Here is a 70,357-nt window from a genome sequence, read left to right on the forward strand (position 1 = left end):
GGATGGCCGGCCACGACGGGGTACGCTGGCGTTTTTCTGCTGGCGGCGGTTTGGAGTGGTGGGGTTCAACGAACTATAGCTAATGCGGGTTATTTTCGCGATGCTAGCACGTTGCGAAAGATCTGTGTGAGGTTGCCGGCAAGGAAGGTGAAAGTCAAACACTCGATTCATTTACCCTTTCAAGTCGGAATTGGACATCTAGGATTTATTTTAAAAATATAAGAGGGACATGCGTGTGTCCCAAATGGAGGTCTCGGGTCGTGTAGCCTTTAAAGTCTGAAATGGATATTTGCACATGTATTTTATTTTTTTAAAAGAAAACGAGGCAATCTTCGGAAATGTGAATTTGTCCCTACTGTAAAACACCGGCTTCAGCAAGTTTGATAGTATATACACTTCCTCTAGAGGCATGCATGCCTCATTTATTCTTTTGAAAAGAATCAAGAAAACAATAGTTAATTTTCCATCACAAATAGCAATTTTTGTCGCGTCTAAAGAAATGGATAGTTGAACCTTTTTTGCACTTATGTCACATCAAGGTATTAAAAGGAAAGGAAAACCTGCAGAATCCAATCTAATTCAGAAGGAAGAGTGGCCTAGCCTTGGTTCGAAAAGGCTGGTTATTAAAATGTGTTTTCTTTGTGCGCTCTGTTTCATACAATTCTTGTGTGATTAGATAAACCCCCCCCCCCCCCCCCAATAGAACATGTGGTAGAAAATTAATTTGGACAAACATTTTTTTTGCAAATCATAAAGTATAGACACAGACTCTCATATGAATATACGTACCCAATCCGTGTATCATTAAAATAATAACACCAGTTAAATCATGGAATAATTCAGAAAAATGCGAGCATCCGTGTCGAGTCTAGGGCTCGAATCTGGATGGGTAAATTCCACCACAAGAAACCTTACCAGCTCAATTATGCTTAGCTTACCAAGTATATATTTATGTATGAGAAGAAATCATTTTGCTTTAGTGTTTTCCCTATAGTTTTTTTAGTACAGAGAACTGCGACAAGTCTTTGTTATGGCCGTTAACATCATAGAAAAAGTTCTATTTATGCAAGTCCTTTTTTTCTAGTGAAATTGTTGAGCAGGCCTATATGGACCAATTCAAGAAACCCGTGAGAGATTTCTCCACTTTCCACCTAAAAGGAAAAAAGAAAGAAGAGCGAAGCAAATGATTGAGGCTGCTTCCATCATGTTGACTATTATTTTTCGATCAAGCGAAGGTTCCCCGGAAACAAAACAACTAAAATTTTTGTGCGACAGAAAAAAGGATGTTTTTTTCTCTACTCCTTTCTATATTTCCCTTTTGAGAGATACTGGGAGGTCGACGGCTGCACGCTCCGTCTGCGGGTCGCGGGGTCGTGCAGGGTAGAACGGGCATTTCTGCATGAGATTCGGTGGTTCGCTCCATGAATGCGCGGCATGGCCGCCGCACGGGCATATGGTGGTCTTTATCGCAGGCTCATCGTGGCCGGCCGCTTGCAAGCCCAATGATTATTATAAAACATAGCAGGATTTGGCTGGGTACAACGCCGGGGATATACGTGTTTTTGCCGGTGGTAATCCTCGTTTTTTTAATAATGGAAACGAGTTTTGGCCTCTACAAAATGTACACAGTCCAATGATTATTATAAAACATAGTTGTCTATTGGCTAACAAGGGAATGAACAAAGGAAAAATGATCTAAACAAATTCTAAGGTTATATTTCCACCCGTGATTGGCTATCTCCGAGACAACGGCCTCCAATGCAAGACTCGCCCTTCGGAACAGCACTTTTATCATATCTTTACGCTGCAGTTGCGCCCATAAGCGCAACCAGTAGGTCCCCCCTGAAAACAACCTGTATAAAATGATGAATATTTGATTTTGTTAAAAATAATATCATTACGACATCTCTAAATAGCCCAACACAATGCAGCTGCCTCCACCAAAACGACACGCCTCTCATTGTTATCAAAATTTGAGAGCCGATTTTCTAGCATATGGGAAATAGATTTTGGTGGGGTTAACCCTGTAGCTAAATAAACTATCTTCCAAATCTCCTTTGCATGGTGACAATCAAAGAGGAGATATGTAATTGATTCATTACAATTACAGAAGCAACACTTCAAACTCCCTTTCCAATTCTTCCTCGCTAGATTATCTTTTGTTAGGATAACTCCCCTTTGGAGAAACCAAAAGAAGATCTTTATCTTGAGAGAAATTTTTAGTTTCCAAATCAATTTGTGGCGAAAGGGAACATGTTGGTTTATCTTGTGGAGGTACATAGATCTAACGGTAAAGACCCCGTATTTATGTAAATTCCATCTAAAGTGATCACTCCCTTCAACTAAATTGATGTTGGTTATCTTAGCTATCAGATCAAGCCATTCTTGGAATTTTTCATCCACCAATGCCCTTCAAAACTAAATGTTTAGGGGTTCTGAACTTAAGACACTCGCTGCTGATGCATGTGGTTGGCGAGCAATATTGTAAATTGATGGATATTGTTCTTTGAATGGCCTTTGCCCACCCAAGTGTCCTCCCAAAATCTCGTCTGTTTCCCATCTTTAATCTCAAATGACCCACAAGCCAAGACTTCTTCTTTAATCTTCACCCTCTCAAAAAATGAGAGTCGTTCGGTTTAGCTTGGACTTATGGTAGAGATTTTGAGCTCAAATATTTATTTTTGAACAAAGACTGTCATGTGCCTTCGCTGTTTAGCAAATTTACTATCCATTTTCTTAAAAGGAACTTATTTTGAACCTCGAGGTCAATGACTCCAAGGCCCCCTTGATCTTTTGGGCGGCCGAGGATGTCCCATTTAGCTAAGTGGTATTTTTTTTCTTATCTGAACCACCTTGCCAGAAGAAACGCGATATGTAGTGATTAAGTTTCTTAAGAACCCCTTTTGGTATCTCAAAAAAAGACATCATGAACATGAGTATGCTACTAAGAACTGAGTTTAGGAGAACTAATCTGCCTCCGTAAGACAAATGCTTAGCTTTCCAACATGTTAGCTTCTTTTCGAAACGTTCTTCAACTTTCCTTCAATCATTATTAAGGAGCTGTCAATGATGCATTGGGATCCCCAAATATCTAAAGGAATACTGACCAGCATTGCATCCAAAGAGTTCAATATATTCCTCTTCAAACTCTTTCGCTTGTCCATAGCAAAATATTTCACTTTTGTGAAAGTTTATCTTAAGACCAGACATATGTTCGAAGACACTTAGCAAAAGTTTCATTCTTTTTGCTTGTTTGATGTCATGGTCTAGAAAAAAGATGGTATCGTCTGCATATTGCAATATCGGTGGTAATCCTCTTGGGGGCTAGATATGCTTTCTGCGTGTTTTCTAGAATTAATGCAGGTTTGTTTTCTCGGGCACAAGATCCTTCGTTAGACCAGTTTCAATGGAGTTTCATAAAGGGTTTCATGATATTAAATATCATTAATTTTGCTGACATGGCAAGGAGAGAGAAGTTGGTGTTTCATGGGGTGTGAGGAGAGTTTCATCACCATAAGGCAAGTCTTAGTGAGAGTTTCATGGACACAGTTACCTAGACTAAGAACTAGGTAATTGTGCCAGATGGATTTAATGATGATGAAACTCTCCTCACATCCCATGAAACTTCATCCTTTCTCTCTCGTTGTCATGTCAGCAAAAGTGATGGTATTTAATATTTTGAAACCCTCCATGAAACTCCCAATGAGACTGGCCTAAACTTATCTGGTATAGTTACCTAATTCTCAATCTAGGTGACTGTGCTCATGAAACTCCTATTGAGATTGGCCTTAGACCTAGTAATTTTGAAGCAATGAGGAGCTAAACCTAGGGAAGGAAAACCTCATATCGAAAATTAAATGTCTTATTCAAATGACATCCCATAGATTGGTCACCAGAATCCAAGGGGATTTGAGTTTCCAAACTAACCATTAAGGATCATTATTGTATAATTTTATTATATGCCACCTAGAAAACTCGTAATCCTTCGTATAGCCATCATTGTGCCTAGGACATATGGATCCCTCAGGGCACATAAGAAAATTAGGGTTTAACCTATAGCATGTAAGGAATTTTTAATTTCTAATATTAAATCATTTCCCGTTCTCACAGGGATATGGGTGGTAAATGATTTTGGCATCCTGATGTTAGTAACTACATTGATCTGAGTGACCCCACATGTTATTTTCTTTACGAAATACAGTACAGACATAGGCTCATATATGCACGCAGACTCACCCTTATAATTATACACACACAACCTTATCTTACAAGCACCTCCAAGAGACCGAGCTGACAGATTCTCGAGATTGATGAAATTATCCACACACTATATGTAGTTGAAGGTGAGAATTGGCACTTGTTAAAGAGTGGCAATGTCTATCGTGGATGCTGTTTTAGGTTACCTTAAACCCAGATCAAATCAGGTGACCTTTCGAGTTTAAAATCGATATCTTCGTCTGCTAACTTTTGGGAAAAAAACATATATAGAGACAAATTTGGGAATGTGAATTTGTCTTGTAAGGAAGACCTTATACACTTCCTTTATTTATTTTGCTGCCATGCTTAGACCTCTAAAAAGATGGCGAGCCTCTTTTGCGCTCATGTCACATCAACGTATTACAAGGAAACAAACATGCAAACCCCAATCAAATTTGGAGATAAGAGTAATAAATTTAGCTTGAGTGGCCCTTGCCTTTTGGTTCAAAAAATCTTCTTAGCCAAATGTCTTCTTAATTTCTCCACTTTGTTTCGCACTTGTTGCAAGTCCGATCCTTTGCAGGAGAGAGTGTGCATCGTAGTATGTTAGTCCTTTCCGGGATATAGCTTCATTTATGTCTGTATTATGTATATTTAAGTTAAATATTTTTAACGTTGACTATTGATAGGAAAAAACATAAAGACTGACAACGTAGATATGATGTTAACAAATTCATCATGAAATCCAACTACCATAACATTTAACTAATTTTTCTACTTGAACGAATTATTTCAGAGACATTGTTCATCAAAAAGATACTTGACAAAAACTAAATGTAGCTATATTCTAGGACAAAGGGAGTAAGAAATTTGACCAAGAATTAAACATGTCATTATGAACAGAAATCTTTTCTATGTGATTTTCCTACAGCTTGTATGTACAAGGAATTGGATTAGATCTTTATTATTGAGGTTAACATCAGAGAATAGTCCTCCAATGTTTTAATTGGAAACTTCTCGTTACTAGTGCTATTTATTGCCACAGTCCATGCCAATAACAAATATAACTATCGTTTTTTAATATTGAGTTTTTGAAATATATCTATCAAAACTAGATGGAATGAGTAAATTGGTAGGACAATTTAGAACGCACTTAATGGCCCAACTGCTGAAGTCACCTTGAGATTTGCACTGCATCCTAAGCAAAAGATACTTTTTTTTGAAGAGTAAGCAAAATATACTCTACCTAAACCAATCCGTTAGCGTAAGCAGCCACTCTATTTCTCGGATGCTAGCTAGTATAGCTAGCTTGACGGCGCCCCGACAACTACTACAGCAACAAGAGGGGGAATTTTTTCCTTTCCCCATTGGAAATATTTTTTTCAGAGGGAAGGCCTCCCCGTTAGAAATATAAAAAAAAGAAAGGAATCAACTCAAATTAATATATTGCTTGCGCTTGTAACTTCAATTTGCAGACACGTCCATGATCGTCTCTGCATCACCAACGACTCTTGATCCTTCCCCCAACTCAATGGCTCACCTCATCATCTGCTGGCCCTTTTATGCAACGAAATAATCTGCCACTTTTGTCTGGACCTGTGCCTATTATTCTGCCTGATGTGAACAAACTCTCCAGAATTCAGGCGCCCCGGAATACTGACATCCTCTGAACTGTCTACCTGGCTACAAACTCTGAAGCTAAGAGCAAACATGTTGGTGCCTCCAGTTACTCTATCGCACAGTGCCGCAGTTTCAGAAGATCTGGTGGTTTATTACAAGGCAGGCATTATTTGGCTCCCGGCTCCCGCTAGTCTACGCGGCGGCTGCACGGTCAGTTTCAGCGTCGTTGCCGCCCGCCTTTGAGTGCCGCGGAATCCACCGCGACCCGGAGTATCTGACCAGACGCATGGCTCCAAAGATACACTGGTCACTGTACTGGGCTGGGCTGCCGGCACAACAAAAGCAGCAGCAAGAGCTAGCAACCCACACAAAGGGAACACAACACACATGCATTGTTGCTGATGGCTGATGCTGAGACCTCTCTATCCCAGTCCCAGGATCATTATCACCTAACAAAGGCAAGAGATGGACCGGCACCGAGAGCGACCGCGCGCCTCACCTGGTGATCCTGCTGGCCATTTGATCTTGTCCGGTTGGCCATTGGTGCGAGGAAAGGTTTTGCGTTGATTTCATGGTTTTCGGTGTTGAGGCACCAAATGGCGCAGCAGGTAATGATACCTACTGCTGGTGCCCTTGGATTGTACTTTGTTGTGCCGTCGGTTTCAGGTTCAGTCTCAGCGTCGGCTTCGGTTTTTTTTTTTTCTGAGTGCTGCGAGGTCACGGCTTTAAGGCCTATGTGGCTATGTAAGAATGGGTGTAGTGATTGTAAACTTGCTATTGATGCTAAAGCTGAGATCCAGGTTCACTATTTGTACTTGTGCATTTGTTGGGTTCGAATTTAATATCAGAGAGGGACTCCGTATATACATTGATGACCAGCTAGCCCTTGTGAGAAAATACCTTTTCTCCTACTTAATAGAACACGACAGAGCACCTGATTCGAAAAAAAAAAACTAGCAGCACCAATTTCATTTAGCTATTACTCCCTCCTTCCCCGTTTATAAGGCATACACGTATATCAAGATTCAAATCTTCTCATCTTTGACCAATAATTTGACTATTAAATTTTTATTTTTATAATACAAATTTTATATGATTAGATTCATAATCAAATATAGTTTACAGTGATTATAAGTTTATAATCAAAAGTGATGTAATATATGATAAATAAATGGTCAAAGTGTTGTTTAGAAGACCGTGTCATGTTCCACCATGCCTTATAAACGGGGAAGGAGGGAGTAAATACCAGTAGATATTTGTAACAAGAATTTTGTATTTGAACGACACAATTATAAAATTACGGAATAAGAGAAGAGGGAGACTGTTATTAAGGAACAAGATTTTTTTTTTTGCCATGGGCAGTGAAGGCATGAACAGAATTACAGAAGTTGCACACGCTGGACTTTTGTCTGATCGGTCAGCCCAAAAGTGTCCGCGACAACCTACAGAAAGCGGAGCCTTGAGACAAGGACTTGTCCCTGCCACATGCTCCTCTGACCACACATCCACCTATTGCAGGAACTGGGATTTTAGAAAAGAATCGTCGTGCAAACTGTCTATGCCATGCTACTGTCAGCAGTTCCATCTTCCATCAGAACATCTGCTGAGAAGGAACCTCCAAACGCAATGGTTGTTGCCTGCTGGTTTGTAACCTCCAGCAGGTGCGTATAGCCACAGCCACCATACAATTAGTCTGATACGACTCTGATGAGTGATGACGTTTGTCAGTTCAGTTCAGGTCAGGTATACCCAGGGATTTCTTTAATGCGAATCTGGAAGCCACCAGATTCCAATATACTATACTACTGCTGCAGTGAGATCGCTCAGATACAACCTGCGCGAGCTCGCTTATGGTTCCGGAATTCTTTTCTTTGGCTTCGCTTTCGGGATTGCGTGCGAGAAAGGCGACGGGCTGGCTGCTATATCGAGCCACGGATCGGATATGTAATGGCATGGATGCCAGCACCGGGCGTTCGGACAACCATGGAATCGAAGTTTGGAATAGCATACGCAAGCGCCGCCAAAGATTGTCAGTTTGTCACATCCGTCAAGCGGTGGTATTGGTTTCGATTTCCATTCTGACGAGCCTCCTCTGCACTGCAGTGGAGCCGTTTCCTCTCAGTTCAAGGAAAGGGCTACAAACTCTGACCAAAACTTTGCTACAGCCTCACCTGTATGTGCAGAATATTAAGACTCTCTCAGATTCAAAGGCCTGCATGTGACGTTCTGTAACTATTAGGGATGAGGTGCTAACAAGTGTTCTCCCAGTAACCTTCCTCGGTTAAGACCATAAGTACATGATGGCGAATAGAACCTGGAAATTTATTAGGACTCTTCTATTTGTTATTCAATATGGAGGTTGAAGTTTCTTTTTCTCCAAGTAACTATATGGTGCTATAACATGACTACATGAGCAAGTTTAGAAATATCATGTTGGTAGGATTGTTCCCGTGAATAGTTTTTGTTTTACAGAAGAGTGCACCTTTGTTGCAAGGAATGGAGGGTTGTATTTGGTTTATTTTGTCCAATAGGTTAATCTTAAAAAACATTAAACAGCCAATTCTTTTGTTTTACTTGTCATTTTGGAGATACCATGTCTTTTGAGTTTTGACAATTAATTTTTTCTAAACAATAATTATCTAAATTACTATATATATATATATATATATATATATATATATATATGTATAATTCTATCTGATGAATGCTAGTATTTATTTTAACTAGTGGTCAAAGATTTTAAATCTGACAGCGTCTATTTGAGAACATAGAGAATGCACTATATAACAAAAGGAAGTAACAATCTCGTAGGGGTAGGGTTGTTTTAGTACGTGTGTTCATAGAGGTGAGTGTGTGTGCGTTATGAGTACCTGAATTGTACTGTGTAATATCAAAAAAAAAAGAGAAAGTAACAATATGTTCATGGGCTTAGATTTCTTATCTTCCACACAACTTAGTTTGATTTAAATCTCAGAGAAATTAGTGAGCATGGTTCCAACACCATAAAAAAGGATATTTGGGCATCTATGTACCATGGAAACATTATATGTACTGTCTATGGTTTGATGATGATAAGCAACATCAACCTTTTTTGAAAAAGGGAAATTTATTGATTTCAAGTAACGTTATATCAAGAGCAACATCAACCTGGGAAGTAGTTTCTCTAGCTTTCCTCATCCTAGTCTTGCACGCATGCATCTTCTGGGAAGTGCCAAAATTAGTCCTTGTCTTCAATAATAGTACTTCCGCAGTGTGTCATTGGCTTATTGCACTGGGATTCCTTTCGGCTGTGGCCTATATATATTTAGCCCTACCAAATAGAGTTAGCTTTTGTTTACTTTGTGTATAGCAGCTTTAATACGAAGATTCTTTATCAAAAAAAGTCTCAAGAAAATGAAAGTAGAGCCAGGTTTTTGGATTGAGGCACACAATTTAAGCCAAGGGTTTGTTATTTCCCAACCATTATTCTTTGCCCAAAATACAAGAAAATCCGACTAGAAAAAGGGAGAATTGCTTCTCAACAAACCATGGTAGTAGTAGTAGTAAAACAGGTGTAGACACTTTAGTCTGTGAATCCTTAAAAGTATATGTTAGCATCAACTAACATACAGTGAACTGTGGATAATGGAGGCTGCCGAACCACAGACAATCATCATGGTTTGGATGCCATCCAGTTAAAGTAAACTATATTCTGTTTTATTTATATGACGTATGCTTTCACTGGGATCGCACCCCCTATTCTAAATATAGACGTACTACATTATCCTTGTTTTTGAATTTAATGTAAGTAGCATATTATATGCATAATGCCATCCTTGTCTTATTTGCATATATATACCTAGTAGGAATGCAAGGCGATCGGTCAAACCGAAACCTACACACCTCAATCGGTGGTTAGCTTGGTATTTATCAGTTTATCGTATAAAACTTTTATAAGAGTACTAGGCAATTATGTCCGTGTGTTGCTATGGACAAAGTTGGTATAAGTATCGGATACGTATTAGTGTACGTGTGCTAACTTGTAGGGATCTACGTGATCAAGTCGTGGACGGAATGCTTGGTCCGACTCGCATACGTGATGGACTAAGGACCAAATCAATGTTCCAAACAAAAAATTTAGGTGGGAATTTTACTCGCTTTAGAAATATGTATAGATTAAACATGCCAACGGTTTTGTAATATTATGATGGTATATTGGACCATGCATGCAACTCCACCCGACCCACTGCGCAAAGACTCGTCGCGAAACGTATGCAAGTGGGACTCGTGACTTGGTCCAATTCTAATTAAACCATACCAGGACTGCTCGTTCTCAGATAGGTCGAATCGTCCACCACGAAGAGTGTGACAAGAAGCAAGTATCAAAAGTTGATACAGACATGCACCGGGGTCCAACGCAAGAGGCCAAACACGCAGCAGCGATCTGCCGTGCAGCTGTCCTGAAAGCCACTAGCTTATATAACTGTGTGTGGGGGAAAAAAAGTGTGAAGTCTTTGCTCACCAACTCCCATGGTTCTTCCATGGCAATATCTGATTGCTCACGTGGGCCACTTGGAGCTGGAAATTTCTGGGCTCTATTGGATTGATGCTTGGATGGATGCTCTACGTTTGTCAGCACCCATAGATCCATGGAGATTTACATCTCCTGATTACTTTTTCAACCGATCCACGTATATGATGATATTTATTTTGGAGTTGGGTTTGCTATGGTCACATAATGAGCTAGCATAAAACGGCGTCTTTACGTGGTTCATGCGCTGGGAGTCTGGGATTAAATCAACAATGGCATTAGGCGTTTATGGATTTAGTGTTTTTTTTATAAATGTGCATGATAAATAATTTAGGATAGTATAGGATTCCTTCAAATTCTCTCTCTCTCTCTCTCTCTCTCTCTCTCTCTCTCTCCTCTCTCTCTCTCTCTCTCTCTCTCTCTCTCTCTCTCTCTCTGTGTGTGTCAGCTCATGAATATCGTGCATGTTGAAAGATATGCATGTGGTAGACATAGTGAACCTATTCCGATTCTAAGAAACGCACGTGTGCATCCCTATAATAAATCAAGAGAAATATTCTCTATTAGACACCGGAAAAGTTGAGAATTTTTTGTGACACCGAAAATTTTCAACTTCCCTATTTGATACATCCGTCAATTCCATCAGTTAACCTACACGAACAATAACGTGTGGATTCTCCCCTTTCTTTTCTAGGCTAAAGCGACTATCAAATCACCTCCACAATTTATGAAACTTTTTGTAGGGATATAACGAATGGAGATGAATGCATCTTTCATTAAACTATATATATAGTATTTAAAAGTTTAAAGAAAAAATTCATCAAAGTATGTGACTTTTGAAGATTATCTACATTTTTAGGGCACAAAAATACTTTCCAGCAATTATCCAAAAAAATACCTAATATTCCTACAGTGGGATGAAATGATTATAAAATTACTTTAGTGCATCTTGTCTGATTCTAAAAAATGCATAAAAGAGTTCATGGACTAACACGCAATGGCATGCATCAATCGTGTTGAATGTTGTGTGCAAGTTCTAGCAATCCAAATAGCCACATGGGCAAATCTATTAGGGCATGGCTAATAAACCAGCCGGCCGCCGGCTACAAGGGAGGCCTGGATAGTGGCGGGCCCTACGGTCCTAGCCAATGATAGTGCTTGCATGTCCTCCCAGCCCGCTCAAGCGGGCGCCTGGCACACCGCCGGCCTCCTTCTCTCTCATGGTACACGTAGGCATTCAGCCAGCTCCCCGCCAGTTATAATACCTGCTCTTAGAAGACCTCGCAAAGAATTCATTATTTATGGGTAAAGCCGCAAATAACTCCATCCCACCAAATGCAATGTTACTGTAGCGGACAAACAGATGGTCACTATGTACAAAACCATCCTCTGACATCCAAAAATCCAAATTCCTCGAATGTTCCATCAAGTCCAGCTCATTTGGAATGCGAAACTGGGAAAGCAGTTAAAACTTCTTTGTTTGGCTTCTCTCAAAACCAAATCCAGCAGGTAATTTAGCAAAACAACAAAAACGAGTTTTAAAATGGATGCTGGGTCAAAATAGTGAGAAAAATCTCACAACACATCAGAAGCAACAAGAATATATTGACTTGAAATAAGTCCCTCCAAAGCTCCAACCAAATGCACCAATTTCATTTTGCCAAGTGGACAAAGAACTGTCAATATACTACATAATCACCTATATAATAATTTTTAAAATGTTTCATCACTTCAGCTCATTTTTACGCAAAAGTGGAAAGCAATGTAAATTCTTTTTTTTGGCTTCCTATTTATGGAAAAGTTGTACGGCCAACAATTTTACAAAAAAAAATGAATGGCGCACATGTGTCAATTTTTGGCAAAATAGGCGCTTTGGTCCCTCAACTTTGATTCGAGGATCAAGTTCATCCCTTAACTTTTAAATAGACCAATATAGTCCCTCAACTTTCATTTTTTGTTCAAACTCATCCTTACGCTGATATTATACTCCATAATAGCATAAGATTTGTGCAAAAAGTCCTCTTTACCCTTAGGTCCTTCTCCTTTTAAATTCATTTAGGAGCTGCACATCACAAAGTGTTTAACTTGGAACATACAATTTTATTTATGCATGCATCATATCGTATTGCAGACTCATGGAGAGTAAAGTTAAAACAAGTTAAAACTACTTTGCATAGCTACGTACTACCATATAAAATGTTGCTGAAAGACACTAAACTAAGGAGGGGAAAAGAAATGAAGGATAGAAATGGTTTTTGTGCATTTATCTCATCATATTATAATGTGCATAATATCAACATAAGGATGGATTTGACCTCAAAAAAAAAGTTGGAGGACTATATTGGCCAATTTAAAAGTTTAGCAACCAACTTGACCTTCGGAATAAAGTGGAGGGACCAAAATTTCTATTTTGCATCAATTTTTCCCAAAAAAGACAGCGAAGCAAACCATCGATGGTGCTTATACATGTGAGGACCCGTGGCAAGAACGAAAGAGCACTTCCCAGAAATTACTTAGCTTGTGTTTTATGTTGCATCCCACAGGAAAATATAGGCACCAATCTTGTTTGAACTATTATTAAGACAAGTATTTTAATCCAAAAAAAAGTTATTTCAGCTCCAACGGCTGCTTGTAGGTGGTTACAGATTTTTGTTCTTTGGCAACACTTCAGCATTCTATTGTAAGATAAGAGGACGCAACAAAGCAGATCCTTAAGATCTGATATTTACATGCACTTAGTGTAAAACTGATGGTAATATTTACACTTGCAAAAGTGAGAACTTATTGTCAGCGGTTTGGCAACCTACCAGGCACACTCAAAAGTAACAACCGAAGCAAAAGAGATATTTACATGCACTCAACTCACAGGGCAACCATATATGTACAGTAGTGGGGCCAGTCATGCCGGCCCCAGGTCCTTCCCCAGCTACCGAAAAGGGGTGTTACAAAACTTCCACCAGCCTAGGCAATTGAAACGGCGAGAGGTAATTACGACCCTCCTGTGTTTAAATTACAAGGTGTGGAAGGGTTTGACGGCACATCTAATCTGTCCAACGATCTGTACACCTGCGCAGATGGACCAAAACATTCGTAAGAACACACCAGACAATGCCGATTTTCTAAAAGGTAATCAGTCTTATAGTAGCGAATCTATCTTACACTGTACAGTTTGCCTCTCACCACTGGACGAGACTGCAGCACAGGTGCTCCCCAACCAGTTCGTCCAAGATAGAGATGACGTAAGGCGTGCAAAAGAATGAAGGGGCACCTCTTCTTCTGAATGAAGTCTACAATTGCGAAGGTCCATTGTATTTGTACATGGATTCTTTCTTGTGCTCAGGATCAAGACTGCACACATGGAAAAAAAAAAGCAAGTTTAGCTAACAGAAATTAGCAGCAGAAGAAATTATTCCTTTCACCAAGTTAAGGCACAAGCTCAGTCCATCCTTCAAAATCATTTTTCTCGATTATTCAATTTAGACAGACTTTACAGAAATATATGGACTTCTAAGAAACTTCAAAATTACTCCACTTCGTTGATTTAGTAACTAATTGACCCAATTTGTAACTTCAACCCTTTGATACTTTCTGCTGCTGAATTCTTTAACTGACACTAAAAGTAGAATATCAATTACAATGTATTGTTTGACAAAGAAAGATAAATAACCAGTAATAGGAAGAACAAATATTGAGATGGAAGTTTACAAGACATGGACAAGGTAATTTCTCATGTGGTGCTTAAAATATCCACCGGAAGATGCAAACTCTGGTACTCACGTCATAAGTCTATAGATGACTCGCATAGTACAAATAACAATTGTACATAAACTTAAGGAGCTAAGAATGAGCTTAAACTGACCTGTTCCTAAGCCCAACAAGTGCACAATGGACAGCACGCGCAGATGCCGATACTGGAGCTACTGCAGCAGCTGGTGCTCCACAAATTGCAGTAGCCAGGGCTGATCCAGGACCAGCCCGGTTATAAACTTTAATAGGATTGGCGATCAAAGCAGAGGCAGTCCTTCCAAATCCATCAGTTAAACTTTCATAGGCCTGCACAAGTTGTGAATTAATGTTACTAGCACTAAAGCACTACACGACAGGAGCTATAGTTGTTAGGCAGCCTCAGCCTGTTAAACTTCAGAGATTCATGAGAAATTAATCTTAAAGTGAGCTCTAGACCACAAATCATATAGTAGTCCCTAACTTATCCAAAAGGTTAAAACCAAACCCCAAACACTAACAGCAATGTAATCAAACTACTGAAAAATAATATTGTTATGTATCGCAAAGTAATTCACACCTGTTTTATCCCTTGTTGTGCACTTTCAGGCTGGTTAGCTCTTATGTTGTGTTTTGTTCGTTTTGCTTCACATGAGGCTAAAGATGGTGGAACAGCTGTAAGAGCACGCTCTGTCTTCACAAGCATATCATGAGCTCCCGCAGCCAAATGGACACCAAGCCCTACTGCTTCAATGGAAACACTCCTTATAAAAGCAACTGCACCTGTCAAACAAGATGCCAAAGCCGTGTCATCAAGTAGTTCACATTACCATGGCATAATCACACCTCAAACAGAAATGTCAGCTGATATATATCCTACACTATACATGTCTTACCTCTTTGCATTCCCTTGAGCAACTTCCGGTCTTTCTTGTAGCTTTTGATGGGCAAAGATACCAACTTCTTAGTCCCTGAACTGACAGCAACTAGTGATCTTATTGGAGGAAGCCCTTTTAACAATTTGTGAACCTAAACAAGTAACGAATATTTCAATTCAGACTGCAATGGGATTTTACTTATAATTCAAGTGCAGACTTAATATTTTTCCATATTTCCACAGGTATATTTAGGTATGTGTGGCCAATGTAGCAGTGCAAATTTCAACTACATTTCTCTTTAGGCGTTATCTGAATTCAGTTTTCACATGTTTTGCGTTTGTGCTTGCAAGAGCATAGATGTCTGCAAGTACAGGTGCGCATGGGTAGACGAGGACCTGGTTTTTAGAAACGTCCTCCAACCATTCTGCAGCTACTGTATCACATATGCTGTTCCATCCGTAAACACCCATTGCTGAAACATGCTTGAGCTTCAAATCAATTCCCTGTTCATCAAATTTAATGTCAGGGTTATATTTATCCATACATAGATAATCATCTGAAGGTTTCCTTGCTGCTGGAATGTTTTTTCTTCAACAGAAATATACCTTCCACGGAAGAATGTTGAGAAGTTCTGCATAATTTCCTTTGCCTAGTGCAATGGGATCAAACTGCCGAGGTATATAATTAATGTGCAGAACAAGCGGCTTTACATCAAATTTCTGGCATCAAAGAGGGGGAAAATAATTAGATCACAAAAAATTTGAGTCCAGTATTGAACGAAAAAGTAAGTGATGATGAACTTTAAAATACCTGAAAGAAAGGAAGTAATGCCTCATCCACAACTGTATTGCTTCCATAGCTCGTGCTTTTCACATCAACAATCTCTTTTTCGCAATGCAAATGAGGGTCATTGTTACATGAATCATTCTGGAAGAAATTGATTAGGAAGTTAAGTTGCCCTTGATCAAGATGCAGCTGCAGAGGTAAAATCTCGAGATGAAGCCTGCAAAAGTTAGGATAAGGGATGCAAGAGATTGTTATATGAAGGAAGCATAAAAAATGTGAAAGGTTATTTCAGATTGTTGTTATAAATGGCTCCATTAAATAAGAGCTATGGCATATCATTTCAGATGAAGCAAAAAGGAAGTCCCTAAAGATCCCTTCACCCTCCAACCCCTGGGCCCTCCCTCTTACCCTAACGTCTGTATCACTGTATGCTATGGCACCTAGGTGCCAATGCCTTAAACCTCAGCCACCAGTGAGACAGGATTACATCCTCCGACATCTAAACTCTACCATATATGTTTATCCAGTGATGCAAAAAGATATTGGCAAAGTGCATTTTGTCTTTTTCCAGCACTTCTGAAGCCAATACAGTCCTTCAACTACAATATACATAACCAATGAATGTTCTCCTATAGGTATGGATGACATAGACCTTGCCATTCTCTTCATTTATTAGCATCAATCGAGTAGGGCAGAACACTGTACGGATTAAGAGAAACAAGCAAAGGGTCTTTGGCATAAGAGTGGGTCTGTACCTGTAGTCTTCCAAAGGAGCATGTGGTTCGGGCCTTACAGACTCCAGTTCAAACCTGAATATACTGGAGCAAGATTCTCTTGGGTAATCCTTTGAGTCGTAACATCCAAGAACCTTTATTGAATGGATAAGAAGAATTAGAAACCATTAGCCATGGGACTAAACCAAGTTTGTAACATAACTTGCCAACAATAGACATACCAGTTTCCAGGGAGCATGGATACTTTGATCACAAAGACTCAAGTCCTGAGCAGCAACGGATAGCTTAGATATAGAAATATCCCCATCTGGATACATGTCAAGTTGGATACTGAGCCCTGTCAGGGTAAACTCCAAAGAAGAGCTCCTATCTCTGCCCTCTGTGCATGTGAGGCTAGTTGAATCTTTCTGAGGTAACCAGTCACCTCCAGCATACATCCGCCACTTGACATCTATATCATGAATAAGAACCTTTCCTTTAAGATTACAAGATTCATCAGTATCCGGGACACAAAAAGATGCCTTCACTTCTTGTTGAAGTATTTGTTCTCCTTGTTTGCTTTTCTTTTTCGAAACATGGTTCTCAACTATTGTTAAGGGAACATTGTTATACCATCCCCCATCTTCATTCTCCAGGGTTCTAAGAGCATCCCCACCAGATGTACATTGCTCTTCATATGATGACAATTGATGAAGTTCAGGCATATAATACGAGTCAATGATTTGATCTGCACAGGAGTTTTGTCTCTGTGGTATTTGAGTATTCAATTCAAACCCATCATCCGTCTCACAGCAATTGCTCTCGCAAAAATTGTTGGCCATGTAGTCCTCTGTGTAAAAAGCATTATCAATGATATCATCAAGCAGCCCATCTGACTGGTAATCTCCAGAATCTGTCAAAATCTCCAAACTGATCTCAGATTTGTCTGATGCATCAGCAGCTATATTTTGCTTGTTTGCTTGTTGGACACTATTCCACCTAGATTGTAGATGATCTAGAGCATCCCGCATATCTGGACCATATATCTGCTGGAGTTGGGAGCCCAAATGAATCAGACCATAAGTTGTATCATGACAAGTACCAATATCAAATTGGGAATCCAATATTTCAAGTTTCCAAAACGATGAATCGATTCTTAGAGAAGCTTCAATTAATGTGTTTTGGGCAACCTTAGCATATCCTGCTTGACGAAGGTAATCTACACCATAACCACAAGTGATATTTTTTGAGCCAGATGATTCCGAAAGAAGAACCCCAAGATCACGTAACTGGATATCAAAAACAGTAGCTGCAGAGGCTGATGCTGATTTATTATGAAGTTTAAATGATGATGCAGCTAAAAGGCATGAGAAGAACTTGCAGTCTGCTGCTTCAGCATCAAGAGTGAAATATTTGAAGTGAGGTTCATAGCTAACAGCAACATCAGCCAGCTCAAGAAAGAAAGATGATAGATAGAATTCACCAGAATGAGAACTATTTACTGTGCTACTATCATCTGACTTTCCAGTTCCATCTGAACCTGAACTGAACAGCAGGCATATCGCATTGATCCAATCCATACGGCCTCCAGGTGCCACAATTGTACCAGAACGAACACCAACAGAAGTGTAGTTCTCTTTTAGCTTTGGGTTCCTGATGTGGGTCACAGAACAGCCAGCAGTGCCAATAGACAACACATTAGTACCTTCACCGTCACCACGCCTGCAGGCGGAGTCCTTGCAAACCACTATAAGAAAATCTTTGCTTTCTCCTGGGGCTTCATCATCCTTAACACCAACAGAACCCCAAAGCTCCCCTTCACCATGATTCACCCAAAGAAAACTGGCACTGTTGAACCCACCAACATTCGAAAAGGAGAAAAGAGAAAAATTTGAAACTTTCAACTTTAGAGAATTCCAGGATCCTTCTAGTTCTGCCTGTAACAAAGGACTAACTTCCACTGTTTCATCCAATTCAGTGCAAATTTCCAAGGTGCTGCACTCAAAGATGACAGATGTTTGAATGCAAATATCATTGGTTGGAACAGATTTGTCCTTGCAATTTCCAGATGTGCTTGTTTCTTCATTTGATATCCCATCAAGGATATGATCTATCAACTTAGTTAATAGCTCGCAATCCTTTTTACTAAGTTGTACTGAGACACAAGAAAGTTGAACATGAAATAAGAGCTCACTGCTCTTAAGGAGCTCCTGGCGCATGCTAGATCCTGTCTCCTCAAGATCTTGTGTTATAGAAGGGGAAATGCCAGCCCATTTGCTGTTCTGTTTTTTAGTAACCAATTGATCATGCAGCTTTGCCAAACTCCATGCTTTGCTCACCATCTCAGGGCTAATTACAGGATACTTTCTCCTGATAAGTGTGATGCCAGAGTCATTATAACTGGTTCCAGTAACAGAAAAAATCTTCATTGTAGAGAAAGTTTTCCTATTTGAAGAACAGACTCTACCATCCAATACATCATTGGCAGGTTTAACCAAATAAATGTCAAAGTTCCCTGTAGCCAAATGGATTGAGGTACATAGCTTGCCAAGATGAAACTCATTATGAATTTCATTTTGTGGATGAGATGCAGTTTCTGCCATGTTCAGACATGAAGTGTGGTCAATCACCAGGAACTTATCAAGGATGGATGGGTGCCTTAAATCCCACGAAAACTCAGTTGGAAAGCAAAGGATGATTCTTGCAGGTGACAGGGATATATGAATCTTTAGACTTCCACCTGAGGACACATTTGTGCTGGTAGTCAATCTGCTTCCTTTATCATCACCATGCATATGAGCTCTATGCTCTTCGTGTGACAAATCAGACTCAACTTTATTAATAAAACTCAACATCATGTACAGTGTATGGAAGTGCACCCATAAAACCAAAGGAGCCAAACAGATCGACATAGAAGTTGAGCTTACTAATTTGCCATCTTGATCTTTGGTATTGACATCATAATGGAATGTGCACTCGCCAAAAGTTTTCAACAATTCAACTTTAGTCAGTTCACTTGAACTGTTGCTACAAAGTTCATAGGTTTCCACTAAATGATCTCCAGCAGCAAACAGGCACTGAGGGAGGGAAGCTTGAACTCCTTGCCGCAATTTATTATTCAAGAAGTGGTAACCAAGGTATGAATCATCTGAACTATCGTTTCCAGCACGGTAGTATTCATTAAGCTTCATTTGGGCAACTGATGCCTTGAACCTTAAATTTTTTGGATATGTCTGCAGACATCAACAGAAAAGAAAAATATTCAACACCAAGCTTGATGACACTACAATGATGCACAGACTAAGAACAAGTGTTGCTGTACTAGCACAGACAAAAAATGAATACCTGTAGGTCAAGATGAATATTCTGACATTTGGCTTCGAGATGATGCATATTTAAGCTGGAAGCAGTAGCAGGAGATATAACTGATTTCTCAAACTGCTCAGATGAAAGGCAGCTCGAAAACATTTGAGAATTTCTCATATCATCCAATTCACTGATAGGAACACTGGAACTGTTGACATCCATGTCATCACTGAACAAAAGAAGAACAGATACCTCAGTAATGGAGGCTCGTAGGGTCTTCTCGATCACTGGTTCTGTCAGCAAATAAAAGTCAATACAGTATATATATGTGATGTGATAATTTAAGTGGTAAAAAGTAGAACACAACAAGCACTTGGCCCAACAACACAAATAAATGCAATAGTTTCGTTCATGAAATCATCACAGTTTATTTGGTTCTGAACATATACTGATATACATAAATAGAATTTGATGGTAAAAGTTGCATTTGGGGGACTGTCCAATAGACCAATACCCATGAACAGAGTGTCACCTTTTAATGGAAGTAGTGTCGTATATTTACTTAGCATAGTTTTTCTTTTAGAAAAAAAAACTACTTAACATAGATAGCTTCAAGAGTAAAATAAATGGCAGATGAAGGAGCCACCTTATCCATTCATAACCAAAACCAAGAAGAGTGTATGATATGGCATCACCAATACTAAACTGCAAGCCATATGCCGAAGCTAAAAGGATCATACCTTTAGGAACTTGATCAGATCCAGATGCTAAAGTTGATGCAAAACTTATGGCATTGAATACTGAACAAGTCCAGTCCCATATACCACTGTTCCCTAAACTAGACTGAGAGTTCCTCAATTCCTCAAAACATTCAAAGAATTGATCAATGCTGCAAAAAAGTAACAAGGGGTTAGTAATGCAGTTAGAACAACCCAAGTCCCAAGTCCTTTCTTTTAAGAAAAAAATAGCATGACTCCCTCAAGAAGATAAATAAATAAAACTTGGCAACCAGCAAGTATCTCTTATGAGAGAATTACTTGGTGTCAAAGCAAAGGAAATTTATGCTAGAAACAAAGAAGAGAAATAGTGATTTGACCACTATAACTCCAAGCTACATACAATGGATCAGAGAAATATTCAAGCAAGTAATCACAATAGCCTTCTGAAAGTTGCACTGTTTAATGAACACAGGACTTCAAAGGATGCAATGAAGAATGATTCCAGAAAGAAGCTAGCAATAAGTGGGTACTGCGATGGCCACAAATCAGAAGAAATAAAAGCAAAAACTGTTTACATGGAACACATGCAAAGACCAACGGACTACTTTTGAAAAGCCTATAGCTGATCTCGTATATTCACAAAAGATAAAAATAGAAGCAAATTGTAGCATAGCAACAGGAAATTGACAATGATATGGGCAAATAATTTCAAGGTACACTATGAGAGTTGTGATTAGGATTTTCAAGGATGAAATGTAGAGCTGAAACAAACCTTTCATCACAATCTGAATCAGGATCGCCTTGATCCGCACGGGCAGCAGGCTCCATCCAATCTGTTATTACATGTGCCCTTGTAAGGAAAGATTCCTGAATTTTACCTTGCCTGCTTTGAGAAAATGTGCTATGCACCAAGCATTCACTGTTGGCTATCACAGAATCTGAACTTGATTTCAATGTGCTTGACGCGGGTGAACAAAAGGCAGACCTGGAAGAGCTTATAGAGATATCTGCAGCATTATGTGCACAACTCTGTTCGTCTACTTTCTTCCTTTGGAGAGAATCCCATACATTCATGATCCACCGGGTACTGCTGATTTGTAACCGTAATTCCAATGAATCAACAGATACATCTGCGTCAATTTTCTCAAAGTTCAAGCACCCCTTATTCCATGGTATGCTTAAGTTGAGTTTCCCTGAGAATCCACCAATGGGGCCTGCCAAGACTGAAGTAATACTATGACGTGATGAAATGTCAGCTATTCCTCTAAATGGATCATTTTGAAGCAGTGCATCGACATCATCCATCTTCAAAATCTCAATGACCGCCTCATGGAAAGTTAAAAAGTTGTTCAGTTTAAACAGACCAAGTTGGGTTCCAAATTCCAACTCTTTAATTCGCAAAACCAGAGATCGATTATTTTCTGGGAGCATACTATCCAAACTGGTTTGAGGATCAAATACAACATATACATTCTTTAACTTGATATTAAAACTTGTTAGAAACCATTTGACGGCATTGGCGATTCTCTTGACACCTTCATCCACATCTCGAGATACAGAAGTAGAACACTGATTACTATCAGATTCATATCTTTCGGTCATGACTGATGTGTGTGTGTCACTAGGACTACCAGAGACAGAGCATTCAGTATGTACATCAGCAACTTCACTTGCAACAGATGGAGCAAGCACAAGCTCCAAATCTTCCACAACAATCTCACAACTACCAGTGAATCTAACTATCAAGGATTTTATCGATCCTTCTTTCAGCATAATAGGAGATCCTGACAACTGAAATAATACAGAAAATTAACTGATAATTCATTTTAAAACAGGAAACAAACAATTTAACTTCTACAAGTTTCGCAACTTCTTTTTGCAAACACATAAGAGATGATTGGTATGCTAAGTACCACACAAATTATGTTAGAAGAAAACGAGTGAACAACGAGCATTAAAGCTAGAAAGAAAGGCAATTTAACATCATAGATTAGCTGGGCACATGATATTTTCTGTTTGGTTGATTTTTAACACTATCCACACTTCGCATTTCTGTGTGTACACACTTTGCACTGCAATGTATTTCAATTTAGTCTATGATCCAAAAAATTGAACTGCAAACAGCAACAAAGATGCATAACCCCTTCTCCTCCCAAAACTGATGCTCCAGCTGGTCCATAAGGTACAAAATAACTACAAAATTCTACTGAACTATACAGCACAACAACAAAAAAACGGCTTAATCAAAACTGGTATCCAATATTGCCAGTCTCGACAGTCGACACCAATGAACTGCAGCTCTACTTCTTTTCCCCACCAATCCTTTAGCTCCACCACGAAAATAGCAAAAAAAAAACCACGTCAATCCCTCACTACAATTAGCTTCGCAACAGTTTCCATCGCGATCAAAATTCAAAATGAAACATAACTAACACACCCGGCAACCAAATCAACGATACCTCGCCTCACCGCCAAGTTTTCCGCTTTCCCACGCCACAATTCGATCGCCCAGACAACATGCGCGCGCCTATCAGCGATGGAAACATCACAAAATCTAAACCTCCCTCGGCTCCCAATCGAAAGCGGGCAGCGACGCCCCCAACCCAACACACATGGGAGAAGAAGACGCGGGAATCGCGAGAGCAAGCGTGGGGGCGCGGACAAAAAAAAACGTACCTTCCGGTTTATGAACTCGGCGTTTAGGGCTAGGTCGTTGAGCTGCACCCTGCCGCGGCCGAGTTGGATGTCGAACTGGTCGAGGTCGAGGTCGCCGAGGATCAGATCCCCGAGCCGCTTTTTCAGCAGCGACTTGCAGACGCGCTTCAGCAGCGTGTCGAGGCGTAGCCCTTCCAGGAATCCCATCATCTCCACTCCCGCGGCGGCGGCGGCGGCGGCCGGAGAGGAGGGGACTCGCCGGCGGCGGAGGCGAGATAGTTTGCTTGGTTCGATTGAACAAGTCGCCTTTTTCGTATCAGACCTTGCGGAGAGGGGAGGGTTATTGCGTAGTTGCGTCCGGCACCCCGGGAAACCGAGTTTTTACGGGCGCGACAGGAAGGCTGTGCCCCTGCCCGCTGGGGCCAGCCAAGCCGGGCTCCGCTGGGGTTAGAATTAGAACAGGACACTCCCGTTTTGGCTCTGTCAACCAGGCTGCGAGATGCGGTTGCTTGTCGGCTGGAGATAGTTAGACATACTACTTCGGTCAGTGGAACTTGTTGGGAGAATATTTTGTTAAATTTTACTAAATACTACTAGAAATTATAATTTGGGCAAGTACACTTCAGCAGTCTCATAGATTGTCTCATGCAATTCTATGTACTCCATCCGTTCCAAATTATAAGACATACCAAAGATTTTGGAGAGCCAAAGCAATCTCAAATTTGACCAAAATTATAGAGAGAAATATAAAGATTTATGATATCAAATTGATGTACTATGAAAACATAACTAATAAAGAATCTAATGGTACTTAGTTTATATAATATAAATATTATTATTCTATTATATAAATTTGGTCAAACATAAAAAAACTTTAACTCTTTAAGATTGTTGAAATGTCTTATAATTTGGAACGGAGGGAGTAGCATTTTTAGTGTATCTAAAATTAAGAACTATGAGAAAGATTGTTTGTTAAGTCATTTTAAGATGACGTGTCATTGCATGAGACTGACTATTAGACGATTCTAATGTGCTTGCCTTTGTACATTACCACGATCAAAGATTCTATAAGGCGTTGTTCTGGCCTGGGTCACCTTCTTTCCCCTTTGCTACAGTGTAGAGAGGCGATTTAGAGGGCGACTCGTGTCTGCCCCGGTCGACCCGCCAGAGTCGAGAGGGGAGCCCGGCTCCTTGGCGGGAGGGCTTGTGTAGCTGTAGATCTAGGTCTTCTAGCTTGTAGTTCCCACCGTCGATCCTTTGTTCGTCGGTTAGGGTTAGGTTTCTTCTTCGTCTTGTCGGCGACGGTGGCGCTCGGTGGCGGCGTCTTCGACGAGGCTCGAAGGGGGTTTGCGGTGAAGGTGGTGAGGCCTCTTCATCGGCAAATAATCGTCCTCCATTGCATCTGCGATGGCGGCTCCGGCGTCCACGACGGCGGATCAGACGGCATCTGCGGCGGCGGATCAGGGAGGTCTGTCTTCTTCCCCGTCGACGTCGGTGAAGCCTTCGGCGGCGGTGTGAAGCTTTTGCTCCTCCGGGTTGCTACTGGCGATGTCGTGAGGTTAGTATGTTCTTGCCTATCCGCGGAAGGTTGGGAACCTTGCTTTTCCCCGCGATGGGATCTGGTTCCAGGTTGCTGAGGTTCTTGGCAACGGCGGATTTCCTTTCCGGCTGCTGGCTTGCGGGCTGGTGGTGGCGGATCCGTTCCTCTTCCTTCTCGGTTGATGGGATGGCCGATGAACTTTCAACGGAATCGATGTGTCGCCGTTGTGTCGGGGCGCAGGGTTTTGCGGCTTGTCCAACGTCTTGGGATCCCTTGGCGAAGAGGAAGGTGGACTTGGCCGGGCGCTGCAGCTCTGTGGGCGTCGCCGGCGTTGTAGAAGATGACCAGAGCTCCTTGGGCTGTGTGCACATTTTTCTGTTGTATCAGGGTGTTTTCCCCAAAAAGGCGGGGTTGTACTGTGCTTCAATTTAATATAATCCCCCCTTCCGAGAAAAAACGATCAAAGATTCTATACATTGGAATATATGACTGCCAGCGCGAGTCGGAAAGGATCCCATGCACCCGGAGCAGCTGTTTTTTTTTTCTACGATAGATGTTCTTGGACACATATTTTCACTTTCTCATTGTATTCGAATCCGTTTAGTCATGGTAATCGAGTTGGTTCAGATTACAATATAATGTTTTTGTTTAATTTGATTCTCATTATATAGGGTCTACTCAGCGAAGATGCGTGTTGGACCAAATCAGAAAACGTTTTGGGTCTACTACGTGAAGATGCGTGTTGGACCAAATCGATCAAAAAATTCTAATTGTAATGTAGTGTGGTTTAGAAAGAGGTAAAGATATAATTTAATGGTAAAGTGTTGTTGGGTGCATAAAATTTAATGGTACATTAGACCCTTTGTTTCTAAAATTTGATAGTGGAATCGTAAAATTGGAATTAGGATGTTTTAATTCAGCTCTTGGGGTTGCCACATAAAAATAAGGTTTGAATTGTGAGAACCGCCCAATTTGATACTATTTTAAACGAACCGTCGGTCATTATCATCCAGATGAGAGTTAACACGTGCTTGCCGGAGAGCGTGCCACGTGTTATCCCACATCTAGATGATAATGACCGGCGATTCGTTTAAAATAGTATTAAATTGGGCGGTTCTCACAGGAATCGCATGCCAATTCAGTCTGGCTGGATTCGCGTACAACCAAAGAGAAATTTCTACAGATCAAGGCACATGATGCCGTATTGGCTGGCATCTTGCTCGGTGAAAATGGTAAATGTCTTCTCTTGTTTACATAAATCAGAGGCTCCAGCTCCGTCTCTAACTAATGACTTACGTATATGCCAAGCACTAACCAATTTGTACAAGGAGGTTCGTATTGCATTAGAGCTAATAAAAAAAACTCTTTTCCATAGAAACAAAAAAGAATCATACGCTAATGTGGAACATGGATGGATCTAGTGTGAGGCCTCTGGGCTCCAGCTTGGAAACCTCATTGGAGCATGATGGGGTGGAGGAGGAGGAGAAGAAGAAAGGAAAAAGAAGAAGAAGAAAAAGGAATAGAAATGAATGTAGACTTGTAGATATAGACATCTAGAAAGCACGAGGCTCAATAGCCTGCATGAGGCCCTTTTTTTTGGCCCGCCCCAAGTATGGCACTGCCCGGTGTGGCAGGCGTGCCGGGAATGGCACTATAGTTGTCCATGCAGCCTGTTGGCCCACCCAAAGCCCGGCGAATTTGGCCCGGCCCAAGCACGGCCCGGCCCGGCCCGCTCCCTATGGTGCCCAGGCTGGCCCGGCCCGTCAACCGTGCTCGGGCTCGGGCCGTCACTCCCGCCCGTGGGCTGGCACGGCCCGGCACGGAGTTAGCAGGCCGGCTCGATGGCGGCCCGCTAACTCCAACGCTCACCCAGCCCACCCAGCCCGAGCGGGTATATATGCGGCGTCCCCAATGGCCAAACCCTAGCCCCCGCCACGCTACCCACCCCCCCGGTCGTCCGTGTAGTGGCCCTCCCCCATCCCACAACCCTCGCCCCTGCCGGTCGGTGGCGCCGCCTCATATCCTCTCTCAGCGACTGCGAGAAGGCGAGACGCCGAGACCGCGACTCTGCCTTGCCGCCTCCTCGTCTTCGCCTTGTGGGCCGGCGCCTCCTCGTCTCCGCCCCCGCCGGCCGCTGCCTCCTCATCTTCGCCCCGCCAGTCGCCTCCTCCTTGTCTCCGCCTCCTCCTCGCCTCGACTCTTCGCCTCCGCCCCTATCCCTCCACCGCCGGCCTTCGCGCGTGCGCGCGCACGCTCGCGCACGCGTGTGTGTGTGGGTGGTTGTGGCTGGCTGTGAACTGTGATTTTGATTATTTGTGAAATTTGGAGTTGTTTGAGGGGTATTTTTATTTGTGGGCTTCGGACAGCCGAACTGTGTTGTAGTGTCGGGCTATGTCGAGCTGGCCCGACACAAAACAGGCCCGTGTGCTAGCACAGCATGGTCCGCTGTGATATAGGGTCAGGATAGGCACAACCCCGGTAAAGAGCGGGCCAGGGCGGGCCCATGCTAGGGCCGAGCCGGCGGCCCGAATGGTCATCCATAGCTGGCATGGCCCCATAGCTCGTGCCGTGCTTGGGCCACCACCTCGGCACGCCGGGCAGCACGGCACGACCCGTTAATAGAGGTCGGCCTGGTACTAGCCCGTTAAAACCCTACTGGGCCACTAACACCATGAGTCCATGACCCATGTTAAACATGGGTTAGATCGGCACCTGCTTTCTCCCAACCCTAGCCACCACTCACTTTTTCCCTCTCCCAAGTCCTGACCTCTCCTAAGTCCTGACCTCTCCTACTCTCCCACCGCCGCTCCTCTCTCTTGTCCTCCCCTCGCCAATCACCATGGCCGTGGCCCTCTTGGCCCCTTCGAGCCGCGCCGCGACCACCACCGGCCCCCTCCTCCTCCGCATCGTGCATCCTTCGCGCGTGCCACTCTGCTTTGCCCCCTCGTCGCCACCGCTGTCCCCTCATCCTCCGTGCCTCCTCCTCGGGGGGCCATCTCGTGGGGACCAACGACGCGAGAGGACAACATAGGCGCCAGGTGCGGCCGTGCAGGGAGCTAGCTATGCGGCACATGGGTGGTCGGCGGCTGCTAGTGATGTAGGTGAATGGGGCTCGGGGCACAGCAGGCTGGTCATGCCAGCCCGACACGGAAATGAGCCCGTGGGCCCATGCCTGGGCTGTCGGTGCAGTAGCATAGGTTGAGAAAAGAATAGATCAATAAGACAAGGCTTTCCCGTGGGCTGGCCCGGCACGGCACGGTCAAGGTTGGGCCAAGGCGGGCCCGTACCAGGGCCAGGCCGCTTGAATGGACATCTATACTTATAGAGGAGGAAGAAGAGAAAAGCCCCCCTAGCTAGCACCCAAGGCTGCATCCACCACTGGTGTGGAAGTAGAGAAAAAGTTGAGTTTAGCCAAGTCTGATCCCGTCATTCCATTTAATATATCCAAAGTTTCAAAACCATTCAACGACATGGCTTGGACGCAAGCACTCGAGCAAACTATAAAGATCAGCATGCATACTTTAAGTTTATGCATATTACGTCTCCAGTGAGCGATAGCTTGTTGCAAGGAAGCTGGAAGGGAACTTTGCCCCAAGTCTCTTTTCAATTTTTTTTGTCCCAAGTCTCCATTCTGATATTTAATTATTGTTATTTGCGAGACCAAGCTTACACGAAATTCTCAGCCTCGCACGATTTTTATGCAAGCCTACAGCTGGGGGAACACCACACAAAGTTCTAGTCCGTATCATTGTGGCCCATGCTACTATTACCGATGTACTATCAATCGTTCAATCGATCCCCTGTCACTAACTAGGAGAGGACAGATATTTGATGGCACGCAACTTAACTCAGCACTTGGCTTGATTTCTTCTCTTCAAATACAATAAGCCTAAGCCAGAACTTATATCCCCTTGTGGTGCAATTTTTAGAATGGTATTTCTATAATTATAAGACAGTTTATATAAACTAAAAATACTGAATGATATTATATATGTATCAAAAGTTATTTTTTTACTCAAAAATTCTTTTTTTAAAGGAACCGGCAAGAGTTTTGCAACAAAAAGAAAACTTAATGGAGATTCGTACTATCGTTTTGGCTTCTCATTTACCAGGGAATAATGATCCACGGGCCACAGTGAAGACGAACCAACCAAAGTAATATATATGAGGAAATTGCCATCTATATAACCTATATATCATATTTCTCTCAATCCTCGTGTTGTCACGTCATCAACCCACTAAGTGCCATGCTGCCACATCATCAACCCACTAAATGTCATAATTTCTATTTCTCTCAATCATGTTTTCAATATATTTCCACTATGCTACGGTTCATCAAAAGTATAAATAAAGAAGAAGCCCACATCCAAACTTTTTATTTGTTAGTTAAATATTACTCTATGTAATACAGGTGTTAAAATCTCATCTCTTTATTTCCTTTTGTTATTACGTCATGAACGTTATTTTCATCTATCCATTAAATATTATTCTATCTAATATTAATTAATAAATAAATTCACATTTGTTCCAAAAATGCAAAACAATTCGTCTCCTATGGTCTTTCTGTCTTCTAATATTGATGCATCTCACTAGTAAACGTTAATTTATATTCCTCTCAAACCTCATATAGCCACCAAAGATGGAAGAAGCACTCATTCATCCAACTTCTGACTCTATCTCTTCATTTCTCTCATATTTGTAACTTAATCATCCAAGCTGCATTTCCTTAAGTCTCTCTGCCTACCAATGCCACCACCGTCCCTTTCATTTCCGAAAGTGATCGGGTGCTCTAGCCTAAGAGGGGGAGGGGGTGAATTAGGCACTAATAAAATTTAGACCTATGGCTCCAACTAGTTTGCACAAAACTTAAACTAAAACATGCTTTCTAGATGTGCAACTAGGTTGTTCTAGTGTGAAACCCCTATCCCAAAAGAGTTTAGCAACCTATAACCTTTCCTATCAAGAAAGTATTCTATGAAAGTAAAGGCACACAAATTGCTAGTAAGAAATGCGGAAGCTTAAAGAGCGGGATAGGAGATAGCAAACTCTTGACGCGGGTGTTTATCCCGTGGTTCGGTTAGCCACAAAGGCACACCTACATCCACGTTGTTGTAGCACTCACTAAGAGTATTGCTACTCGGCCACCAAGTCTCTTCCGTGAACACAATCACGGTCACCTTGGCCCCGGGTTCCACTAAGGAGCTTCTCCACAAAGGATGGGGGTCTCCACGTCCCCCGCACAAAGATGTCGCCGCTCCACACCAAGTCGGCGAGCTTCACGCTCCAAGGTGCCGGCGCACCAAGCTCTTGTTTTGGTTCGCTAATGAACCACAGCACAAAGGCTCGAAGCCTTGCAATCTCACTCACTAAGAGCTAATCCTTTACACAACACTCTCAAAGTGTGCTAAGGGCTAAGGATATGATCTTGATGTTCTTGTATAGCTTGGAAATGTTCTTGGGTGTGTGTGGGATGTCCAGCAACTCCAGCAATCTTCAAATGGCCGGGGTGAGGCGTATATATAGGCCACCAAGTCTTGTAGCCGTTGCACCAACGGTCAGCAGAAAATCTGCGTATCATCGGATGAACCGATGCCTCTGCATGGGGTTGCGTCGGTTCATCCGGTCACTCTCAGACCCGAAGTAGCCGTTGAGCTTCTGTTAGCTGACACAGTGACCACCGGTTCATCCGATGCTTAGCCGTCGGTTAAACCGGTCACTCACAGCACTCAACTCTTCTTTTGACGTCATTACACCGATGGTATGCACCGATGCATCACCGGTTCAACCGGTGCTGAAGGATCTTCTCCTGGGCGCTTGACATCATCTCTGGAACAAGGTATGCCCAATGCACCGATACCTTTCGTGGATCCGTCGGTTCAACCGGTGCCTCACAGACTTGCATCAATAGCCAGGCCATCGGATCATCCGGCAACCATCGGATGCACCGATGCTTATAGCATCGGTTCTTCCGGTGCTACTGAAGTATTTCTGTTTTGATTTCTTTGACTTGGATTTCTTCACGGTCTCTTCAATTCTTGTCATTTGGACCGAAGAGCTTTCAGGGCGCTGCCTTGAGACCCGCGAGGGGCGGCTCCCCCTCGACTCCCGTCCGCTAACCGGGTAGCGGAACCCCCATGGGGGCGGCCCTTTGGGCCTTGCTACGCCTATCTTCTCTTTCTCTTTGTCATCACTTGAACCTAAAAGGCTGAGAATGATCATCTTAATAATCATATTAGTCCAAATGTTGTGTTGTCATTCGATCACCAAAATCACTCGAAATGGCATAAATGGTGCCATGTTCGTTTCAATTTCTCATGATCTGTACGCCCCAATGCTCTATATATTTTGCCCCGTCAAGCCATCACATGCACACACTCTCGACTCCATTATCAAACTTCAATATTTTTGTCCAAAAGTCCCGCAGTAATGCGCGCGGGTATTCAACTAGTTATAATGAAACTCACGTCTCATCTCTATCTACGATTCCTGCACCAAACTGAGCAAAACTATTGGGCCACGTCGCTTGCATTTCTCAGCCATTGGATCTTGCATCTACGATTCTACGGTGAAAATCAGGCGCACGCGCAGGTGTTTCTCGGCCATCTTCTCGACACTTCAGGCGGCGGCATCCCCTTGCGAGTAGCACGGCGCGCAACCATCATTACTTCCCTGCTGTTCCTCTTCCTCCTGCCAATCCACTGCTGCTCCACCGTCTATTCCCTTCCAGAACGAGCAGAAGGAGCTCGCGACGGTCGCATCCTTTCTCCCTGCTCCTATCTTCTTCTCCACCGGCTCTCCTCGTGCAGTGTCTCGCGTCGTTCCCAATCAACAGTGTGAGCGCTTCCATTGTTGCTGCTCCTCATATCCATCGGCGTAGAACCAGCCGGCCAGTAGGTGGATTGGATTGGAGGGATCCACAGCGGCCGGCAATCATCAGAGAGATGTGGCCACAAGACAGTAACGTATGGCGGCAGCGGCTGCTCCACTAATATTGCTGCGCTCGGAGTCGTATCGTATGAATACTGAGCAAGCGTCGTGCCTAATGCCGACCCCGTCGCATAACGCAATGCGGCCAAACACCCGCCGCCCGTCTGTCATACAAGCTTGTGCCACCGTGACATTTGTTGCAGATGATGGCAGACAGCGACGACAGTCTCGGAAATGCTTGCGTGCATGCCACTACAGGAGATGCACACGATGTGCTTGATGATTTGATTACGAGAGATGACGCTACTGATTCTCCTCCCCCATGTCCAGTAAAATGTATTTATCGAATGATTTAATTTACTGTAGTGACAGATATAGCAACAAGTGCCGACAAGACTGATTATGTGCTACACTAAAATCTAGGCCGAGTGCCATCAGGTGCAAGCAGCGCTCAGCTCTCTTCCTCAAGATATGAAGATAATGGCAAAGAACGTCCGATGATCCCCTGCCAATTTATTTATTCAAGGTTGATTTCTGCTTCTACATTTGTCTCTGCTGACAAGTACAACTCGTATGCCCAAGGAGGAGGCTCAAGGAGAAGCGATTGGTATGGCTCTCACCTGCCTTGCTTAATATATAGGCGCTCTTTCCTGAAATGTGTTTGCTTTTAAGCTGGTGAAAGGAAAAAAAAGGTAGCAAAGAAAAACTCTGTTAGTCACATGAGACATATTTGAGTAATTATTTGTCGTGCTTAGTGTCGCGATATTAAGAAATGCAATGATTCTAATAGATTTTGCTTCCAAGATGAATCAGAGGGTAGCTAAAACTATAAGTATACTCAAATTGGTCCAAGGATGCAAGTACATAGTCATTCCATGGATAAATATGATCTATGTTTGGTATTTTCCATACATAAAATATTTTTCTCGACCTCAATCACTAATTTAGATCACTAGAGCTGCAGCACAATGTATCAAAAACTTTTAATAATACTCAGTACTATATATATTTTTCTTACTCTGATCACAAAAGGTTAGATGCACTATACTTTACCCACTCTCATCGCAAAAGGTTAGATGCATAGATATACTTTTCATGCATTACTGTGCAATGCAAACAAAGTTATCCATTCAGCTATTGATCAATGCTACCTTTTTAGAATCATTCTAGTTTAAAATAATTTTAATTAAATCAAATCACAACCCGTATCATTCGTTACTTCTACACGAGCAACATTATACGTAAAATTTGAACACCAAAACGCGTTGGAATCAAAAGTTGCTCAACATAGAATTTGATCAAGAATTTAAAAACTACAACTTCATTATAGAGCGAATTTTAAAATTCAAAATGCTTTCACAATTCATTTGCACAAACGCTTGCATACGACCCGTTGTACCTACAATTTGGACTACAAAATATCTTCAATTTAAAAAAAATGATGAATACAAAAGTTGCTTACAATTTTAAAATCTTCAACTTCACTATATAGCATTTTTTAAATTCAAAGTATTTTTATAATTCGTTCAACATAACATCTTAATTGATAATAATATAATATCGTACCACCGTTCTTTTATGACTTCTCATGCTACCTCCACAATAACACGAATACATTAAGTATCCAAGTAATTGTGCTCCACCATCCCTACTAAATTATCTTACTCCTTTCACCATAAAAATATAATATTATACTACCATTTTTCTATAGTTTCTCTTGCAACCTTCACAGTAACACGGTATATTTCAATATATACATAGCTTTTAAAAAAAGCATCACATCTATTAATTACATCATGGTCATAATTTTCGTAACTGCATTAAGTATCCGACTGATTGGGCTCCGCGACACTGCCCTCCCTATTAAATTATTTCGCCCCTTCCTTCACCACAATAAATATATTTTGTCATCCAAAAATATACTACTTAAATAATAGCATCACGACAATAGAATGCTCAAATTATACCAAGTCCAACAGTGAGGTGTTGACCATGACATCTATGCGAAAATAACAAAACAATAGATTTAACTTAACTACGGTGCTTTAAACAAATTATACATTTGCCTATACACAACAACTACTAAATGCATAAATTAAAATTCGCATCAACTACCATACTACGACCCGGGATATAGGTCCCACGCGGCAAAGCCGCGGACCTTTCTAGTGCAACTGAATTGTCATGAAATCTTCTGCAGCCGGCGGCACACAGTATAGTCTAGGAGTTAGTGGGCCTAATTGGATTAAACAACACGAGCCCACATCAGATACAGCCCACAACCAAATGAGTAGTTTGGCGACCCAGCTTGTCGCATCAGCAAGGAATTTTTTTCTTCTTCTATGCTCCACCAGCAAGCTACTATACTCTGGCTTCATACAAAGGGCCCAATTGGATTAACAAGCTGTAAACGCACGTGCGAGTAAACAGACGACGATATACCCTCCATCTCAAGTTAGATTGTGCAGGCTATATATATAAACTAGGTTCATGCCCGTGCGTTGCTACGGACGACAAAAATAATTTTATAGTAATTAACACATATAGTACAAGGAATACATGATACAATAATGCCCATCAATATTCACAAGCAAGCAAACTTCAGCATAATAATTTTAAATTAAATTAAATAATCTACTGCTCCATGCCACCTCGAGGACCAGCGTCTCCATGTATATATCAACAGGACAGATACAGAACATTGAACATTGGTAAATAGTGGTTGATAAGCAGTGATTTTTTGATCCAACCGAACACTAAACATCTGCAGTTTCTTTTAGCTGACACTCAACACGGTGGTCATGCTGCAATGTGAACTTCTGAGCTGACACTCACCAATCCCTTTCCAACCTGAAACAAACCCAAAAAATTGTAGTATAATGAGTCCAATTTATCATGAAACAGTTCACATGGCCATACTAATAGATGCATGCCTATCAATACTTATATGCGTACCCTTCAATATTAGCATAAGAACTAAAAAGTGATATTATCTGATTAAGCACACAAATCTGCAGTGATGAAACAAAAGAAATCGTACTCTCAAATTTCAACAAAATATTCATAAACAATGGTTTCTTGATCCATATGAACATGGTACATCTGAAATTTGTTTTAGCAGAATTTAGCAAAATTATCAAACATACTTATAAGTTATATATAGATATACAGAATTTAGCAGTAAACTACGCATCAAAACAATGATTTGCTAATAGAAACAAGCCAGTAGATTTGCTAACACATAGTTTGTACCAAAAAAATTGGTACAAAACTAAGGAAACCAGGTAAGTACATGCACATCATACATTTTGAACATATGGTAAGAAAATACAAAACTAAGCAATCGAGTACCTGGTGGGACATCTGTGCAGCCGTTGGTGAAATTAGGCTTCACCAAGTTTACCGAGGGCGAATCTGAATAAGGATGGTCCTCAGTAAAAGTCTCTCTTTCTAATAAAATGAAAGTTTTAATGGGGATGACCTTCATACCTACAGAAAAAAGTAGTGCAAACATGGGTCTAAAACGCAAACCTGCAGGAATTGATTTGTTCTGTGTTTCAACACTCCTTTTCTGATAAGCTTCACGGCACTTTTTATTTCTTTCATTATTTTTGTCAACTGTCTTCAGAGGAGTCAGAATATTTTCACTTCCCCGATTGAGCAAAGCAAAATCTGCAGACGTGGAGAGTTGGTTTTGTGCCATGGAAAAATTGCATATGACGTCAAGAAAATTACATATGAACATGTACTTGATGTATGCTCAGCCATTGCAGAAATAACGCATACGTTGGATGCATTAGTAATAGGATTACCTGTATATGAATCCACTGCAGATTAAAAGGGTGTCAGATGAAACAACAATTTGAACCAGCGTGCACAATATGAGATCGGCACTGACAATCCAACCGCTAACTTGAACATGTGCAAACCTGGCATATTTTCCTTCTTGTGTGCATGACACTTCTTCCTCTTATATGCCTCGCGCCACTTCCTGTTCTTCTCCTCCCTTTGCTCATCAGTCATCGAGGCAGCACAGACTTTTTCCTGTTGATACGACTCACGCCACTTCCTGTTCTTCTCCTCCCTTTGCTCATCTGTCATCAATGCAGCACAGACTATGCCTTAGAAAATCCAGAGGCGAGAATCAGGACCAATTCTACAGATGACTAAAGGACAGATCACTAAAAGATGTAACTGCCCTATCCAAATTTATGGGAAAAGCTGGACTGCCAAATCAGAGATTGTATATCAGCTTAGACGTTCATAACGCCTTTACAAATTATATCCAGAAAAAAGTGACAGTATTTAAACTTTCAGAGATATAAAGTCAATACTCCTATCTGTGCCATTTTCTATCTGTGTTGTTTAGGGTGATAAGAGAAACCAAGAATACTACCTCTAGTATCGTTCAGAGGATCCATCTGCTTTCACATGTTGTAGCAAGCCCTGCGTGTGTAGATCAATGCTGGTTCATGAGCATGGGACAACATCAAAATGAATTCAATGTTGATCTAGACATAATATCAGAACAAATAATGTCATCAGATACGAATTTATGCTGTCAAGCTCAGAGATGAAAGCTAAGGTTCAAGCCAAGTCATTTGAGAGAAAGATAGCTCCACCACAGGCCAGAAATTTTCAGATAGCCTATGCACAATTTCCAGATTGCTCGAACAACTCGATTTGTCTGAGAGATGCAAAAAAACAAATGTTCAAAAATGTTGAATGTCTGAGAGATGCAAACCTAACTCCTACTAAACATAGTAATCATTTTAGTTCCTGTACACAATGGCAGCAAATCGATTCATCGAATAAACTGGAATGGATGCCAATAAGCCCAAATGGAAATAGTGAAACAATACTGAAAAAGCATCATTCAGAACTAAAATGAACTACAACCAGATTGCGGTTTCTAAGTTGTAATGAAAGGTGCACATCCAGCACCTAAAGTTTACAAGATCACCGTGAAATCATCAAATCTACTATACGTATGTAGTAATCGGAATCCCAAAAGAATCAGGCCATTAGCCTACATACTGCAGAAAAGTAGGCATCTAGGGAGATCGAGCTAATAGCTTCCTTGAGATTTATATTTTTGTTCAATGGCAACATCCAGCGCTAGACCACGTAAAATGCATGCTTGATAAAAGAATCATGTTCAATTTACATGTTGCCGCTAAGATCATTTAACCATAGATGATTAACTTAAACAAGCAAAAGGGAAATTATGAGGCAGATCGCTAGCAACACTGGAGTATTAATAAAACATAAGATTGCAACAATTGGAGCAGACCGACCTTCAAAAAAAAAAACAGCATGATGCTTGAACTACCAAACAACTCAGAGAAACATGCAGAACACAGTAGCGAGTACCAAGTGCCCAAATTTCATCGTCCCACTAAACTTAAAAACTGAAAAAAAAGCTAAAAACAGTGTGATAACTTACAGGTCTAGGAACGAACCAAGCTTCCCCGGGAGATCAACGTGCGGCGGGTGGGAGGTCCGTGATGGACGGCGAGGCGCGAGATGTCGAGGCGGTGAGGGCAATCACAGCGGCGAGGGCTGCGGCGGCAACGAGGCCCGAGATGGCGAGCGCAGCAGGCCTCGCCGGCGAGGATCAACAGCAGTAGATATAATGGATAAGTCTTCGGGATTTTGTCAAAACAACGTAGATTGATGATTACTTACAGGCTCTGGGCTCTGGGAACGAACAAAGTTCACCGGGAGATCGGCGTGCGGCGGGGAGAAACCGAGACGGACGGCGAGGCGGAGGCGAGGTCCGAGACGGCGAGGCGGAGGCGAGGTCCGAGACGGCGAGGCGTGGGCTGCGGCGGCGGCGGCGGGGAGGGCCGAGACGGGGAGCCCACGGCGAGGCGGCGCGGGTGATCTGACACGCGAGATCTCGCACTCGTACGTTTTCAAATTTCAACCGGCTGGCATGCTGGCTTGCGAGATCTGACTGGGGAACGAAAAAAAGAGAGGCGCAAATGACGGACGGGGAGGAGAACGATACGAAGTGGGAGTACGAAGGACGATGGACGAAAGACCGCTGAAAAAAACGTCACCCTTAACCTCTTTTTAGTAGTAGAGATAGAGACTGAAGAAATTAAACAAGCAATGCAACTCGGTCTGAATCAAATCACTGCCATGTCTGCATGATCGAAGATGAATGCAATGTCACTCCGTGTGAATCAAATCACTCACTGCCATTTTTGTTTGCATGATCAAAGATTGAATCTCTCTAGAATCAAATTCATGTTAATTACTCCAGGATGCGATCGACGCGCTAGAGAGATCGCGCCGAGCAAGAATTACTGACTTCAACTGCCCCGATGGCCCGATCGATTACCGGCCGTGCCCATCTCGGGCTCTGTATCGATCTGCTAGTAGCTTTCTTCACTGGATGCCTGCGTAGTCCGTCGGCCCGTACGGCTGCAGCCACTCGGCGAGGAGCCCGTCCTTCCTCCTTGGGCTGTGGCCCATGTCCCGGCACAGCTGGTCGTGGTACCACGTCGTGACGGAGGCGACGCACGACTTGAGGAAGAAGCCCCCGCAGCTCCGGCGCGCCCACCGTCCCCACCGCGCCCACTCGGCGACGCCGCGCTCCATGTCGCGGACGCCCGGCAGCCGGACGGCGCCGTCGAGCAGGTGCGCCACCCACTTGGCCATCATCTCGTAGGGGTAGATGCTGGACCCGCTCTCCGCGTACCCGACCACGGCCATCTGCGGGATCCGCGGGTGCACGCAGTGCCGGTACAGCGGGAGCACCGCTCCGCCGCCGCCGTGGTCGCCCGAGGCGACCATCTCGCTGAACCAGGGCGACGCGAACACGTCCCGCAGTGGGCGGTCGATGTCGAAGCCCGTGCAGAGGATGACCACTTCGGCGCCGACGACGCGCTCGCCCTCGCCGCCGGCGTCCAGCACGAGGCCGTCGGCGCAGAAGCCGACGGAGCCGCACCTCCGGAGCTCGACGCTGCCTTCGTCCACCCTGTCGTAGAACCCCTCTGGGAGTATGCCCAGCCGCCAGCCCAGGCTCGCCTGCTCGAAGCCACAGTCCGGCACCATCCCGTGCTCCCGCATCGGGATGCTCCTCTTGTAGTAGGCCTCCGTCACCTTCGATATCACCCATCTCTGCAAGGACGAACAACAATTCTTTACACTGTTCGTTAAGTTGCTCCCACAACGTACAATGACAGGAACAAGTGTTACCAGTGGACTCAGCATCGTGGCGACAAGGCTCAGAACGAACCCTTCGCCGGGCTTGTGAACCATCAGCTCCGTCCACCGGGACGAGGTGAAGGTAAAGAATTTCACGCGCCGAGCAACTTTGGGATCCACCATCCAGTGGGCGCTTCTGTAGACCATTGTGCACGGGTACCTGACACCTGTCAACCCCAATGCACAGATTCTGATAATGATGTGGTTTCTTTGCAGGCACACAAATGTTCTACCAGGCTTAACATGCATGCCGCCGTTCGACGATCTCACCGTTGGCCACGGCGCACTGCGCGACGGTGTCCATGGCCGACTTGCCGGCGCCCACCACGGCGACGCGCTTGCCCCTGACCAGCTCGGCGGCGTCCTCGTGCACCATGCTCGAGTACTCCATGGAGTGGAGCACCCGCCCGCGGAACGCATCGGGGCCTCTGCCGTGGGGAAACGCGGGGAGCTTGGGGACGCCGTACCTCCCGATGCAAAGGATCAGGAAATCGAACCTGTACGTCTATGGAACATACAGACAGGAGATTGTTAGGATCTTGGGCCAGCAGATAAAACAGAGATTATGTTAAGAGCTGTAATCTGTTAAGGGTATTTCTTTCTGTCTCTCTCGTCTATTCGTTGGATACTCCCTCCATTCCTATCTGTCTACTGTACGTTCAGCATTCCAACAAGTCTTGCCAACTTGCCATCAGTATGTATGTCTGGATCTCATCTCAGTCAAATGAGCTAGTTGAACACGTACGCTGCCAGCAAGCTGCCTTCGAGTTCAAAACTGGACTTTTGCTAGCGAGGGGGTATTTACTCATGTTTTAAGTTCAGTTTAGTGGTGCAAAATCAATTTAAAGTTGCCACATCATGCGAGAAATGATTTCGGGAAGCATTATGGAGAGGAAATCAAATAAAAAAACATCAAGAAACCCCATCACGAAACCATAAATACATTTATGAAGAAAAAAAGAAATGTGTGTTGGGGGATGATATCCATCGAGATGAGGAATATCACAACAGCCCACGAAGATCCTGTAGACAGGACATCCAAGGTTAACATTCTGTGTGACAATCTTCATTCACCTTAGGACGGACATTCCATCCGATACAGTTATTCGGGTATTTATAGAGCACGGTCCTTCCAGGTCTGAATATAAGATAATTTTCTTATTGTGAATGAACGCTCTTTACAACTTTAATTTATAGCTCTACTCACGTTTGGACTCTAGCTCGGAGGCCAGCCAGGTATCCAAGTCGGTCTAAATTTTTTCCACCATCCGATCCTAGATCGACGGTCCTTGCTATTAGTCTCATACAGTCACCCAAGTCCGTCTTCTGGAGAGTTCTTCCACCTCCTCGATTTAGAATGGATGGCTGATGTTCATGGGCGATTTCTGTAGCCAAAGTTTATGTTTTTCTTTGTAAAAACTCCAATTATTCCCCTCAAGTATGGCAAAAGTCCAAATAATCTCTTTAACTATCTTTTGTTTAATTTGACCCCTAAACTATATCATTTAGTTCAATTTACCTCCTATGTCTTTTTTATTTCTCCATATAAAAGTGGAATTTTAATTTAAGATTTTGCAGAGTTGTTGTGAGCATCACAATTTGTGTCATTTTTCATCATTATTTTTCCTTAATTATGTACCATAAATATTAATTTATTATTAATTATCGTATTCTATCGAAATAATGATGAAAAATTCTTGACATATTTTTATAAAATATGTGATGATATTTGCTATCATCCTGCAAAATTTTAACTCAAGACTTTGCTTGTGCATGGATAAATAAAAAAATATAAATCTTATTAAGTCATAAAATGGATCAAATGAATTAGTTTAGGGGGTAAATTGAACTAAGAAATAGTTTAGATGGTCATTAAGATTTAAGTCGTACGCAAATCATATAATGATTTTCCTTTGGAATTGCTTTTATGAAGCATAATATTAGTTAACGTTGATTAGACTTACGAAAAGTAACAACGATGGAAGTCAACCGTCTTAGATAATGCAAAATTTTAAAGAAGACGTCAGTGAAAAGAACGTTCCCAGAGTACCACTTGAGCAGGATTCTTGGGCCAATAATCCATGTGCACATGTACTTGATTTGATAAAAAGGTTTCTCTGCATTGGGACGCAAACTCTCAATCTCGACCACTTGTTCGATGTGTCCAAACGAAACAAGACCTACGGGCCCCCGGTAGCCGGACCCTACCACAAGACACAAGTGCGCCAATGATTAAAGGAGCATACCTGAGTGCTCTCCGACTCGCCGTCGCCGTGCCGCACGGTGAGGTGCCACTCGCCCGTGCCGTCGCCGAACGCCTCGCCGTTCCCGGACCACCGCTCCCACGCGGCCACCTCCCGCTCCGTCGCGCCGACGTAGCTGGCGCCGAGCACCTTGCACCCGAACCGGACGCGCTCCAGGACGCCGAAGCGCCGCGCGTACGCGTCCAGGTACTCCAGCACCTGGTCGTGGCGCGGGAAGAGCCCCTCGGCCGAGGCGGCGTCCGCCGGCGCCGGCCACGGGAAGTCGGAGAACCGGTACGCGGACGCCGGCGTCTGCAGCCTCGTCGAGGCGAGCGTCCGCCTCCACACGCCGCCGACGCCGGCGGCGGACTCGAAGACCACGGGGCGGAACCCCTTGGCGAGGGCGTGCTTGCATGCCGCCAGGCCGCTCGGGCCGGCGCCGACGATCGCCACGCGTTTCTTCGTTGCGTCCATCTTTTTTCTTTGCTTGCTACTCGTGTGAGTCGTGTCTAGTGTTTCTTGGATAACGCATTCCTGATAGATAGATGCTCCATCTGCCAGCATGCATGTGTATTTGTACACTAGCTGTGTTGGGTGTGGTTGAGACTTGTTACGACAACGTCTCGATCATAAGGAACTTTGGCCAACGTTTTCTTCTGATCCCGTAAATGCTGGGAGTAGGAGCGAAACACATCACCAGCTTACGTAAACAACAAAAGAATGTGGTTAACAGAACGTCTAACGAGGGAATAAACTTTGAGCATGCATCATTGTCCGTAGAAATGTAACCGATCTAAGTATTTTTAATTTCCAGGGCCGTACCGGCAAATTCGAGGGCCCTGCGAAACAATGGACTGGGCCCTAGTGGCCTAGTGCAGGATCGCGAATACCAAGCGATAGCAGCCGGCAAGCGCGATTTGCTGTGTGAAAGCACAAATATTAGAAGTCACACGTGTGACTGGCAGTTAAATCATCACAAAAGGTCTAATAACTATTTTTTGTTCCGGAATAATTTCTTTTATTGCTGGAATAATTATTATTGTTTGAGCAACAAAATTTTTTTCCAAAAAAAAGTTTGTTCTAGCAACAAAGCATTGAGGGGCCTGGTTTATTAGGCCGATTTTAGCTTCAAAATATGGAATCCTGGAGAGGTTGTGGTGCTATGATAGGTCCACTCGAGATCACACATGTGACCCCGAGTAGCACACATGTAAAAGGAAGTGATAAGTGATACGCGTACAATGAGCCATATTTTGCCACAAATTGGATCAATAATCAACTAAATTAAAATATTTACATGACTATATCTAATATATATCTAATATTTTAGGGGCCCTTCAAATTCGGGGGCCCTGTGCGGTCGCACGACCCGCACGTGCCTAGATACGGGCCTGTATATTTCCCAAGTTTCTGAATAACTATCAACTTGAACTCTTGAACTAAGAGTATCTCCAATAGCTCTTTTATCCGGCATGTGCTAGCTAGAAAAAGAAAATGGAGAGCAAAAACTGCATGCAACAACTATTGTAAACGAGTCGTCATCTTCCAGATTATGTATTCTTTCCCCTCTACTAGGCTTTTTTGCAAGACAACATATGCTATACAAACCATCTCTAGCCATCTTCGCTCGCCCGCGCCCGGCCGCGTCGTCGCCCCTCCTTCCCACCCATTCGCTGCCCAGCTGATAAAAAAATTGCTTCAATACGGTATGTAACAGAGTAAAGCACAACATTGAAGCGAGTACGTCTTGATACCTCAAATTAATTTGATCCAACTTCCAGCGTCTCCTTGCATCCACGTACAGGTGCTGTCGCCGAGGGTCTTGACCACGTCCAGGCGGTGCAGCTCCAAAGGGGCAGCGTTACTCACGTCCAGCGGCGGCGCCAATTCAAGGGCGGCGGCGCTCAACATCGAGGGCATCACCAACATGGATCACGGTGGAATCGGAAGGGGCCGACGGAATTGAATGATGTGGACCCAATTTTGATATAGACATCACATTTTACCTAATCTTTTGGACTACTCTATAGAATTAGGTGTTTTTCTATTTTTACAAGGAGCCTACGATCTTCAAGTTTAGCTAACAAAATACAAGAGTTTTTAGAGATGCTCTAACCTTGCCATCCTTGCCTCTCTCACGCAATGCACACAACTCTTGTGGCTCCTTTGCCTTTAACCCTTGCATTTTGAAACCCCAATGGTCCATCCACGACTCCTACTACATATTAACGCACAAACAACTATACATATTCGATATTTTTATCCATAGATCATGGGCACATTATTTACTAACAAAACCAGCATGACGCTATTAGCTATTGGTCGAGCCATGTGTACGATCGAGTTTGAATGCACGCACACGCATGTGCTCCAAGCAGTCGAGTCGTCACGCCACACGCCACCAATTGCCGCCAGGTGCTCCCGATTGGCCGTCGAGTTTTCTCTCTTGGACCGTTGGACGCCATTGGCCACCGACTGTACGCAGATGAGTTCAGCACCACCGACTATACGCTGATGAGTTCAGCAGCCAGCATGCACCTAGCCGCTTTGTTTCATGCACGAGCCTGTCTGGAACCTTCCAACCAGTCAATCGCCGTCGAAAGCTTCAGCGGATTGGTCCGTCAAACGGAATGTAATCAGAATCTGGACAAATCAATCAGAATTTTAATTGGAACATAGACAAATCAATCGGAACCCCAATCAAAACCGAGACAATTAATGCCTCACATGATCACATACGGCCTGTACACAGAGTAAACGAGCATAAAGTCTATTATATTACCTATAGCAACTCATAGACACTATGCTAATATACATAAAGTATATTCATATTAATATGTTATAGGATTGACGGGACAAAGGAGGTTATGCCCACACATAAATGTAGAAAATATTATTAAATGAGGTCTTTTATAATGGTTGGAAGTGTCTCCCGGTGCCTCTCCTAAATAATTAATTTAATTAATTTGATGTGTGGAAGGGTACTGTAGTAATTTCGCTCTCCCCCTTCCCCCCTTCCCCCCACGCCCCTGGACTATCCGCCCGCACAGTGCTACCGCCTGCCTCGCCCGATCGCCCCTCACTGGATCGCCGCGAGTTCGCCGCCGCCTTGCTCCGCCCCAGTCGCCGCCGGCGTCGACGCCGCCATGCTCCGCCCCAGTCGCCGCCGGCGTCGCCGCCGCCTTGCTCTGCCCCAGTCGCCGCCGGCGTCGCCGCCGCCTTGCTCTGCCCCCTCCACCGTGACCGCTGACACCCTCCACTCAGCCCCGCACTCGCTCTTTGTGTCGACCTCCCTGCCCTCGACCCCGCCGCTATAGGCCGTCGCCCTACTCTGCGCGCTAGGTAGGGTTTGAACGCCGCCGGTTGTGTTCCCTACGCCCTCGAGTTGCGAGGTTGCCGCCTGCGCCTGCTTCGTCCCCTCCCAGTTGCCCCGTGTTTGGGCATCCATCCACAGGTACTTGGACGCCGCCTCCTCTTGATGGGTCCCTTGTTTCATGATTAGATGATAAATTGCTCAAGATAGTATTAGATGATTGAAGCGAAATGTTTGTTTTTAGTCTGCATTTTCAGGTGAAAGAAATGTTGCGAATTTGCTATGTGTATATTTAATTTGTTTAATATTGTTGATAGGTGCAGTAGGAAATGGCGGATCTTGAGAATTTAATGGAGTACAGTGAAATCGTTAGCAAGATATTCGCTAACGAAGATGAAGGATATCAGTTTTATAATGCATATGCTCTTGGCAAAGGGTTTAGTGTGAGGAAAAGATATGTTGAGTGGAACAGTGACCACACTGAGCTCACCCTTCGGCGGTTTGTTTGCCGTCGTCAAATTTACCGTGAAGAGAAGTATGTGAAGAAGGAGATTAAGAAGCGGAGGCCACGGGATATAACTCGTGTTGGATGCCCTGCAAAATTGGTGATTGCACTAGATCGAAACAGCGGGCAGTGGTATGTGAAGAATTTCATCGATGAACATAACCATCCGCTGGCTCCAGCCGACCTTGGTTGTCTACTGCGTTTACATCGATTAATCAGCGATGCGCAGAAGGCTGAAATTGTCGAGTTGGGGGTTGCTGGGATTCTTAAACACCAGATATTTGAAATTATGGAGATACAGTACGGTGGGTATGACAAGGTTGGTTATACATCAAGGGACTTGTATAATTTCTGTCATCTCTATAAGCAGAAGATAATTGCTGCTAGTGATGCTCAAACAATAATCAGTCACCTGATGGAATGTCAAAATAGAGATTCTGATTTCTTTTTCAAGTACATGACTGATGGCGAAGGACACCTGCAGGGACTGTTCTGGTGTGATACTAAATGTCTGCTTGATTATAAAGCATTTGATGATGTCGTTGTATTTGATAGCACCTACAAAACAAATCGGTACAGCTTGCCCCTTGTTCCTTTTGTTGGAGTGAATCACCATTACCGCACAGTTATTTTCGGATGTGGAATTATTTCTCACGAGAATATCGAGTCATATGTGTGGCTGCTGAAAACATTTACTGAAGCTAATGTTCAGAAGTATCATATTTCCGTGATCACTGATGGAGACCTCGCTATGCAGAGAGCAATCAGTGTGGTGTGGCCGAATTCACCGCATAGGCTTTGCGGATGACATATTGAGCAGAACCTTGTGCACAATATTCACGATGATACAGGGAAGGCTGAGTTCAGGATTTTTATGTATGACCTTTGCTCCATAGAAGAGATTGAGAGGAAATGGCAGGCATTTTTCGAAAAGTATGATGTCACAGAGGACTCGTGGCTATATAAGATGTATGAGGTGAGAGCAACTTGGTGTGCTGCGTATCATGCTGATAATCGCTATTTAGGATTGCGGAGCAACCAACGGAGTGAGAGCATGAACTCTAGGCTTCAGATGAAACTGGATGGTAAAATGACCTTGTTAGAAATGGTGCAACACTATGAGAGCTGCCTTACAAAGGTGCGCAGAATTGAGGCGGATGATGACACTAATGCACTGCAATCTGAGCCATTCACAGATCCAGATGCTTCAATTCTCGAAGTAAATGCGAAGAAAAGGTTCACACCAAATGTTTTTAAGACGAAGGTTTAGTTCTGCGTGGAAGCAGCCAAGAAGTGTTCTCTGGTTGAGATTCTAGATGGCGATGATACAACTGAGTATATTGTAGGAAGGAGCGATAGATACATGATATACTATGTGAAATGTGAATTAACTGAAGAGGCCAATCTGAAGGAGATTTCTTGTTCTTGTCATAAGTTGCAATCTCTTGGAACCTCTTGCTCACACATCTTCTTTGTATTAGGCATTCGGGATGAGAGCATGCTTCAAGACTGCTGTGTTCTGGTAAGGTGGACAATGGGTGCGAAGCGTGCATTTCCGCCGATAAGGAAGAGCACCATGTATGACTATTCCCCTACCCTACTGAGGTACCGTGAGCTACGCAATCTCAGTCTCTTGCATCCTTCGCAGCATCTCGCTCAACTGAAGGATATGAGCGGATCAAACGTGTCCTTGAACAAGAAGCTGCTGTGGTCATGCCAAATGCGGGAGCGAACGAAGGGAACATGTATGGACTAGTGCTGCCACAAGTGCCGGAGGTTGATTGTGAAGAATTCAGAGATTTCTTGGATCCCATGCATGTGCCTGGCAGAGGGACACCGTTGACAAAGTTGAAGTCAAGTTCAGATAAGACTAGAGCCGACTCCAAATGTAGCCTGTGTAAGGGGCAGGGTCACAATTGGCGAACATGCCACTTGAGACCAGAGGTAGTTTTCGATAATGTTCATCAAGGCTGACAACTGGCCATGTCTGAGGCATGTGTAGTTATGACTAATGTTCATCTTCATTTGTAGGAAACAAAGCTCCCAAAATATGTGCTAGATTAATGATTTGCCAATGATCTGATTGCAGCTACAGAATGTTTATAGGTAAGGTGGCAATTTCTCATCATCTTTCACTGGCATACTCCTCGTTACGATGACTATATTATTCTTTCTTTTCCTTGTGGTACAGAACTTGGTATATCAGTAGGATCCATTAGTGCACCTCGATAGTGACAGTAATAGAGATTAGTGGAACTGTATCCCCTCTTGTTATCACAGTCATTAGACTTAGTTTAGCATGAGTGTATTTCAAGACACCTTCCTTGTTAGAATTGTAACCAAACTCTAAAAAAGTTATGAAGCGCCTGCTTGCTTTGTGAATTCTTTCTGTTTGTGAATTGTTTGTGCAACATCATGTCTCACTGTACTCACAAGTCAGACCGGTGTTCTCACCGTACAGCATCACCGAATCGTTTTCCTGCACTTCATCTCTGTTGGAACTGAGGTTCCCACACACTGGTTTATTGTTTCAAGATATTAACAGTCACCGGACAATGTTTCAATGTTACGACTATTTTGAGGTATTGACCGTCACCGGACCGTGTTTGAAGGTCACCGGACAAACTTTCAAGGGCTTGCCAGTCATCGGACATGTTTTCATGTACTCGGCAGATTTCCCGCGCCGGGTGTTCGGTGGGTGCACCATACAAGAACACCGAAGCATTTTCCTGTACTTCAAGACTATGTTGGAACTATGGTTCCCACGCACTAGCTAGTGTTTCAAGAACTTACTAGTCACAGGAATAAACTTTCAGGGATTTGACTATTTGAAGGTTTTGACAGTCACTAGACAGTAATTCAGGGGCTTCACATTTACCAGACAAACTTTCAAGCGCAAACTCAGATGACTTCAATTTGCACGAGATCTTAACCATCGGTCCATATTTTAGTAAACTGCGAGCCTATCGATTCAAAATTGCCCGTCCTACTCTTAGTGGGCTAGGTCCAGTGCCGACTCCCATCCAGCTTTGGTTTGTTGGCTCAGGTGTTCATCGATTCGTCCACCATTGGTGACTTGATCCCAGTGGTTTCACCGGTCTCTCCTGTGATATCGGACTACAAGTCCCTCCTCAAAAGACACAGCATGACACCATCAGTGAACCTGAGTTTCATTGTTCTTATCTCCTATTGTTATCATAGTTATTAGACTTAGTGTAGCATGGGTTTATCTCGAGACACCTTCCTTGGTTGGATTGTAACCAAAGTATTACCATGATATGAAGCGCCTTTTTACATTTATGAAAATTCTTTGTGTACCAATTATTGCAGTAAAATGTGCGGCAACATCATGTCTTACTGCACTCACAAGGAAGACCGGTTCTGGTGTGAAAATGTTGAATAATTTGTATATGAATTGAGTGCATGTGACTTCGTTTCATCTCACATGTCAACAACAGCGGGGAATCACCATGAGACCGGTGATCCACCGGAACAAATCACCGGATTGATTTTCTGAAACTCAATGCGCAGCCACACTATGGTTACACGCATATGTATGACCGATGCAATTGGTGTTGTCACCGGTACGAATCACCGGATTGATTTTCTGAAACTCAATGCTCCCGGCCACCCGATAATCTGGTGCTGACCGGTCCAACTGGTGCAGTCACCGGTGAGCTGAATCACGCGCAGGTCGCGCCCCGAGGGAGCGTACCTGTGTTTCGTCATGACGTGGGGACTTTGCAAAGCTTCCTCTGCAACGCATTCATTTCCCGGTATGGAGACGCCTCTCCACTTCTTCGGACTCCACCACTGGAGTTAAATGCAGTTTAACGGCAGGCGCCTGATTCCGGCGATTCTATAAAATCAATGACACAGTTTCCATCTACACTCTCCCCCAATTTCCTCCGCCATTGCCATCGACCTCCCTCCCAGAAGCTGCTATGGCGCCCACGAGTTCCCTCCCTCTCCGCTGGTGCGCTGCAGCCTCAACCTGAGCCGGGCGCTGCGACAGTCGGAGGACGCGGAGACTCGCGAGTGACTGATTGCGAACATCTATGCCGTGGGCAACCTGGAGGCGATCTTCATCAAGGGGATAAGGGTTTTCTTCGGACACCACGGCGGGTTTCTTCAGGCGCCGCTGGACGACCTCGATCAGGCTGCCCCTGAACAAGGTGGAGGAGATGATGGAACAGTTCAAGTCACACCGGGACAACTTGGATCTAAAGATAAAACTATACCGTAGCAAAACAAGCCTGCATAGAAAATGGGAACGTACGGTCATTGACCAGTACATACTAGCTACACGTGCCGAACACAACAAACAGGCTCAAACTGGATATGAAAAATGGGCCTCAAGTTGGAGCATTGAATGGAAAAACTTGTGAAAGAGGCAACAGAAGATGTGTGTGATCTCTTTCTAAGCTACAATGTAGATAACGAACGTGCCATTGCAAACAATGGGTACACCAAGCTCATTGAACAAAATGACGTCTACATGAAAAAAGATGAAGAAAAAATGGACTCGGCTCTTGCCCAGTTGAAAGAACAGTTTGATGCTTTGGCCAAGGAGCACTCCAACCTAAAGTCCATGGTTGAGTCCTCCATTTTGCAGGAGAAGGCTCGTGTCAAGAAGAAAGTCGAGGCAACTACAGTACATGCTCTTGTTCACAACATTCTTCTGAATACTTGCAATGCATTGATGTTGTTACCTTTAATTTAATGATCTTGCAATGCAGGACGTGCAAGATGTTGAAACAGAAGCTTCTTCGGACGCCTATTCGGATTATGAAGAGGGCAACTATTATCCTACACTGAAAAAACAACGTGGTCAGAACTCAGAAGAAGGGGGCATTGGCGAGGGAATGTAGGCGCATGTAGGGGCCCGGCGCATGGCTATGCATGCAAGGCTTTGCGTGGAAATAAAGGCATCTCGTCAATCTTTGTCTCGAGTGCCGGACTTTGTCCGGAATGCATTGCTTTAGTGCTACTAAGTATGGAGTCCATTTAGCCCTTTATCTAGCTGGACAGAACTTGTGTTGTGTTTGATATATTTGATTTGCAAACTTGTGTTCATTTTGAACTTGTCATTTGGAGTTGGTACTAGACCAATTCACAATACAAAATAGAGGACCTACGAATTTGTTTTGCTATTTGCAGCATGACGCAATCCCATTGTTAATCCAACCCTACAATGGAACAGAAGAGACGGTTCCTGTGACGTCCGTGACTTCCCCCCACGGATGCCTGTCCACCTAATTGGACTCTACCACTATAGTTAAATGCAATTTGTGGAGCGGCACCCGATTCCGGCGATTCCCCCCACGGACGCGTCTCCACCTCATCGGACTCCACCACTGCAGTTAAATGCAATTTGTGTGGCGGCACCCGATTCCGGCGATTTTCCATCTGCACTCTCCCCCACTTTCCTCCGCCATTGCCATCGACCTGCCCTACTAGAAACTGCTATGGCCCCTTCGAGATCCCTCCCCGTGCTTCCAGAAGATATGCTTGTCGAGGTGGCCGCCCGCGTCGCGGCATCATCCAGCTCTCCCATGTCCGATCTTCATCGCCTCCGCGGGGCTTGCGCTCTCATGCGAGATAGGGTGTGCGGCGCGCCGCTGGTTCACCGCAGCCTCAACCTGAGCCGGGTGCTGATGCGGTCGGAGGACGCGGGGACTCGCGAGCAACTGATCGCGAACACCTACACCGCGGGCAACCTGGTGGCGCACTTCATCCAGGGGATGAGGGTTTTCTTTGGTCAGCACGGTGGGGCTCTTCATGCGCCGTTGGACGACCTCGATCAGGCTGCCAGCGGTGGCCACAAGCCAATGGCGTTAAAGCTCACCATGATCCTTTGGCGAGCAAACAGTGGCGCCGAGGTCGACCTCCATGCCAAGCAGCTCCTAGAGGAGATGGCGGATGACGACCCGGCGATCGCCGCCTGCAGCGAACGCTTGGTTTCGCGTCCATGTGTGAACACCTTCCAGACACTATGGATGTTTGTGTGGCCTCCCAACAACCAACAGCCAGGCCCCATGCCTGGGCCACTGCCTCGGGCCCACGTTCACCAGTGCGCATCCCCGCGCTGGGGATTTGTCGGCGTCCTGACCCGGGGGTCCGGACCCCAACTAGTAAATGCCGCGTGTTTCGTCATCCCAGATGTTGATGCAAGAGGCAACACAGTAACGCATGGGTTTATCCTGGTTCTGGCCACGGGGCTGTACGTCCAGCAAAGGGGGAGTGCGAGTGCACTGTATTATCTTACACCCGGAGTGCTTGTAGTAGGGGGTACAAGCGAGGGGAGAGAGGGAGGGAGGCTCCCAAGTCTCTGCTAGAAGAGGGGTTTGAGCGTGGCGAATAGCGATGTCGGAAGCTAGGAGCAGGTGCGCGTGCTCTGAGCGGTAGATGTCTAGAGAGTCAACCGACCTTTTTAAGGGATGCCTGCCTCCTCCTTTTATAGACACAAGGAGGGGCGGGATACATGAGTAGGGGAACACGGAAGTCGCCGTCTTCCCCCGAATCGTGGGGGTGCAGTTATCAAACAATGTAGAAAGTACACTATGGGGCATGGCGTTGGGCGTGTCGATCGTCCTGGCCATCGTCCTTGGTCTCGCGGAGATCGTGCCGACGTCCTGCAAACCCCTGTAGGCGAAGTGGTCATCGCTGTTGGGCGTACAGTTCTCCAGATGTGGCGTTCTGTGGGCCCAGCGGGTCAGGATCTTGCGTACTCCAGTGGCGGCGGAGCACGCGGCGGTCCCGGACCCCCTGGACGGAGTGCTGTCGTGCACACTAGGAGGTCCGGGAGACACGTGGAGGTCCCGGGCCCCTCGAGGGGGGAGGTCCGGGCTCCTGGCTGCGAGTGATGGGCGTCCCTCTCTGAGGGGCTCGTGGCGACACCGGACCCCCTCCCAAGCAGGAGGTGGGCCCGGGGCCAGAAGTGTGATGATGTAGAGTCCGGACGGCCGGAGTTGGCAGAATAGTGCGGGGAGCAGTGCCGGGCACGCTCCATCTCGTGTTGCAGGTCCCACAGTATCGCCACAGCGCCCGGGATGGCGCAGCAGTGACCGGAGTTGGCGGATGGGACTCCGGTCACAGCCATCGTGGGAAATGGCGGTCTGACACCGTCTGTCCTGAGCACTGTGGAGGAGCGGTTGACACTTAAAGCCTCCGTACGACGGGCGGGTGAGCTGCAGGGCTGTTTGTCCCTTGCGCTGAGGGGTGGCCTTGAGCGAGGCAGAGATGATTCACCCGCTCGAGGGTAGGTTCGCTACCCTCGAGCGAGGCGGAGATGATTCGCCCTCTTGAGGGTAGGTTCGCTACCCTCGGGCGAGGCGGAGATGATTCGCCCGTGCGAGGGTAGGTTCGCTACGCTCGGGCGAGGCGGAGATGATTCGTATGCTCGAGGGTAGGTTCGCTACCCTCGAACGAGGCAGAAATGTGGGGCGCAGTCGACGGGTGTCGACGGGAGCCCTCGAGCAAGGCGGAAACCACCCCGCGGTCCGAGAGGAGCGTGGATGGGCCGCACCGTGTCGGTGGGCCACGAGTTTGGGCTTCTTTGAGTCCTTTCCTTTCTTCCAGATCGGAGGGAGGCCGTGGGCCTTTGTGGGCCTAGTTGCCTTAGCATGTGTTTGTGTTTTAAAGCAATCTTAGTACCCCGATTAGGGTGTCCCTAATGGTGGTACCCGACAGGATTGGACCCAGGCTGGTGCGCAAAGCCCGCCGGCTAAGATGGATGACTCCACTGGTCCCACTTTTGCAGCGAGGAATGCAGGATTCGGAGCCTCTGCGAGGTCACCTTCTGCTGGCTTAGGGCTGATCCTTAGGATATAGAGCAACTCCAGTTGTGTTACCAGGTGCATTGTGGCTTTTTCTTTGTTAGCTCTTTTGTAGTACTGAAGTACTCAACAATGCGACTTGTTCTGTTAGAGCCCGAGCTTTTGGTGCAACTTTTGTGTTAGTTCATGATCTTTTAATGTAAATGTTGGCTCATCTTGCAGCATACTTCAATGCAAATCTTGCAGCATACTTCAATGCCTTTGTGGGACTAGTTGCCTTAGCATGTGTTTGCGTTTTAAAGCGATCTTAGTACCCCGATTAGAGTGTCCCTAATCGTGGTACCCGACAGTAGCCCCCGAGGCTTTGGTCGAGTCAAGGGATTCGGCCAAAGGGTGATTCGGCGATTTCTCCCTTGACGTGATCAGTCAATGCCGCGCACCCGCCAGACTCGCCTGAGCGTCAGCCCGGCGGATGTGACAACACATCGGTTGGGGTAGTGCGCCCGCGGGGGGAGTACTTTGAGGCGCGCGCCTTTTTTGTTTTGTTTGTTCCGGGGACAAGACGTGCCCGCGCGCTGAGACGGGCCATGGCGACGATGGCGCCTGCTGCTCGGCAGCTGGCGCTTTCGGCGCGCTGTCCCGCGCTCAGGGCGTTGGCCCCGGCTTCCCTGGTTGCCTTGCGGCGCGCCATTCGAGGGCGGTCGGCCTGAGCCAATGCTGCGCCATTTAGCGTCCAGGGGCTCAACTTCGCTTTATTTCGTTCGGTCGCGTCTCGGCGTGGTAACCGAGGGCATCCTTTGCTCGTGAAGCGCTGCGTCGTCACGGGCGGTCCAAGCCCTTGCCCTTTGACAGGCTTGAAGCTTGGTGCTTGACGCAACTATAAATAGGGGTCGTAGGGTTCCCTTTCTTCTCCAACCTCCCTGCTCTTTCTTCTAGCATTGCCCAAGTCTTGTAATGTTTTACTTTGCCTCTCGTATCTGGCCCCGAGATGGGGTGGCATGGCTTTTTTAGGCTTTGGTGCTAGAAGAATGCTTGCGAGTGGCGGGGGAAGACCGGAGAGAGCTTGCGCACCATCCCTCAGCTTAAGTGGGATCAGCAGAAGAGCATTGGACCCGTGGGGTCCTGCTCCTGCGATGTCCCCTAGCCTGAAGGGGGATGGAGACGCCTGACTGTGGCGCTGGCGCCAAGTCTGGCAGCTGTTCTTCGCATCGTCCCCCCGGCAACAAGGTTGCTCTCGGGGAGACGGTGCGGAGGGCGCTGTCCGACAGCTCGACCCCCCGCGTGGTCTTCGGTGGAGGAGACGCTAGAAGAAAGCTTGCGAGGAGAGCATCCCGCTAGACCCGTAAGGTCTGGGGGCTGTTCCTTGCATCCCTAGCAGCCTGGCCGTCACTTCGACCAGGGGCTCAGTGCCTTTCTTCGCCGCTTGCTCCTCCCCAAGACAGGGAAAATTGCCACACAGGTGGCAATGTGTTTGTACCTTTTGACGGCTTCGCGCCGGTAACCCTTTGTAATCTTTATTTGCATTGAGCAATAAAGTCCCCCTTTCTTCTTTACGGGAAGTATGATCGAGGGTATAGGGACATACAGAGGGTTACAGTCCTCGAATATGTGTGAAGTCTCCTTCGCGGGGGCGCGTCAGCGCACCCGCGGGTGTAGCCCCCGAGGCCTTGGAGGAGAGTTTATGCTCGTCCAAGGGCTATAAACGTTGCCCCACTGGGTTGCCTCACCGGGATGGTCGTCCAGCATCTTTTTCAGCCGGCAACGGCACTCTTTCAGCCGCCCTCGGCATTCTCCGTGCTGGTACAACGACCCGGCGTTCAGCTTAACCATCAGGGGAGCATACGTTAACAGCGGGGGATTTGGTTATACACGTGGAGCTTCATAACTGACGGTCGTCCACTTATTCGAGGATACGGTCTGAACCATGGTGTGCGAGGAGCCCCCGAGCCTAGGCCTGTGTGAAGGCATTCAGGGGAACCCTCGACTTTGATTACGACCCTCGTCACCCTTCCGCAGGGAGGAGGGGTGAAGTGCACCATGCTACCCATGCTCGGGCCGCGAGCTATGGCTGTTTCGGTGAGCTATTAGCGGGTAGTTCAAGCGGACGTCCGTGCCCCGTTCGATAGGGGTCGGCTCGTGGTCCATGTACACATTTCATAAAGCACTCGCGAGGGTTCGCTAGGCAGGGCTCGGATCCATTCGATAGGACCCGAGGGCTCGATGCTCTCCCTCGATGGGATCCCCCTTCTAGTCACCCTCGACTGGCCTTGAACACTACGTAGGATGTCTCGAACTCCATGTTCGAGGGTAGCTTGTGTGGCACATCCATGCAGTCCCTGACTCTGGCGATCTGGGGCGCCTGTCAAACCCCCGATGGGTCAGGCTTCGAACCCCTGATCAGTAAGGCCTCGGAATGTGATTCCTTCGAGGGTAACGATACCCCGGAAGGAATATTCTGTCATGATTCGAGAACGATACAGAGTTACGAGTCACGCGCGCGGGTCTTCCGCTGGTTATGGGCGACGTGGCCCGATTCGTGCGGTGCGGTGTGGGTGCGCCTTTTCAGGCGGCAGCCTCGGGCAGACGAAGCGGCGCGGGCGGCGGCTGACGGATGGGATAGTGCAACAGTCGGGCCGTGCCCGCCGGTTACCGTGCCGCAGTTACTGCTGCGCGCGCGCGTGGGAGACTCCACGGTCGTGGGGCCCAGCCGTCAGCGACAGCGAAATCTACCGCAATCAATGCGGTAGATTCGGGCTATGGCGGCGGGTCCGCCCGTCGTGGTGAATAGAAACGAAGAGAAAGGGGGTTGTTTGGGCTCACCTGGCTGTTTGCCTTCGCCTCACTTTGCCTTCTCCACCTCCCCTGCATCTGTAACACCCGGTTTATAAAAGAACATAAACCGAGCAATCATATACGTGCCAGGATCAAGTCACACGTATATACAACAGAATGAATAGTATATCATAGCACATATCACGTAAAAAGATATAATAAATCGAAATACGAATGTTATTTATTACAATAATGACAAAATGTCTGATACAGCAGAAGCGAAGTACAAAATACGAATAAAGCTCTCCGAAGCTGAAGCAGGGCGCCACAGGGACGTCGACTGGGAGACGAACACCTAGAAGTCCTCGTAGTCCTGGTAGCGCTGGACGAACTCCCTCGTGTCGGCAGGAACTGAGCAGCAGTAGCGTAGCCAAAGAGGAAAAAGTAGAGAAGAGGCAAGGGTGAGTACACAACTTGTACTCAACAAGTATAACACAAACTATGAGGCTCTAAGGTTGGCTGACTCAACTGCATTAGCTTTTAAGTGTTGGCAAGATTTTATTAAAGCTATTTACTACGAGTTGATGAATTACCATTAACCCAGTTACATAGTAATTAGTCAAATTTAATCATAATACTACTGAGAAACCAAACCAAAACCAAGCCACCAAGGTAACCCCGAGAAGCACCTCCCTCGTCGGAAGGAGATAACTCCACTAATCAAAAGGAGGATCTGGGCCGCTCATAACCGTGAGCACGGCTAGTATACCAGTTTTACACTCTGCAGAGGTTGCACATCTTTACCCACAAGTCGTGAGCTACGCCAGTTGTTCATCACACTTCCTTAGGTGAGATGGCCAGCGACTCACTACAAGGCCTTTACAAAGAATCTCGTTGGTAAGGCGTAACCGCGAGAGTTAGGTCGGCGACGATGGGGCCCACCTCCGGGGGTACAAGCACAGGAGCGCAATCCAAGCACAGACCAAGCCGGAGGAGCAGGGACCATTGAAGCTTACTACTCTTGCCCCGCAGGTAAGTTACTCCAAACCAAAAAGATCTAATTATTACGCCAAGTCTATCCCATTCTAGCCTTGTGGTAGCACTGTTGTCCCAGGTTGTCGCTCTATGAACCGGTCCTTATGGAGAGTGGCCAACCAAGCACTAAGCACCGTGCTGGCCCCCTAAACCATGTTTCTACAAAAACATCTTTTAACGAGACGTGAGCCACTCATCCACACAGAGGGCCACTCTCAGAATTAAGTTCAAGTAAACCATTAATCAAATTAATTAAAAAGGACCAGAGTGTGTTATAGCGTAGCAACCTAGCACAACTAAACAAAATGCAACCCAAAGGTATATATAAAGGATATAAAGTGGCTAGGAAAGTCCTTATAGGCATACAGTATTAAAATGCAGTATGAAATTGTATTTAAAAGTGATGGGTTGTTCATGTTATACTTGCCTTCCTCGTACTGCTCTGGCTGCTGCTCAAACTGCTCCGAAGACGGCTGCTCCGGGTACTGGTACTGGGGCTCCTCAGACGGATCAACGTCTACTCACGAACACATGGCCAAAACAATGCACAAATAATAAGCATACAAGCAAACACTAACAAAAAACTAAGAAATAGTACATCAATACATAAAAACAGCACACTAAACTAGTCTAAAACTATTCTACGCGTTACAACGATCGCGTGGACATAAAGAACGCTAAAAACGGAGCTAAAACGCACATTCTAGGCCAAAAACAAGTTCTAGGGGCTTATTTGTAATAAAAACAAGGTTCCAGGGGCTTTTCTGCTAAAACCGAGGGCTAAAACGTAAATAAACATTAATCCCAGGGTCTAACTCGCAAAAAGGCCTAGCCAGGATGGCGGGTTCTATTTTAAATAAACTCAGGGTGCTAAGTGCTAAAAACAGGGCCTATATCTAATTAGTTTTGAACTCAGGTGTACCGCGGGTTGAATCCGGGAAAAACCAGGGGCTCTTTAGCAAAAAGTCAAGGCCGAACCGGTATCTTTGATTCTGGGCCTTTGATCTCAGATCTAACGGCCTGGAGCGAAGCGGTACGCCAATCTAATCCGGGCCGTTGATCCCGGATCTGGCGGCCACGGGCGAATCGGGCGCGTGGGGCGGTGGCGCGCTACCGCCGGCGACTCTGTTCGCGGCGGCGCGGCGCTAGGCTCGCCGGAGATCGTCGAATCCGACGCTCCGGGGGTCGTTTCGACCCGGGTTTGGGTCGGTTGGCCTCTACGCGGAACGTGTAGTTCACCTGGGCGCTTAGATAGGCACGGGGAAGGTCTGAGCGTGGAGCTCGACGGTGGAGGCGGCTCGGCGCGGCGAGGTCTCGCCGGCGCGGTGTGTTCCGGGGGTTCCAGGGGCTACGGCCCGTTTAAACTAGTGCCAAAGCGACAAAGGGGCGAGCTGATGCTTACAGAGGGCTCGGGCGGTCGAGAGCGTGGCGCAGGGGAGGTCGTCGGCGTGAAACGGCGGCGGGTCGGCGCTGGGTTCGGGGAGAGGTCGATGGGGCGCAGCTCCGGGTCTCCTGGGTCGCACGGATCGACGAGTGATGGTACTGCGAAGGCGAGCAAGGGGTTAGGAAGGGCCGAGGACCACTAGCGGCGAGTAATTTCGGCGGCGGAGCTTCTCACCGGAGATGCGTCCCTGGCGGAAACTCGGCGTAGGCGCGACTCGGTCCGGGGCCAAGGAGCTCGAGAAGTCTTCTGGTGCCAAGGCGGAGTGGTGGCGAGGTCTGGCCGGGGCTATGGCGTGGCCAAGCTGCTGGACCGCGGCGGCGCAGAGCTATGGCGCGGCGGAGCTAGGTGCGGCGCGGCACGCTAGGGTTTGGGGCGGCTAGGGCGTGGAGATAGGGTGCAGGGGCCCGGGTGGGGGCTAATTAAAGGGGGCCCCGGGGATTTCTGCGTGCGAGCCCGGGCGGAGTCACGGCGGAGATCGCGGGGCAGCCGTTGCTGCGCTGCGCGGAGGCGGAGGGGACGGAGCTGACTGGTGGGCCCGGCTGGCAGCGACGGGGAGAGGGGCAACGTGCGGCTGAGAGCGGGCGCTGGCTGGTGGGGTCGGGCGCGCAGTGGGAGAGGGCGACGCGGTCGCGAGCGAGCGGCTGAGCGCTCCGCGCGGGCTGAGGCGCTGGCGGTTGGGCTGGGCCGGTGCGCTGCGGGGTTGGAGCGGGAGAGAGCCGGTTGGGCCGGGCGAGAGAAGGGAAGGAGGGAGTGGGCCGCGGGTTCGGTTGGGCTAGTGGACTGAGTTGGATCTTCTATTTCCTTTCCTCTTCTCTTTTCTATTTCTAAACTTTTCTAATTCCTAATTCAAACAAGGTTTGAATTCAAATACAAATTCGAATTCAACCACACTCAAACAATTAAAGTATGCACCAGCATGAATGCATCAAAATTTAAAACCTATGATAAATTTTAATTACTTCTAGAACAAAAATTGGATTAAATGCAAGACTAGAACAAAAAAATCCTTAGAAATTAAATAAAGCCAATTAAATTTATTAATAAATACTGGAATTTAAATTAGGGTGTTACAGACCCTACCCCCTTAAAGAAATCTCGTCCCCGAGATTTAGCTGGGCTGGCTAGCAAAGAGATCTGGATATGTCTTCATCAGCTCATCTTCTCGCTCCCAAGTAGCCTCAGCTTCACTGTGATGACTCCACTGAACTCTGCACATCTTGATGCGCTTGTTCCGAGTAACCCTCTCCGATGTCTCCAAAATCTTCACCGGATGCTCAGTATAAGTCAGGTCTTCCTGCACATCTACTCCATCCAGTGGTGTCTGCTCCTCGGGTACTCGCAGACACCTCTTCAGCTGAGATATATGGAAGACATCATGAACTCCCGAGAGGCTGAGAGGTAACTCCAGGCGATAAGCAACTTCGCCTTTCCGCTCTAGCACCTTGAATGGCCCCACATACCGAGGTGCTAACTTCCCTTTGACATTGAATCTGCGGATTCCTCTCATCGGAGACACCTTCAGGTATACATAATCACCGACACTGAAAGTCAGGTCTCTCCGTTTGCCATCTGCATAGCTCTTCTGTCTGCTCTGTGCAATCCTCAGATTTTCTCGCACAGCCTGAACCATCTGCTCTGCATCATCTATGATCTCAGGGCCGAAGAGCTGCTTTTCACCAATCTGATCCCAATAGAGAGGAGTCCTGCACTTTCTGCCATACAATGCCTCAAAGGGAGACTTCTTCAAACTGGCCTGATAGCTGTTGTTATATGAAAACTCAGCATATGACAGGCACTTATCCCAACTAGTACCGTACTGAATGGCACAAGCTCTCAGCATATCCTCCAACACTTGGTTGGTTCTCTCTGTCTGCCCATCTGTCTGAGGGTGATAAGCCGTACTGAAACGCAGCTTCGTATCCAACGAATCATGGAGCTGCTCCCAGAACCGAGAAGTGAACTGAGACCCTCTGTCAGATATGATCTTCTTGGGCACACCATGCAAGCAGACAATCCGAGAGATGTACAACTCTGCAAGTCTAGCACCGGAGTAAGTAGTGTTCACTGGAATGAAGTGAGCAACTTTCGTCAGACGATCCACTACTACCCATATGGAGTTGTACCCTTTCTGAGTGCGAGGCAATCCAACAATGAAGTCCATAGTGATTTCTTCCCATTTCCACTCTGGAATCTTCAAAGGCTGTAACAGACCTGCTGGCCTCTGATGCTCAGCCTTGACACGCTGACAGGTGTCACAAATAGCCACGTACTCTGCCACTGAACGCTTCATCCCATACCACCAGAAACGTTCCTTCAGATCATAATACATCTTCGTGCTGCCCGGATGAATAGAGTAAGCTGTATCATGGGCCTCACTCAGAATCAACTTCCGGAGATCCTTCACATCTGGAACACAGATCCGGTTCTTGTACCACAAGGTACCCTGATCATCCTCTCTGAAATGAGGAGCCTTGCCCTTCTTGAGCAACTCACGGATTTCCTGCAGCTTCTCATCATCTTTTCTGATGCTGCCTGATCTCGGACTCTAGAGTCGGTACTGCCTCAAATGCTGCACTCGAAGTATGATGCAAGAAGCCCAGACTCAACTGCTCGAACTCCTCGCATAACTCTGGAGGCATCTGGAAAGCCACGGCCATGTTGACATAACTTCTTCTGCTCAGAGCATCTGCTACAACATTGGCCTTGCCCGGATGATAGTGAATCTCCAGGTCATAGTCCTTGACCAACTCTAACCATCTCCTCTGCCTCATGTTCAGCTCATTCTGCGTGAAAATGTACTTGAGGCTCTTGTGATCGGTGTAGATATCACACCGCTGCCCATAAAAGTAATGCCGCCAAATCTTCAGAGCATGCACAACTGCGGCTAACTCAAGATCATGAGTAGGATAGTTCAGCTCATGCCGACGTAACTGCCGTGAAGCATAAGCAATCACTCTGCCCTCCTGCATCAGAACACACCCAAGACCATCCTTCGAAGCATCACAATACACCGTGAACCTCTTCGTCTGGTCTGGCAGAGTCAGGACTGGCGCCGTAGTCAACCTTTTCTTCAGCTCATCAAAGGCCCTCTGACGCTCATCAGTCCACACGAAAGCCACATTTTTCTCCAGCAAAGAAGTCAAAGGCTTCGCGATCTTGGAGAAATTCTCAATGAACCTCCGATAATATCCTGCTAAGCCCAAGAAAGACCTGACTTCCTTTACTGTCTGCGGTGTCTCCCACTCGAGCACATCTTTCACCTTGCTCGGATCAACAGCAATGCCTCCCTGAGAGATAATATGACCGAGGAATGGAACCTCGTCAATCCAGAACTCGCACTTGCTGAACTTGGCATACAGCTGATGCTCTCTCAATCTCTGCAATACGAGTCTCAGATGCTCCTCATGCTCTTCTTCTGTCTTGGAGAAGATCAGGATATCATCAATAAAGATCACCACGAAGACATCCAGATAATCCATGAAGACCATGTTCATCAGATGCATGAAGAAAGCCGGGGCATTAGTCAAGCCGAAGGACATGACTGTATACTCATATAGCCCATACTTGCAAGTGAATGCCGTCTTCGGAATATCCCTAGGACGGATCCTCAGCTGAAAATAACCCGAACGAAGATCAATCTTCGAGAATATACGAGCACCTCGAAGCAGATCGAAGAGATCCTCAATACGGGGCAGTGGATGCTTATTCTTGATAGTAACTGCATTCAGCTCCCGATAATCGACACACATCCTCTTCGAGCCATCCTTCTTATCTACCAGCAATAATGGAAAAGCCCAAGGAGAGAAGCTGCGACGGATATAGCCCTTGGCTAGCAACTCATCAATAGTCTTCTTAACTTCTTCATGCTCTATAGGTGCCATACGGTAGGGCCGCTTTGCAATAGGAGCTGTGCCAGGCAAGAGATCAATACAAAACTCAATGGCGCATTCAGGCGGCATACCTGGCAGATCATCCAGAAAGACATCCGGGAATTCAGACACCACGCGAATACCGTCCGTGGGTCTAGCCTCCATCTGATGAAGAAATCTAGAAGGCTCTACTGCACTGATAACAACCTCTTGGCCACTGGAAGCTGATAGCAAGACTGTCCTCTGAGCACAATCTATCCGAACTCCCCACTTGGCCAGAGTCTCCATTCCCAGAATGACATCAATGCCCTTGGTGTCTAGCACCATCAGATAAGTACAGAACTCTACTCCCCTCAAGGAAACACTGACTCTCGGGCAGTAAGTGTGAGACCTCAACTGTCCTCCCGGTGAAGATACTAACAGGCACCTCTTTAATGTGCTAGTATGAATACCATGATGCTCGACAAAAGACTGAGTAATGAAGGAATGCGTAGCACCAGTATCGAAAAGCACTGTAGCTGGATATGAATTAACCATGAACGTACCAATAACCACATTGGGAGCCTCGGCCGCTGACTCGGCCGTCACGTGGTTCACCCTGCCCTGTGCTGAGCTGGGCGCCCCTGCTGTCCCGCCTGCGCCTTCCGGGGGCAAGCGTTGGCGTAGTGCCCCGGCTGGCCGCAGTGAAAGCAGGTACGAGGAGGTCCCTGAGCCTGCTGTCCGGTAGGAGCTGCCGGACGTGGAGCCTGCAGTGCCGGTGGAGCAGCACGAGCCGGAGGTGCCGGTAACCTCTGGCCCTGACCTGCCTGCTGCTGTCGAGGCGGGTACTGCTGCAGTGGCCTCTGCTGGTACTGCTGAGGAGGCCGGTACTGCTGCTGGTACGGCTGAGGCTGCTGGAGTCGTGGACGAGTGTTGCTGCGGGAAGCAACGGGGACAACCTTCCTCTTCTTGTCCTCCATCTCCAGGTGCTTGCGCTCAGTGTTGAGCGCGCTGTCAACCAGATGGTTGAAGTCGTCGAAGCGGAGGTTGAGCAGCGCGTACTGGAGATAGTCCTCAAGACCCTCCATGAAGTGCTCCTGCTTCTTGCGGTCATCCGCAACATCGGCAGGGGCGTAGCGAGCCAGCTGAAGAAAGCGATCACGATACTCCGTGACCGACATAGTCCCCTGAATTCACAAAGACAGATAGATATCGAAAGATTAACTCAAGATTCATAAGGATAGAACAAGGGGCATTAGCTCAAAAGAAAACGCTGAATGATTATACTTAAGATTACCTGCTTCAGTGCAAGGAACTCCTTCTGCTTCATCTTCATAATGCCCGCGGGGACGTTGTGGCTGCGGAAACGCTCCCTGAACTGGAGCCAAGTGAGAGACTCGCGGTCATGAACTGGGTGGGACTCCCACCAGTCCAAAGCTGCCCCTCGCAGCTGTCCTGCTGCGTACAAGACGCGCTCACGATCATCGCACTGGGCGATGTCCAGCTGACGCTCCACTGCACGGAGCCAGTCGTCAGCCTGAAGAGGGTCGGACGTGTGAGAGAACGTCGGCGGGTGACCCCTCAGGAACTCTGCACGCCTGTCGCGAGGCTGCGGCGGTGGAGGAGGCGGAGGCTGAGTGTGAGCCTGCTGAAGTGCCTGAACAGTGTTGTTCAGGGTAGCCAACATCTGCATCTGGAGCTGGAAGTACTGCTCCGGAGTCAAAGGCGGAGGCATCGGGATCCCGGTACTCTGGTTGTTCTGACCCTGCTGCTGGCCAGAACCGGAACCGGTGCTCCTGGTGTTCACCATCTGATTTGATCAAAAGATTTCACGAGTAAGGATATTGCAGGAATAAACTCAGATGGATATGATAACTCTTTGCGGAAAATGACTCAGCCATGATAAAGTAGACAGGATAGAGTTGACTGTTTTACCCCCAACGATCTAACTCATTTTATTAATTAGTTAACTTTACATCTGAGTGATTTTCTTTAAACAAATTTAAACTACTAAGCTATGCAGTCATTCAAAAATCCAAATCAAACATGTAGCATAATAACAAGCAGACAATTTTCACGACTTAGCCGAGTTTAGCAATAGACTCGACTAACACAACGCGTCGCAGAACGTGCTATCGTTTTATTATAAAAGGGTCCCTAGCTAACTCATGGTGGTTAGATGACTGATTCAGGCCAAATCTACGAAAACTATTCTTCAGAGAGAGAAATCAAGGCAAGACGGGTAAAAAGTCAAGGAAGTCAAGGGGTATAATAGTAAAATAGTTTCAGCAGACAAGGATTAGAGAGAAGAAGTCCTAAAACTCGACCAGTTCTATCTAGGCTTCGTCCTACAGTCGATACGGCTCTGATACCACTCTGTAACACCGGGTTTATAAAAGAACATAAACCGAGCAATCATATACGTGCCAGGATCAAGTCACACGTATATACAACAGAATGAACAGTATATCATAGCACATATCACGTAAAAAGATATAATAAATCGAAATACGAATGTTATTTATTACAATAATGACAAAATGTCTGATACAGCGGAAGCGAAGTACAAAATACGAATAAAGCTCTCCGAAGCTGAAGCAGGGCGCCACAGGGACGTCGACTGGGAGACGAACACCTAGAAGTCCTCGTAGTCCTGGTAGCGCTGGACGAACTCCCTCGTGTCGGCAGGAACTGAGCAGCAGTAGCGTAGCCAAAGAGGAAAAAGTAGAGAAGAGGCAAGGGTGAGTACACAACTTGTACTCAACAAGTATAACACAAACTATGAGGCTCTAAAGTTGGCTGACTCAACTGCATTAGCTTTTAAGTGTTGGCAAGATTTTATTAAAGCTATTTACTACGAGTTGATGAATTACCATTAACCCAGTTACATAGTAATTAGTCAAATTTAATCATAATACTACTGAGAAACCAAACCAAAACCAAGCCACCAAGGTAACCCCGAGAAGCACCTCCCTCGTCGGAAGGAGATAACTCCACTAATCAAAAGGAGGATCTGGGCCGCTCATAACCGTGAGCACGGCTAGTATACCAGTTTTACACTCTGCAGAGGTTGCACATCTTTACCCACAAGTCGTGAGCTACGCCAGTTGTTCATCACACTTCCTTAGGTGAGATGGCCAGCGACTCACTACGAGGCCTTTACAAAGAATCTCGTTGGTAAGGCGTAACCGCGAGAGTTAGGTCGGCGACGATGGGGCCCACCTCCGGGGGTACAAGCACAGGAGCGCAATCCAAGCACAGACCAAGCCGGAGGAGCAGGGACCATTGAAGCTTACTACTCTTGCCCCGCAGGTAAGTTACTCCAAACCAAAAAGATCTAATTATTACGCTAAGTCTATCCCATTCTAGCCTTGTGGTAGCGCTGTTGTCCCAGGTTGTCGCTCTATGAACCGGTCCTTATGGAGAGTGGCCAACCAAGCACTAAGCACCGTGCTGGCCCCCTAAACCATGTTTCTACAAAAACATCTTTTAACGAGATGTGAGCCACTCATCCACACAGAGGGCCACTCTCAGAATTAAGTTCAAGTAAACCATTAATCAAATTAATTAAAAAGGACCAGAGTGTGTTATAGCGCAGCAACCTAGCACAACTAACCAAAATGCAACCCAAAGGTATATATAAAGGATATAAAGTGGCTAGGAAAGTCCTTATAGGCATACAGTATTAAAATGCAGTATGAAATTGTATTTAAAAGTGATGGGTTGTTCATGTTATACTTGCCTTCCTCGTACTGCTCTGGCTGCTGCTCAAACTGCTCCGAAGACGGCTGCTCCGGGTACTGGTACTGGGGCTCCTCAGACGGATCAACGTCTACTCACGAACACATGGCCAAAACAATGCACAATTAATAAGCATACAAGCAAACACTAACAAAAACTAAGAAACAGTACATCAATACATAAAAATAGCACACTAAACTAGTCTAAAACTATTCTACGTGTTACAACGATCGCGTGGACATAAAGAACGCTAAAAACGGAGCTAAAACGCACATTCTAGGCCAAAAACAAGTTCTAGGGGCTTATTTGTAATAAAAACAAGGTTCCAGGGGCTTTTCTGCTAAAACCGAGGGCTAAAACATAAATAAACATTAATCCCAGGGTCTAACTCGCAAAAAGGCCTAGCCAGGACGGCGGGTTCTATTTTAAATAAACTCAGGGTGCTAAGTGCTAAAAACAGGGCCTATATCTAATTAGTTTTGAACTCAGGTGTACCGCGGGTTGAATCCGGGAAAAACCAGGGGCTCTTTAGCAAAAAGTCAAGGCCGAACCGGTATCTTTGATTCTGGGCCTTTGATCTCAGATCTAACGGCCTGGAGCGAAGCGGTACGCCAATCTAATCCGGGCCGTTGATCCCGGATCTGGCGGCCACGGGCGAATCGGGCGCGTGGGGCGGCGGCGCGCTACCGCCGGCGACTCTGTTCGCGGCGGCGCGGCGCTAGGCTCGCCGGAGATCGTCGAATCCGACGCTCCGGGGGTCGTTTCGACCCGGGTTTGGGTCGGTTGGCCTCTACGCGGAACGTGCAGTTCACCTAGGCGCTTAGATAGGCACGGGGAAGGTCTGAGCGTGGAGCTCGACGGTGGAGGCGGCTCAGCGCGGCGAGGTCTCGCCGGCGCGGTGTGTTCCGGGGGTTCCAGGGGCTACGGCCCGTTTAAACTAGCGCCAAAGCGACAAAGGGGCGAGCTGATGCTTACAGAGGGCTCGGGCGGTCGAGAGCGTGGCGCAGGGGAGGTCGTCGGCGTGAAACGGCGGCGGGTCGGCGCTGGGTTCGGGGAGAGGTCGATGGGGCGCAGCTCCGGGTCTCCTGGGTCGCACGGATCGACGAGTGATGGTACTGCGAAGGCGAGCAAGGGGTTAGGAAGGGCCGAGGACCACTAGCGGCGAGTAATTTCGGCGGCGGAGCTTCTCACCGGAGATGCGTCCCTGGCGGAAACTCGGCGTAGGCGCGACTCGGTCCGGGGCCAAGGAGCTCGAGAAGTCTTCTGGTGCCAAGGCGGAGTGGTGGCGAGGTCTGGCCGGGGCTATGGCGGGGCGAAGCTGCTGGACCGCGGCGGCGCAGAGCTATGGCGCGGCGGAGCTAGGTGCGGCGCGGCACGCTAGGGTTTGGGGCGGCTAGGGCGTGGAGATAGGGTGCAGGGGCCCGGGTGGGGGCTAATTAAAGGGGGCCCCGGGGATTTCGGCGTGCGAGCCCGGGCGGAGTCACGGCGGAGATCGCGGGGCAGCCGTTGCTGCGCTGCGCGGAGGCGGAGGGGACGGAGCTGACTGGTGGGCCCGGCTGGCAGCGACGGGGAGAGGGGCAACGCGCGGCTGAGAGCGGGCGCTGGCTGGTGGGGTCGGGCGCGCAGTGGGAGAGGGCGACGCGGTCGCGAGCGAGCGGCTGAGCACTCCGCGCGGGCTGAGGCGCTGGCGGTTGGGCTGGGCCGGTGCGCTGCGGGGTTGGAGCGGGAGAGAGCCGGTTGGGCCGGGCGAGAGAAGGGAAGGAGGGAGTGGGCCGCGGGTTCGGTTGGGCTAGTGGACTGAGTTGGATCTTCTATTTCCTTTCCTCTTCTCTTTTCTATTTCTAAACTTTTCTAATTCCTAATTCAAACAAGGTTTGAATTCAAATACAAATTCGAATTCAACCACACTCAAACAATTAAAGTATGCACCAGCATGAATGCATCAAAATTTAAAACCTATGATAAATTTTAATTACTTCTAGAACAAAAATTGGATTAAATGCAAGACTAGCACAAAAAAAATCCTTAGAAATTAAATAAAGCCAATTAAATTTATTAATAAATACTGGAATTTAAATTAGGGTGTTACAGCATCCTAAGCCCACAGCCAAGAGCGAAAGGAGGAAGAGGAAGGAGAGAGAGAGAGAGCGCACCTTAGCCACCCCGAAGCCTTCACTCCCGCGCCCCCCCCGACTCGAAGAGATGTCTGATGTCCAGGAGCCTTTGCCGTGGGGGAGGTCCCCCACCACCGTGGCGGTTCTGGAGCAGTTGGTCGCCGACCGGCTGCTGCCGTGGAACCTCGACTCGGGGGCGCCGGCGTGGATTTCCCCGCGGCCAGAGGAGACCGAGCCGAAGCCCCCGCAGGGCTATGTTGTGAGCTTCGTGTGCCTTCACGAGCGAGGCTTCGGCGTCCCCGTTTGCAGGTTCATGCGGGCGTTGTGCGATTATTATGGAGCGGAGCTGCACAACTTCAGCCCCAACTCCATCTTGCAGGCGGCGGTCTTCGTCGCCGTCTGCGAGGGGTACCTTGGGATAGAAGTGCACTGGGATCTCTGGATCCACCTGTTCCGCGGCGAACTCTTCATCGAGAGCGCGCGGGGCCAACCGAGGCGGTTCGCGCGAGCTGGTGGCCTGACGTTCCACGTGCGTCACTCCCGGAAGAACTTCTATATCCCGAGCAAGATGACGACGAACAACGCCGGGTGGAGACGAGGGTGGTTCTACCTTCGGAACTACCGTGGCGCGATCCCGGCATTCACCAACAGAGTTCTCCGGGAGCGACCGCCGAAGTGGGACTGGGGGGTGTCGCCCCCAGCACAACAAGCCAAATTCGAAGTCCTCACCGACGCGCTGGCGCATCTAGCGAGGAAGGGGTTGACGGCAGCGGCCGTCATCGCAAACTTCCACTGGCAGAGGGTGATCCCTCTCATGGAAAGGGCCCTGCCGATCTTCCAGCTCACCCCCGGGAGCCAGGCTGAGGGCTCGAGGACGTCGTTCAAGCTGCTTTCCCACACCACCGCCGCCCGGAGGGCAAAGTATGCGGTGGAAGAGTTCCCCCACGATCCCGAGGATCTTTGGAGAATCAAGATGCGCCCCGAGACGGGGTACATTTCTCTGGTAAGTTTTGATTCCGAATCCGCTGTGTCTTGTGTAGCCCCTTTTCCTGACTCCAACTCGGGCATGCTTTGCAGGGGTTAAAGTGCCACCCCTCGAAGCCCCCGGTCCCGGAAGAACGCCAAATCAACTGCCTCCACGCGAAGAATCTGAAAAGGCGGAAGGACGCGGCGGAGGCAAAGGTCGAGAGGAAGAGGAAGAGGAAGGCGAAGCACGACAAGGCGTGCAAGCTTGCTCGCGCGGAGGGGAAGCCGCGGCCCGCCACGCCCGAGTCCACGGAGGAGGACGAGGAGGAGGCCTCGGATGCCGAGGACCACGCTCTGGGGGGCGACGGGGCGGCAGCGGGTGCGAGTTCCCCGCTGACCTATCGGTGGGATGATGACGAGGGGGCGCCGGCGGCGCCGGAATAGACAAGGGCCGTGGCGGAGTCATCGGCGGGTCCGTCCCTCGAGGGTGCGGAGCGGGAGTCGTCCCCTCCGGCAGCCGGTGAGGAGACGCACGTGCCCTAGGTGCTGATCCGTGGCGACGAGTCTGTGGCGGGTAGTCTTCGAGGGGCGGCGCGGTGCCGCGGGCCCGAAGAAGTGCCACGAGGAAGCGGAGCATGAGTGCTCGATCCGGGTAAGTAAACTTGGGTTTCGTTTCTATTGCGTGTTTGGTCGATTTCTCGATCCCGTTGACTTCAGCTTTTGTTTCTCGATTTCCAGCCCCGGGGCCGTTGCCAAGGACGCGATCCAGCTCGCCCCGACTAAGGCCCTCAAGATTGGGGCACGCAGTACGCCGCACATGGCGCCGCAGCCCCTGCCTGCCGTGGACCTTGTGGCGGAGGCCGCGAAGCTGCGGGAGGCAATGGTTCGAGGGGCCCAGGTGGCCCAGCAAGCTCGAGCCCAGGAGGATGGATGCGGCGTCGGCCAGAGCGGTGCTGAGGCGGCCGTTCCGGCTTATGCCGTCGAGGAGACCGGCCGGGGTGATGCGGATGGCGCCGCCCGGCCGGACGTCGAAGTTGGGGCCAGCCAGGGCGACGCGGCCAGCGCCGCTCGACCGGATACAGGAGGAGAAACTGGTGGGGGCGCGCAGGAGCGCCCCACCGACCATATGGAGGTGGAGACCCTCGTCCTCGAGCCCCTGAGGGCTGAGGTCGAGGGCATCGCAGAGGAGGAGACGGCGCTAGGGGTGCCGGGGGTGGAAGGAGCACCCGTCTCAGAACCCACCGAAGCCCGAGACGAGGGTATCGTCGCGGTGGTGCCGGCGCCAACGGTGCAAGGGAGCATGGTGGCGGTGGTGGAGCTGCCGGACAGCATTGAGGAATATGGGGACTCGATGGACATCGACCTCGCTGCTGCGGCAAGCGCCGCCGCGCACATTGCCGAGTTCGCATCGGCCAGCGCGGACGTGCTCGAGGCGGGGACGTCCGAGGGGCGTCATCACGTTGCAATCGTCCCGTCCGGGCTCCCCTCAGAGTTTCTCCGCAAGGAGGAAGAGGATTAGGAGGCCTGGAACGCGCAGCTCGACGTCGGCCGCGAGATCCTAGAAGCCCTCGACCGCGCATTCCAGCTCCATCAGAGGATGGATTACCAGGTCAGCCAGGTAAATACTTTCCCCTGAAAATTGCACGGATTCGATTTCGGTTTTAACATGCTTTTACCCACACCTTTCCACTTGCAGCGGCTGAGGGAAATCTCACGCGAAAAGAGCGCCGAGATGTCCCGGATGTACTCCCAGATGAGCCAGCTTGGGCAGCACAATGCTGAGCTAGTGCTCAAGAACATCGAGGC

General features: G+C 46.6%; 4 protein-coding genes across 14 annotated transcripts; 1 reads left to right on the forward strand and 3 right to left on the reverse strand.

The window, feature by feature from the left end:
* Positions 1 to 13,019: 13,019 nt before the first annotated feature.
* On the reverse strand, positions 13,020 to 23,608 carry LOC120703429 (autophagy-related protein 2-like). 2 transcript variants are annotated; one of them, XM_039987512.1, is made up of 14 exons: positions 23,129 to 23,608; positions 21,225 to 22,243; positions 20,474 to 20,622; positions 19,773 to 20,020; positions 16,670 to 19,660; positions 16,470 to 16,582; positions 15,739 to 15,931; positions 15,534 to 15,647; positions 15,324 to 15,431; positions 14,947 to 15,079; positions 14,631 to 14,833; positions 14,187 to 14,380; positions 13,487 to 13,675; positions 13,020 to 13,393 (listed from the first exon to the last, which is right to left on the reverse strand). In XM_039987512.1, the coding sequence occupies exons 1-13, from the start codon at positions 23,315 to 23,317 to the stop codon at positions 13,615 to 13,617; spliced, it is 5,715 nt and encodes a 1,904-aa protein (XP_039843446.1). In that variant the 5' UTR covers positions 23,318 to 23,608; the 3' UTR covers positions 13,020 to 13,393; positions 13,487 to 13,614. The 2 variants fall into 2 exon arrangements, with proteins under 2 accessions (XP_039843446.1, XP_039843445.1); XM_039987511.1 differs by having other exon boundaries at positions 19,773 to 20,026.
* Positions 23,609 to 34,118: 10,510 nt separating this feature from the next.
* On the reverse strand, positions 34,119 to 37,569 carry LOC120703431. Of its 9 annotated transcripts, none has more exons than XM_039987523.1 (7): positions 37,021 to 37,559; positions 35,971 to 36,020; positions 35,504 to 35,668; positions 35,387 to 35,401; positions 35,106 to 35,246; positions 34,926 to 35,024; positions 34,119 to 34,424 (listed from the first exon to the last, which is right to left on the reverse strand). In XM_039987523.1, the coding sequence occupies exons 2-7, from the start codon at positions 35,993 to 35,995 to the stop codon at positions 34,351 to 34,353; spliced, it is 519 nt and encodes a 172-aa protein (XP_039843457.1). In that variant the 5' UTR covers positions 35,996 to 36,020; positions 37,021 to 37,559; the 3' UTR covers positions 34,119 to 34,350. The 9 variants fall into 9 exon arrangements, with proteins under 9 accessions (XP_039843457.1, XP_039843454.1, XP_039843456.1 ...); XM_039987520.1 differs by having other exon boundaries at positions 35,324 to 35,401; XM_039987522.1 differs by having other exon boundaries at positions 34,135 to 34,424; positions 34,926 to 34,988; positions 35,064 to 35,246; positions 37,021 to 37,565.
* Positions 37,570 to 37,680: 111 nt separating this feature from the next.
* Positions 37,681 to 41,681, reverse strand: LOC120703430 (probable flavin-containing monooxygenase 1). Of its 2 annotated transcripts, none has more exons than XM_039987513.1 (4): positions 41,039 to 41,681; positions 39,063 to 39,297; positions 38,784 to 38,959; positions 37,681 to 38,726 (listed from the first exon to the last, which is right to left on the reverse strand). In XM_039987513.1, exons 1-4 carry the CDS (start codon positions 41,597 to 41,599, stop codon positions 37,971 to 37,973), a joined length of 1,728 nt encoding a protein of 575 aa, XP_039843447.1. In that variant the 5' UTR covers positions 41,600 to 41,681; the 3' UTR covers positions 37,681 to 37,970. The 2 variants fall into 2 exon arrangements, with proteins under 2 accessions (XP_039843447.1, XP_039843450.1); XM_039987516.1 differs by having other exon boundaries at positions 37,681 to 38,705; positions 41,039 to 41,671.
* A 2,996-nt stretch (positions 41,682 to 44,677) lies between these two features.
* LOC120702007 (protein FAR1-RELATED SEQUENCE 5-like) lies at positions 44,678 to 46,123 on the forward strand. Its single transcript, XM_039985789.1, has 2 exons — positions 44,678 to 45,620; positions 45,705 to 46,123. The coding sequence occupies exons 1-2, from the start codon at positions 44,678 to 44,680 to the stop codon at positions 46,121 to 46,123; spliced, it is 1,362 nt and encodes a 453-aa protein (XP_039841723.1).
* Positions 46,124 to 70,357: the final 24,234 nt, after the last annotated feature.

Source organism: Panicum virgatum, chromosome 4K, assembly GCF_016808335.1.
Source record: "Panicum virgatum strain AP13 chromosome 4K, P.virgatum_v5, whole genome shotgun sequence".
NCBI lineage: Eukaryota > Viridiplantae > Streptophyta > Magnoliopsida > Poales > Poaceae > Panicum > Panicum virgatum.

What these genes read in the sequence shown, in the direction of transcription:
- LOC120703429 (XM_039987511.1), bottom strand. Translation starts at nt 23,317, where the DNA reads ATGATGGGATTCCTGGAAGGGCTACGCCTCGACACGCTGCTGAAGCGC. An exon ending in GATTCAGATTGTGATGAAAG is followed by an intron (nt 20,623 to 21,224) that starts GTTTGTTTCAGC and finishes ACTTTTTTGCAG; the next exon opens with CATTGATCAATTCTTTGAAT. An exon ending in TCCATGCTCCCTGGAAACTG is followed by an intron (nt 16,583 to 16,669) that starts GTATGTCTATTG and finishes CATTCAATAAAG; the next exon opens with GTTCTTGGATGTTACGACTC.
- LOC120703431 (XM_039987519.1), bottom strand. Translation starts at nt 35,995, where the DNA reads ATGGATCCTCTGAACGATACTAGAG. An exon ending in TCCTCTGAACGATACTAGAG is followed by an intron (nt 35,669 to 35,970) that starts GTAGTATTCTTG and finishes CATTGATGACAG; the next exon opens with ATGAGCAAAGGGAGGAGAAG. An exon ending in CTGCACAGATGTCCCACCAG is followed by an intron (nt 34,425 to 34,925) that starts GTACTCGATTGC and finishes GGTTTGTTTCAG; the next exon opens with GTTGGAAAGGGATTGGTGAG.
- LOC120703430 (XM_039987513.1), bottom strand. Translation starts at nt 41,599, where the DNA reads ATGCTGGCAGATGGAGCATCTATCTATCAGGAATGCGTTATCCAAGAA. An exon ending in GCGAGTCGGAGAGCACTCAG is followed by an intron (nt 39,298 to 41,038) that starts GTATGCTCCTTT and finishes TATGTTCCATAG; the next exon opens with ACGTACAGGTTCGATTTCCT. An exon ending in GCAGTGCGCCGTGGCCAACG is followed by an intron (nt 38,960 to 39,062) that starts GTGAGATCGTCG and finishes TGGGGTTGACAG; the next exon opens with GTGTCAGGTACCCGTGCACA.
- LOC120702007 (XM_039985789.1), top strand. Translation starts at nt 44,678, where the DNA reads ATGGCGGATCTTGAGAATTTAATGGAGTACAGTGAAATCGTTAGCAAG. An exon ending in CGCTATGCAGAGAGCAATCA is followed by an intron (nt 45,621 to 45,704) that starts GTGTGGTGTGGC and finishes ACGATGATACAG; the next exon opens with GGAAGGCTGAGTTCAGGATT.